The sequence below is a fragment of the Diospyros lotus genome, chromosome 5, assembly GCF_014633365.1.
Source record: "Diospyros lotus cultivar Yz01 chromosome 5, ASM1463336v1, whole genome shotgun sequence".
Lineage (NCBI taxonomy): Eukaryota > Viridiplantae > Streptophyta > Magnoliopsida > Ericales > Ebenaceae > Diospyros > Diospyros lotus.
In genome coordinates, this window is record NC_068342.1 from 6,234,675 (window position 1) to 6,306,763 (window position 72,089).

Here is a 72,089-nt window from a genome sequence, read left to right on the forward strand (position 1 = left end):
TGAATTGAGCTTAATCTCGACCTCGATTTTGCTAGCAAGCATTGATCAGGCACTCGAGCTTGTATCGAGGTTGACCCTGAACTTGACTCAGCAATCTTTTAATGAGTTAAGCTCAAATTTAGTTCATATGAATCGAGCTCACACCAAGAAATTAGTTTGTGAATTGAGCTAAACTCAATGGAATTCAACTTGACTTGCTTCGATTGCAATCTTATGTAAAATAAATAAAATAATAAAATAGAATGGTATTTTTTTATGGAAAATTATTAAGATAGTGTCAAAGTTATAACTATGAGGTATTTTGAAATTTTTTTGACTTCCTACAGTTACTAAAACAACAAATGTTATATGTAAACCAAGCAAAAAAAAAAAAAATTATAAAAAGATATTGCGTTTTTTTTAGTGAAATTGACGCCTGTAATTGCTGCTGGTTTTCTACTGTTATTTATCTTTGTTTTTTTATATAATTCTGTTGTTATTAATTATTTATATCGTTTTGTACAAATTTTTATTTTTATATAATTATGTCAAAAATAATGGAGAAAAATGTACAAATGAATACGTGTTTGTTTGGCGTCCATTTTCATAAAATAAAATTGGGGATGTACCCAAGCAGAGGTAAATTAAGTGTTCGGTCAGTGTGAGTCTGATATGGACAATGATGGGCACGTGCCATTTGTTGCGGGGTGATGGAATCTCTCGTCAATTTGTAATAATGTCCTCGGGGATTAGTTTTCCTACTAATTAATTTAAGATACGTATCTAATTAGAAAAATATACCTACAATTAACGAGAAATCACGTACGTAGGTCCACATGCATGCATCCTTTAACTAAGGTTCAAGGCGGCCAATTTACTTGGGTGATGAAATCGTCTAAGTCACGTACGTACTTCAAAAAAGTAGTATTTTTTTGGGATTAAGGAGAATGAAAGATATTCCAGGTCTTGTGACACTAAAATGTATAGTGGTTAGTAATCATTTGGTTTTTCTGATGAGTTGAAGAAGACAAAAGAGGAAGTTAGTTGAAGAAGATAAAAAAAAGGATATCATGGCTTCTTCATTCATTCTTGGTTTCCATGATTCGGTGGGTGGGTGGGTGGGTGGCTCGATCGGCATGGAAGTTGCGGAGTTGCCTTCACGCTTGCTTGCTTCCACCACTGCCCCCTCGCCCGACCCCATATGATGGAACGGAGAACCTTCCATGTGCATGAGCTAGCCAAGAGTGGTCGTTCGGGGACACCCCTCAGGCAGGCTCTCACAAACCAACACTATATATGTATAGCTTTTAATTTCAAAGCACTTTTGAGTTTGTGATTCCATACAACACCCATTTAACTAGTTACTGCGAACGTGTGAGAAGAAGAAGACGAAGAAGAACTAACGATGCGATGCCATCGAGTATCCACTTTCAACTCAAGATATGTACGTAGTAGTAGAAAATTTTAATAAGTAAACAGTACGTAGTAGTATTATACTCTGTTGTTGTGTCAAGATATGTATGTATGGATGGATGGAGGTAGCTACTAGCTGGGCGTACGCATCTGCTCTTCTTTCTCCGCTTGAAACGGCATGCCCGGTAGCTTTTTGCTGCGTGATATTCGCGAAAAGACACCCAGCAGACAAATTGAGCCATTGGTAATTTCCAAAAGTTAGTGAAGAAATTCAACACTGTTTTTGGGGAAGAGTGCTTCAACTTTCAAGAAGAAGAAGTAAAAAGGCTTAAACATGAATAACTTTAGTCATTCGCCCATGAGTCGCCCTCGCACTCGCTCGACAAGAACCGCATCTTCCACCTTTTCATATTGGGCAGTGATTTTCAATTCCACATTTCCCATTATAACTTAAGATTTTTAATCTCAAGTCGGATTGAGAATCATTTTCCTTTCATATTGCCCACTTATTCAGCGGCGGCTTACCATTTTTTTTTTTCTAGTTTATAATTCTTTTTATTATAAATTATGTAAAATTTAAAAATTGAATACTATTTAACTTGATAATGTATTTAGATAAATATGTTTTAAAATATTATTCATATAATTATGTGTTTGATTTCAAAAAGTTGATAAGATACTAATAAAAAGATTACAATAGATATGTTATTGAATAATATAAATAAAATATAAACTTTATTATTGATAAATTATATATAATTATTAAAAAAATACATTAATATAATATTTTATATTTAAATTTAGGCTTAATTTTATAAAAATATTAAATATATTTATACAATAAATATTAATATATATATTAAATATATATATGTATAATGTTAAAGTAACTATAGCGAGACAATGATGGTGAAAGCAAGCGACAGAGAAGGATATAGGCGACAGAAGAAAGCAACGTGGACGAGAAATCAAGATACGGTGATGGCGTTAGGTTGGAGGCGACGATTGCTAATTAACTTGGAGGTGATCAAAGAAGGAGATGGGAAAGGATAAGAGAGAGTAAATATTTGAATTGTGTGAAGATAATTTTATAATTAACTTAATCAACGAAATAACCTATCAAAAGCTTATTTGAAAAAGTTGAGAAACACTTTATTGAATAAGCTGTTAAAATAACTTATAAGCTTGATATTATTAAAATACTTAAATTTTAACAAATGCGTAACAAAATAAGCTATATAGTTTAGAAACTAAGATAATGTTTGTTAATCAAGATATAAATAAAAAAATATAACATATGAAAAACATTAAAGATTTTTATCATTTTTCCATCTATTTGTTAAACTTATCTGGTGACACTTGAAAAATAAATCACGTAACTTCTTAATTGATATTTTTTAAATATGTTTATCTCTCTCTCTAAATAAGCATATATATTGAATCTTATAAATAAGAAAAAATGAAGTATATGTCCTTCAGTGTATTTTAATAAATTTAATAAACAATTTGATAAAAATTTTAGAATACTTTCTAATCTTATCTTGATCATTTCATATATTGATCTAAAAAGTATTCAAAACTTATCTTAGTTATTTTAACAAATTTTAACTAAAAATGTAACTCATAAGTGGTCAAATTGGTATTCCAAACATCGTCTTTGTTGTAGTACATAATTAGATGGAAAACAGATATTTCTATGTAAATAAGTCTAATTATTGAAAATATTGTTAAAATTATGTACCCTGCTCGTTGGACAATTTTAAAACATTCATATGTCCATTTTTGTAAAGAGTAACGGTATTTTTTTTTATTTTTTTGGTCAGTTTTCATATGTCCACTTTTGTTTTTCCTTCAAAAGAATAGTAACTAAACATGGAGTTCAATAATTTTGCCATTTTTCAAAATTCTAAAAATAGAAATTGAAAATGAGGTATCATTATATAGAATGTGTCCTGTATTTCATTAAATGATTAAATATATTCAAGAATATTTATGTTGACAAATAAAAATGTGTAGAAAAATAATGAAAAATTGCCGATTGAAGTTAATCACAGATATCCGTCGTTCACTTCATGATGAAATCTGTCCGAATTTTATTTAAACGTGCGTACGATATTTTCGAGGTGAGCTGACAATTTCAAGATGAGAATATTTTTGACATTTGATATATTTAGTTATCCTGTACGTCAACTAATTCGAGTAAAGTAAAATAATTCTTCTGGGATAGCCTGATTGACAAAAAAATAAAAAATAAAAGTGAATTCATAAATCGTTCATATTCTTCTTAACCTAAGATATTCGTTCTCTCCTTTATCTTAACTTTTATAATTTTCTATTACTAGATTGTTCGTGCTTAATTTGTTCGATATGTGTGACAGTCGATTTCTTTATGTAAATTCTGATTTCATTGACAATATTTTTTGAGTAAATGTGTCGCGTAAAGATTGTTTTCAATAAATCTAATGTAAATCTTGATTTCATTGATAATATTTTTTGGACAAATGTAAAAGATCTTTTTCAATAATTGATTGGACGATATAGATTTGATAGTTTTTTTTTCAAACCTCACACTAACTTTTGAACTCATTTACCCAATAAATTATTATCTTATTACTAGTCAATAACATAAATAAGAAAACATGTATTTTAGTCTAAGTTATATAGAAACAAGAAAAGAATATAATATGTAACAAAAATAGAAAAATATTATTTTTTTCAAAAAAAATAAGAAACGAAAATGAGGTGAAACAAGTAAATAAAATAATATATAGGTCTTTTTATAAATATAATTTTTAATATAAAAAATTATAAAAAATAGTTATTTAATTTAAAAATAAACATAAATTTTATAATGTATTCAAACAAATTCTAAAAATAAATTAAAAATTTTGAGTTAAAAACCACAAAATTCATCTCGTGGATCGAAATTTTCTTAATATTATAAAATGAACACAAAAAATTTTTGAAACTATAAAAATAGATTGAAAATATTTTTTAGTGTTACAAAAACATAAATATATTTAGAAACATTGAAATGACGTCCCCTAAAATATTTTCGTATATCATAATTTTTTTTAGTAAAAAGTTGACTCTCATAACACTACACGTTAAGCTATGAATTTATTGCTTCTCCAATTGTGTTCATTTACTTCAATTCTATACACTTGTCCCTAAAATCGGATTTACTTGATGGGTCACTTTCATGCAATTCAAAATCAACTAGTTCTCGACGCGTGCGATATACGGGATATAATATTTAATAAATATATATATAAAATAATAATTTAAAATATAAAATGCACATTACAATAAATTTAATATACTACATGAATTAGTAAAGAAACAACAATTTTATTTCATTATGATTAAAGTAAATTTTGAAAGACTTCTTTGTATACAACATTTGTCCTTTGTAGTGGATCCGGTTATATAAAGATACATTATACAACAAAAAAAGATAAAAAAAAAATATTAAAGACAGATAAACAAAATTAAAAAATCATACTCCAAATCTTCAAGAACAATATCAATATACTTTGTAAGGGATCCGGAAGATGACTGAGTTCTAACTTTGTTCTTCTGGACAACTTCGCCTATCATATCTTTAAATCTGAGATAAACATGGACAAAACAAAAATAAAAATGTATTATAATTGTGGAATAGTGCGTCTCACCAAAAAGAGATGCAAGCAAACAATGAAGAATAATTTTAAAAAAATAAACTAAAAAATTGATTTAAATTAACTGGGAAAAGAGACAAAACAATGTAGTAAAAAATTGACCGAAAAAAGAGGTAGAAAAAGATTAACTTAAAAAAGGGGCCGAACACACACTAAATAGATAAGTTTTCTTGGACTGTGGACTGGACATAATTTTGGCAAAAGGCTTGATCCTATATATATTAATAGGAAATGATTGATCTTCAACCTCAGTCACTTGAGTGGTCCTCATGAAACTTAACACGTACATATGTGTGGTAGTCTTGAACATCATAGTATTATGATCAACTTTGAAATTTTTCATTATGTACAACTTGTGCTCTTCAATTTTATCTGTAAAGTAACGCATCAAGTTTCACTCATTTGGAAGGGTAATTTTATCTACTGTTTAATGTGTAAGATATGTTTTTTTATTTCTTAATTCCTAAATATTTATCTATTGTATTTAATAAATTGAATAACTTGTTTTTTTATGCATTGGAACTGTTATATTCAATAAATTGAATAATTCATTTTTTGGTGCATTGAAACTTGTTGTATTTAATAAGTTTAATATATTATAATTGAATACTTTATTTTTTGGTGCGTTGGAATTTGCACCAAAAAATATTTATCTGTTGTATTCCTAAATATTTATCTGTTATATTCAATAAATTGAATAATTTATTTTTTAATGCATTAAAACTGTTGTATTCAATAAATTAAATAATTTATTTTTTGGTACCTGTATTCAATAAATTGAATGTAAGATATTGAATTAATATTGAAATCATCATCAATCATATTTATTTGTTGTTTAATGTGTAAGATATATTTTTTTATTTTTTAATTCTTAAATATTTATATGTTGTATTTAGATGCCAGAAGGAGCTTGAAAGTTTTTTTGTTTGACAAACAGGTGCCAAAGACATTCCACTCATTTGGAGGGGTAATTTTATCTGTTGTTTAATGTGTAAGATATATTTTTTTATTTTTTAATTACTAAATATTTATTTGTTGTATTCAATAAATTGAATAATCTAGTTTTTAATGCATTAAAACTGCTATATTCAATAAATTGAGTAATTCATTTTTTGATGTATTGAAATTTGTTGTATTTAATAAGTTGAATAAATTATTATTGAATAATTTATTTTTTGGTGCATTGGAACCTGCACCAAAAAATATTTATCTGTTGGATTTCTAAATATTTATCTGTTGTATTCAATAAATTAAATAATTTATTTTTTGATGTATTGAAATTATTGTATTTAATAATTTAAATAAATCATAATTAAATAATTATATATTTTATTTAATTACTATATGTTGTATTCAGATGCCATAAGGAGCTTGAAATTTTTTTTGTTTGACAAACATGTTCCAAAGACGTTCCACTCGTTTGGAAGGGTAATTTTATATGTTGTTTAATGTGTAAGATATATTTTTTTATTTAATAATTTATTTTTTGATACATTGAAATTTGTTGTATTTAATAAGTTTAAATAAATTATTTTTTGATGCATTGAAATTGCTATATTCAATAAATTGAATAATTCAATTTTTGGTGCATTGAAACTTGTTGTATTTAATAAGTTGAATAAAATATTATTGAATAATTTATTTTTTAGTGCATTTAAATAAGTTATATTTAATAAATTGAATAATTAATTTTTTGGTTTAGTGCATTGAAACTTGTTGTATTTGATAAATTGAATAAAATATTATTAAATAATTTTTTTTTTGGTACATTGAAACCTGCTATATTCAATAAACCTGCTACATTGAAACTTGTTGAATAATTAATATGAGCAGAGTAATAGTTTGGGAATAAAATAAATAAATCGGCATAGTTTAGACGGGAAATTGGGCAAGTCAACTCTTAGCAATGACTATCCTACTTTTATATATATAATATAATATAAAGATTGTCAAGGTCCTTAGAACATAAATTAAGTGACAGGTAAGTGATATACTCGATTAATATTAATAAATCACTAATTTGATATTTAACTTATAATTTATTTTTTTTATTAAAATGAAGAATACAAATAACAAAAATTCGCACAAAAATAATAATCTCAAGAATTGACTTTGAGTGGACTAGTACATGCTTAAACTATAAGAATTGGCTCACTTTGGTGCACTTGGCTACTTCCACACTTTATTAGAACTTCCACCGGATAAGACATTTTGTATTAAAAAGTATTTTCCACATAAAATCATTTTTTTATATTTTTTTAATATATTTTAAAATTTAATTTTATGTATATATAAACACACATATATATGTATGTATGAGTGTGTGCATGTGTATGTACATGCACTTTTGTCTATACATACAAATATGTGTGTGCATATGCATGTATATGTATATCTGTATGTATGTGTTTATATGTGAACATGTATATATATTTTGTATGTATTTATTTATAGATATACGCACACATATATAAAGATGTTTTCACAGCAAAAAATAGTGTAAAATATTTTGTAACAATAAATTACAAAAATATTTTTTTATCAACTAAACACCATGAATTAAAAAATATTTAAAAAAACATTTTTTATCCAAATAAATGAAGATATATATATATTTTTTTGAAGTGACAATTGAAGGGCTTATCACCACCCAATTCATGAATTGCTCTATGTATTCTCTTTGCATAGTTCTTAGATCTAAGATTGTCTTAATAATTAATCTCTGGGCCCGAGCTCTTGTGAAATATATGAGAGCGGAGTCTCGTTTCATGTAAGTTCTCTGATGTTTAAGTTAATCTGTCAAAGTAATGACATAATAAAAGTAAAATAAATGACGTACTTAATTGATTAGGCACTGCTTTTATATAGGGGATCTGTACTGATTGGGTGATCCAGACAAAGACACGTAAGTGGTTGAAATGAGACATACTAAATGGGCGTTGAAAGTCAATTGTGAGCCTCGCCTAAATCTTTGATCCGCGGTTGAGTTGCTCACTTCTGTAAGCGAGCCACATTTTTTTTGGGCCTCTTTATCCCAAACCTAACTATTAGGGTTGGGCCACTCTAAACTTTATAACAATATCCATTACCACAAAACATTATATATTCCTACTTAAATTTGTAGACCTAAGACACAGTCCCATTTCAGCATTAATATAATAAATAATTAATTCAACTCATAGTCTTAGGACATAAGTTAGCGTGCTGAATTGTTGTTACAAAGTTTTTGTTAGGATATATAACTTCATACGTTTATTTTTCGTTACCTTCTAAAAAAAATATATGAAACAAATGAAAATAAAATCTTTGGTGCCTACAGTAAATGAGCCTCAACTTATCTAAGACATGTTTTGTTTATATATATGTTTATTTTATTTATCTTATTTGTGACCTCACATACCTTGTTATCTAATTTGTTTAAAATTTTAAAAAATATAGTTATAAAATTATAAAATTTTAATTGAGTAGCATCCTATCATTTTTATAAGAATTATTAAAAAAAGACCTTCTATGATAAATATGACGAGATGTCAAGAACAATGTGGAAAGAAGGAACAAGACCATAAGAGAGGAGGAAGCCCAACCTTGAACGATACCATGGCAAAGGCAAAGCCTGATCATGATTGGGCCCAATCACTAACCGCAAAAATCCGACGGAAAGAAGATCAGATCAGATCAGATCTACCCGCTTTGAAAGAAAACCCTCAAAATATAAATAAAACGCAGAAATCAAAGAATTCTATAAGGTAACAGAAACCAAAGAGAGAGAGAGAGAGAGAGAGAGAGAGAGTCCCTCTGGCTCTACTCTTTAACATTGTCACGATCTGCGTATTGAGATTTCCTAAATTCCCAGCCAAATCACAGACTCTCTAACCCTAGATCCCAGGTTTCTATATCCATTCGCACACGTAAATATATTCGCGCGCACACAATTGTGTGTGAATCTTAGGTTTTGGCCATGGCCTGCATAAAAGGGGTGAACAGATCGGCGTCCGTGGCGTTTGCTCCGGACGCGCCGTACCTGGCGGCGGGGACAATGGCTGGGGCGGTGGATCTGTCATTTAGTTCGTCGGCCAATCTGGAGATCTTCAAGCTCGACTTCCAGTCGGACGATCGTGAGCTGCCAGTGGTCGGCGAGTCACCGAGTTCCGAGCGATTCAATCGCTTGTCGTGGGGGAAGAACCCGTCTCCCTCCGAGGAGTTGTCTCTCGGTCTCATCGCGGGTGGCCTGGTAGATGGCAATATTGGGATTTGGAATCCTCTTGCTTTGATCCGGTACTGATCTTATCCTAATTGTGCTTTAATTCTAATTCTGTTCTCATTTATGGCCTTTTCATTGTTTTATATCTTGAATCAACTGAATTGCATTGTGTACTGTCTCTTCAGTTTGAGAATTGCCGCACTCTGTTACTGGCACATAAAGCTTGACTTTTTCAGTAAATGAATTGAATCAATTGAATGCTCATATGACGTTCGGTTCTAGCTGGTTCTATACTTTGGCGCTGTAATTGAATTACATATTACCGTTAGTGGACTTCATTATTTTCATGTTTTAAACTTAAGAAGTGTTAGAATCCACGACAAAATAGTCTGGTACTTCTTACTCTTTTGAATTCTTGATTTATATATTACTTCTTCTATTTCAGCGCTGAGGCAAATGAAAATGCTCTTGTTTCACAACTATCGAGGCATAGAGGACCTGTAAGCTGACTATTCTGCAGCTTGTGATTTCTGTTTCATTTATTAGGTATCTGATGATAGAATTTCTGAAAACTTCCCTTTCAGGTTCGTGGCCTAGAATTCAATGCTCTTTCACCCAACCATCTTGCTTCCGGAGCTGATGAAGGCGAAATCTGCATATGGGATATGGCAAAACCTACAGAACCTACCCATTTTCCTCCTCTCAAGGTATGCAACCATGTTTTTGTTATATATTGCACATGAGGTTACATTCTTTACCTCCAAAATATTTACCAAATAAACATGCCTAGAATGTGAAGTTTTCTTTAGCACTTACAATGATCTAACCTTGTTTACTATATTGATAAAGAAATAATGGGCCCTGTATTTCTTGCTACTGACTCTTTTTTCTTTGAAACCCTGTGTTTGTTTAAGCATGAATCGTGGCTTTAATGTCTCATATGGATCTTTTTGATTTGTTAGAGAGTTTGCAAGTGTGGGTGTGTCTCACATGCATAGACAAATTCATAACCAGATATGCTTGAATCCACAAGCATGATGGTGCTAGATGTAATGCAAACTTATACACACGTTGTTGGATTAGCAAGAAGAAGGCTATGGTTTTATGCCCTTTGAGATCATTGAATAATAAGGATGCTTTGCTTTGAAATAATGATGTAAGGTAACTGCCAGTGATTAGGAATAGAGTTTCCTATAGAGAATTAAGGATGATCTTGGGGAGTTAGTTAGGAGCAATTTGGCTTGATTTAACAAGGATTTATTGCTGAATTTTTTTAAAGATTGGGGAAATAACTATGTCTACTCCATTGCATTCAAAGATAACATTATGCTATGGGTTCATGGTCACAAAATTGACATGAAATCCTACTCTGGAATAGGGAGAACTTATTGAAAGAACCCAAGTGTAAGGAGAATCAAAGGAAGCTCATTACTGAAAGAAGTGGTGATGCCATCTTCTAGGCTTGGAGAGAGGAAGTTCAAAATCATCTTTCTCTATTTACTTATGTTTGTTTGGTTGCAATTTATGCCCTCTTATCTTGAACTCCTAGTGGTCATGGTACTTGAATTGCAACCTTTCTTGATCATCTTGGCTTATTTTGTGTTGCCCATCCTTATAAAGATTTAAAAGCAAGCTTCATGCTATTAAGTGATTCTTTAGTTTCTCAAGGCATCCCCTTCCAATATATTACGTAATTAAATACACACATAAGATTGATGTGTTTGACATGGCTGCTTGTGTTGTACTGGACTTACTTCTAAATTCATTACTTGTGCCTTTTTATAAGAGACTATATATATATATATATTCAATACATCTATTATTCTTTTTACCTGATATGTTTCAACATAATTTTGCAGTTTTCTTGTGTTTTCAGAATGCTTTCAAAAGACTTTCGTTTTTAAGCTAGTTGAAATACTGTATCCAAATAATATTTTGATCCTTGTTCATAGGAACTTCCAGATCATAATAATAATGTCACGTGGTCTTGAGGCTCTCATTATGTTCATCTTAATGCATGGTTCATCTTGAAATGACAAAGTTCTAGGCTTTTCAAACTTGTATTCTTTGCCTACCAGCTCCATTATTTTATATGTTGGTAAGGGCATCCCCAGTGAGTCATATTGTATGCAATTTTCTCCTTGTATTTTTTGTGCAAAGGAGTTGTTTCTACAACTTGAACTCTTGATCTTTAGGTCACAAATAACTTTATTGTTCCTACCAAGGTTCACCCCCATTATTCAATATGTTGGTACTAGAATATTTTTCCTCCATCCCTACAACAATTTCTTATCTTTCATCGTTTTAGTAAATAATTTTATCATCTCACACAAACTCACATCTCTTGGGAACTAGATCTTAGTAGTAAGGGTGTTCAAAAATCTGTGAACTAGGCCAACTCATCTTATATGGGTGGGGTTGATCAGGTTTCTTGCTCCATGGTTTGATTTTTGGTCTTCATATGTGCGAATTGACTAGGCAAGTTTGGGTTTTGGATTACCCACTCACTAACCCAAATCAATCCAAGATTTGACCTTATGTATATTCATGTTTTATGTCAATGTGCTACTTTGGAAAATGGTAAATTGTTTTGTTAAATGAAAACTACTTTTATTTGGTTTTTGATTCTGGATGGTGCACATCTAGCTTAAAATGGAAATCATGGATGGAAATTTTTTAATTTTAATTGTCCCTATAATTGCACCTTTTCTTTTGCATAATTCCTATAGTAGATTATTAGATTCCTTTTGTACTGCCTCTGTATCTATTTATCAAATTGCTAACGTTATCACAAACAAGGTTGTTAAAATCGGGATTTTAAGTGAGATCGACAAAGGGTCCATAAAATCGTATCGTAAAATCGAATCGTAAAATCGTAAGATTTTAGAGATAATTAAAAATACCCTTTAATTTTTGTAAATATATGTTTATAATAACATAATTTTGTAGAAAATGAATTAATATCATTTAATAACCTAATTATTCCTTATTATAATTCAAAAGATGATATTTCCAAAATATAGCTCAAAAACTAACAGGTTGGTATAGGCAATTTAAAGGCAAAATATAGGTAATTTAGAGGTAAAATATAGCTTAAAATTCTTTAGAGGATGCTTCCAACGTCTTCCATTAGATTTAGATTGCAATTTTTTCTTGATTTAACATTGATTAAATCAAGTAATATCCCGATTTGGAGTTGGGTAGTCCATTAATTAATTACTTGTTTGTCTTGATTTACTTGTGCAATCAATGTTAAATCAAGTAAATTGGAACTTATGCAATTAATGTTAGATGCTATGTGACATTGGAACTTATGCAATCAATGTTAAATCAAGTTCCAATTTAGAGGCAAAATATAACAATTCATTGCATAAGTTCCAATGTCAGATGCTATGTGACATTGAGACGTTGGAAGCATCCTCTAAATTACAACTTAAATCAATGGAGGTCTTTGAATCGTAAAATCGTTTAGGGATCTCTGAAGCGTAAAATCGTAAAATCGTACATGTAAAATCGAGATTTTATAGGATTTTATCCCAAATTGGATTTTACATGGGATTTGAATCGTTTGGGGGTCTTCGAATCGTAAAATCGTACGCATAAAATCGGGATTTTAACAACAATGATCACAAACCTTAATCCCACTAAGATTAGCTACACATATTTTCTCTATAATAATTTGTGTCTATAGTTACATCTTTTCTAAGGCTATTATATCTTATGTAAAAAATCTTTTTTTGTTTTATGTATTTCTTGGTCATGCTATCTTATTTTTGTTACTATCTTTGCTATTGAAGCCCAATATTTGTTTTTAACTTTGCAATATATAAACAAATAAGTAAGTTATGAAACTATAAAGAAAAGAAAGAGAATGTGTTTCCCGCTCGAACAAACCTGAGTTTTCCCAAGTTGGCTCAGTTGAGTTCCGATGGCTTAGTTCTAGGTCCAAAAATTAGTTTTGGAATAGAGGTCAATTTGGATTGATTATGAACACCCTTGTCTATAGGGATATCTTGTGGTCTTGAAGATTTCATTTTGTTCATGTTCATTAATTGTTCACATTAACATGGTAAAGTTCTGGGCTTGCTAATTTTCTTTGTATAAGGACATATATGGACAAGGATGCAAAGAGGAATATGAACATATATTTGGAGGAGAATTAGCAAGGTTGTCTTGACCTAACCGTAGATCAAGACTAATTTTGATGTTCCAATTTGTCTAATAAAACATTGACATATTGCAGACGAACTCAAATGAGTCCAAATTATATTTACTAAAAATTTATTTTAAATATTTTAATAATTATATATGTGGTTTTATTTTTTTTAAATCTCATTTACGTTAAGGTGCAAATCTCTCTCTCTCCTTCTCTCTCCCTCTACTGTTCTCTCTCTCTCTCTCTCTCTATATATATATATATACTATCACTAGGTTATATTAATGTAATACATTGAGATATTTGTACACAGTGTATATAAACAATATTGGTGGGCCAGTTTAGGTTTTTAATAGTTGACTGAAGCCCGTTCCATTTATCTAGTTGGGCCTGACTTTTATCTGCATTTGGTCCCCATAGATCATGCATCTTTCCAGACCTTACAAAACATAGGCAGGATTGGGCAGTCTTAGCAGGCCATCGGGTCAATTTCCAGCCTTAGCAATATCCCTTCTCTTTATTTGTCCATGGTTGTATTGAGGAGTTGTCCTAGATAAAAGATAGAAATGGCAATGAGCAAAATCCAACTCCCTTTCTCATTGAGGTGTCGTCTTGTTTCTTTATGTTAGATTGATAAAGGAGTATATACTACGATTACTCTCATAACAACAAGAAGAGAAGCCAGGGGGCATTTATAACTCACCAACTATAAAGGTCTATGCCCCATCTAATTTAAAAGGAATTGACATTGCTCCTTGTTGAATGAGAAGTTGGCACACTACAACCTTGCCTGTGCTCTTCCAGAATATCAAAGTTTCGTTTCAATCATTTCTTTTTTCTCTCAAATGAGGTCTCTGCAATACTTAGAATGTAAAAAAAGCAACAGCTAAGTGTTAGTTTGGCATTGCTATGAAATTTCTGTTGTTATGATAATCACTTTTATAAAAGAAAAACACTTTTATAAGAATCACTTTCAAGAAAATATAGTTTGGCGTATGGCCAAATAATTTGAGAAATGTTTTTAGTGTTATTATATGTGTTTGATTAATGATTAAAAAAGGCTTAATTACAAAAAAGAAAAAACCAACTTTTACTATGTTTTCAATTTTAGATAGAATTTTGAAATTACCTTAATATTTCTGTTATGGACCACCGTTTGTCACTAATTAATAAAACCCATTACATGCTGAAGTGGCTAGGTTAATTTAAATTAGCGGGAATAGGTTTGCTTAGCTGGGCAATGAGGTGGCCAAGGTTAAATTTGAGTTGTCTAACTTAACCTGGTCAACCTTGTCAGGCTTGATGTCTTCAGTCTGTCCTTCAGTTGGCACCTTTGGGTGAGGGCCTGTGATATTACATGTGGCTTCCAAGCCAACTCAGGATCACTACCGTGTGAGTGCAGGCTATGAAAGTGTTCTATGAATCTATGTTTAATTTTGGTAGATTGAGATATGGGATTTCTGTTCTGGCGAGGTCGCCTAGTATTAAAGGAGGGGAGTTTGTCATGAGTTGATCTTACATTGGTTGTCTACTGGGGAGATCTTGGGTATGTTACTTGTCATATGAACCCTTATATCATGAATGTTACACCTGAAATGTGGGAATGAAAGAGAGCTTCTCTAGGAAGAGTTCTAATAATTTCAATCATTCAAAAAACAAAGAGCATCAAATTACAATAAGAACATTAGGGAGTTGCAACAATATATTCAACCACATCACAGAATTTACACCTGCTGTAAAACTGATCATTATCAATACAACATCTTTAAAACAAAAAAAAAGTCAATCAGGAAGCATAACAGGAAAATCAAGAAGATCAGTTGAAAGAGGAAAAAGAACTTTTCATCCATTCCAGAAACAAAATGCAGCCAAAGGCATAAATTATGAGATACATAAAGAGATTACAATAACAACAAGAAGTAGATTAAAATAGAAATTTCAGCAAGTTGAGGTTTACTTGAGTTGGAGAGTGAAGATGGCTTTAGCTGTGGCCAAAAGAGAGCTTTTTGGACATCAAGGAGGATTTGATGGGACTGGTAGTGTTGAGAGGCATAAATAATGTTGCGAACTAGCAGAAAATCACAGTGATCATTGCGGAAGACTTACCAAAAAGAAAATTACACTGATATTTTTGTTTCTCTATTTACAATTTGGTATGTTTTATTTGTGATGTTTTTAGCACTTGTTGTACTTGTTGCTGTACTTGTTATGCACTTGCTGTAATATTAGTGTGTTGGATGGTTTTGCACTTTTGTTAGCTATTGAAGGATTGCCACAAAGTATAACCAAGGGTAAAATTAGAAAGCAATAAAAAAATCTTTGAAGCATCAATAAAAATATCAATTTTTTTAAGACAACAAAATATATAATTTAGTTAATATAAATTTAACATTGACCCGAGTAAATACTCAAAATGTACCACAACCCCTAATAGCGTATTGACTAAGCCTACCCCCATGTACCGCCTATTATGCTATGTTACGTACCTTGTCCCTGATCCCGTACTGTGATGTCATGTACCTAGGGTTTATCTTAGGGCTTGGATTGGAAATTGAAATGATCCGAGGTAATTTGGACCAGGAACAAATGGATTGGGGAAAGAATTGGACATAAATGGGGAAGATAATAGACATAAATGAGGGAGAGTTGCAGATAGAAGAGAGGAAGGGGGAGATTAGAGAGAAGGCCTGGAAACGAGAGGGAATTTGAGAGAGAATTGATGGGAGAGAAAGCTGAAATTCAATTATTATTCATAACCTCCCTACCAACAAACTTCAGTAGCTTTATATAGCTACTAACAAACTAACAGAAAAATACAATTAGAGGAAAATACAAGTAAAATGTAAAATAGGTTAATTATTGTTTTAGCCCTAAAAATCCCTTGGGTCTTGACATTTCCCCCCGCCTTGAAACATTTCTTGTTCCCAAGAAATGCCAAGCCTCTTGTTAGCTCATGAGAATATGGCAATGTATCACAAGATGGAAGTTCCTATCATTGGAGACTTACATAATCCCATCTTAGGAAACCTTCCTAAGAGTGTACATATCTTAGATTTCCTAAAGTGTATAGCTTTGTTTCCTTTGTGTATAGATACTCTAGTTTCCTATCTTGCTGTACATGCCTCTTCTATAAGTGAGGCCGCCCATGTACCATTATGGATTAATAGAAAATAGCATTATTCTTTACACCTCCATAGCTTCCAATATGTTTTTTCCTTCTCTTTCACAGCTTGGCTGGAGGAATCTTGAAAAACTTCTGTAAGTCCAACAAATTTTCAATAGCTCTCATGCACTCTTCTTCTAGAACAAAACTAGAAGCAACCACTCTCTGGTTGTCATAGTTAGCAGCTGAAACCTCCCAACAACTATTCACATAAATTTTCCCCATCACTCCTTCAATGTTGGTTGTTTAGAGTCCAGAGGAAGGAATAACTATGTTCGTGACTTCCTTTAATAACTCATCATCGTCTAATACAAATAAAGATGGCAGACATGCATCCATAATTGCAGTTAATGTATTCCCGACTGACCAACTGCCATTCTCCATTGCAAAAATATCAATAATAACCTGTAGATGCAGCAATGGAGAATTGTAGACTTGCTTTGGATACTTAGACAAAAGCTGTCTGTGAGCATCAGAACTAGGAGCTGCTATGACACCAATCCCATCCATCGGTCCTTCCTTCAATACAGTAGACAGAAACTCGAATTGGCTAGCTGGAGTAAGAACAAACAAAGTAGCAGGAGCTTTGTTCCCCACAACAAAACTTTTGACTTCTTTAGCTATCTCCCTTTGCTTTCCTCCAGCTACCAACTATCCCCGAAATTCCTTACCACTTTGAACTTGCTCTTTACTGAGGAAATTTTTGTTAGGATCATAACTCTCAGGAGACTTTCCATAGCTACTACTAGGACATGCCTTGATTAATTGAAATTTTAGAGGTTGAGCAATCAAAGTTCTTATATTCCCCATCTTGTCATGCAGAACAAGCTTGGTGTCCAACTCTCTTCTTGTCTTCCTCTTATGATTGAGAGAGAAATCAGTATCTCTATTTTCAATGAGCATGCCTTGTTCTCTCAAATCACCTGCTTCTGTTAACTCTGTTACAACCATCATCGAAAACTGGTTCTCACCTTCTGCAATCTAGCTTGCACCTTCTGAAATGACAACAACACCATCATACTGTTCAGGGTTAGAATCTTTCATGTTGGCAGTAAGATATCCTCCGACTAGTGTTGTCTTCACTTTCTCGTTGCCAATTTTAACCAAAGCTAAGGAATCCACAGCCTTATCCGAAATCAAAGGCAATGGAACAATATCTTTAAGAACTCTATTATCAATTCCAATCCTGGACACTAGCCAATCCTTTAGTCCATAGACTAGTCACCAAGGGTAACGTGTTGCCCTTGGCTCCCTCTGTCACTTCATCAAATACTCTCCCATTTTCCTCTTGCAACCCTTTAGTAGGTGCATCTTGAGGTATTATTTCTTCTTCTAATTTCTCAATCACTACAGTAGAATTCATCTCAACACTACTGGTTTTAGAAATGGATTGCGCCTATATCTCTTTGAGAAAAACGAGATGAATTTCAAATCCCAAAGTTCCAAATGTGTTTATCCCAAACTCCAAAATGTCTCCATTATCTCCTTTCATTCATGTTGCTTGATTGATTGCATCAATCATCTTTTGTTCTGGACTTTCGAGAATATCATCTAGAATGTCCTCAACGACGATTTCTTTTTCAATGGAATCGGGTTGTTCTGTTGAATCTTCTTGTGTCCAGACATTCTGGATCAAGTTGTCGGGATTACTGTTATTGCTGTCAACACTGTTGTTATAGTCATCTTCTCAGTCAATATTGCTTAAATCAAAATACTTCTTCTGCTCAAAATCAGAGGTAAGCAATGAATCATTTTTCCGTAATCTTGACGTCTCCTTAGACTGTGATAGATTACTGAAGATAATTTACCTTGATTTACTATAAAATGAAGAGAATTACACTGAAAAAAATAGGAAAATGGACTTTTGAGAGGTCCAATCTCTCCCAATATCTTCCTTCATTCCCAATCCCTCTCTATTCTACTCTCTTCCTTATTTATATGTTGCTCCAGCTATGCTCCTCTAACAGAATTTGTTGTGCGCACATGCCACTAGCCTGCTCTACCCATAATGCCCCTTTAACCGTTTTTGTTTCTTTCCTCCTCTCCCTTATCCCTATTCTGCCCCTGCTTCTTCCGTCTATGGTAACGGAACTGTATGGGTCTTCTATCAATGCCTCCCCCCATAGAACTCACCTTGTCCGCAAGGTGGAAGTTAGGAAATTGTTGCCGGAGCATGTCATAGGGTTCCCAGGTGGCTTCCAAGGGTGGCAGCCCTTTCCACTGAATGAGTACATCCAAGCCTCTTAAGTTCTTACCCATTCCCGGCATTACTCCAATTATAGCTTCCGGTTCTACTAACATCTCGAGTTCTCCATTGAGTTGGCTAGGTATATCCGTTATGGTAGTGAGCATACCATTGGCCTTGCGTAATTGGGAAACATGGAAGATAGGATGAATGCTGCAAGTCGCAGGCAAGGACAGCTTGTAGGCGACTTGCCCAACCTTCTTCTCCACAGTGAATGGGCCATAAAATCGAGGTGCCAGCTTCTCATTAGGACGCGCAGCCAACGACTTGCGACGGTAGGGTCTGATCTTCAAATAAACCATGTCTCCGACTTCAAACTGCACATCCCGCCTTTTCCCATTTGCCCTTGCTTTCATTTGAGCTTGAGCCCGCTGTAATTGAGCCTTTAATTCATCCAGCATCTGATCCCTCGCAACCAGTTGCTATTCCACCGCCGATACCGAGGTGGACCCCCTTTTGAACCGCAATAACCCCGGTGGCTCCCGTCCATAAACCACCTGGAAGGGAGTAAGTTTGGAAGCTGTGTGGTAAGAAGTGTTGTACCATAACTCCGCCCATGGTAGCCAGCTGAACCAAGCCTTGGGTCTTCTTGACGCAAAGCATCGTAGATAGGTCTCTAGTGTCCGGTTTAAAACTTCCGTCTGCCCATCCGATTGGGGGTGGTATGCTGTACTTCTACATAGCTTTGTGCCTTGGAGGCGAAATAATTCTGCCCAAAAATGGCTCATGAAGACTTTGTCCCTATCCGACACAATGGATCGAGGCACCCCGTGTAGGCGTATCACTTCCTTTACGAAAATCGCAGCCACACTGCTAGCCGTAAAAGGGTGTTTGAGCCCTATGAAATGTCCATATTTACTCAATCTATCCACCACGACCAATATGCTGTCCATATTTTCGGATCTAGGCAAGCCTTCAATAAAATCCATAGCTATATCTTCCCATACCTGACTGGGAATTGGGAGTGGCTGCAGAAGGCCCCCAGGTGATAAAGCTTGGTATTTGTGCTGTTGGCAGATGGCACATTGGTTCACAAAGCGATGGATATCCCCCTTCATACCAACCCAGTATACATTCGCTGCTATGCGCTCGTATGTCTTCAAGAAGCCTGAATGCCCACCCAAACTCCCATCGTGCCCCTCTTGGAGCAATGTAGGAATCAAAGTCGATCCCTTAGGCAAGTATAATCTGCCCTTGAAGAAGAGTTGATTATTGGCCCACTAATAGTTGGGTTTGGCCGACGGATCCAGCTGGATTTCCTTGATTAATTTTTGCAATTCCATATCTGCCTCCACTTCTTTAGCCAGCTGTTCAACTTGAATAACCATAGGAACTGTTATTGCAAAAAGACCAGCTGGGTGATTGATTCTAGAGAGGGCATCGGCTACCTTGTTCTCCCACCCGGGTCGATATTGGATCTCAATCTGAAAGCCCATCAGTTTTAGCAACCATTTTTGGTGTTTGGGACTCACCAATCTTTGCTCCATGAGAAACTTCAAGCTCCTCTGATCGGTGCGTATGATAAACTTCTGGCCCAATAAATAGTGCCTCCATTTTTGGACAACGAACACTATTGCCATCAACTCCCGCTCATACACTGACTTATTGCGGCCATTAGGATTAAGGGCATGGCTGTAGAAAGCAATGGGGCGATGCTCTTGTATCAACATAGCCCCTAAACCTGATCCAGACGCATCCGTTTCCACCTCAAACCGTTTAGTGAAATCAGGTAATGCCAACACTGGTAAGGAGGTCATTGCTTTCTTCAACTGCTGGAAAGATTTTTCTGCTGATTCATCCCAACCGAACCCGTTCTTTCTGAGTTTTTCAGTGAGAGGCCAAGCCAACTTCCCATAATCTTTCACAAACCGTCTATAGTACCCTGTCAGCCCCAAAAACCCCCATAACTCTTTTATCGTCCCCGGCCTTGGCCACTCAAGCATGGCCTTAACCTTGGACTGGTCAGCAGCCACCCCTTCGCGTGAGATGACATGGCCCAAATATTCCACTTCTCGCTGCCCAAATTGGCACTTTTTTCTGTTGGCGTAGAGCTGGTTTGCAACCAACACTTGCAGCACCTCCTTTAAATGCTGCTCATGTGCCCCCAAGTCCTTGCTAAATACCAAAATATCATCAAAAAAAACCAACACGGATTGTCTCAACTGACCTTTGAAGATCTCATTCATGAGGGACTGAAATGTTGCCGGCACATTGGTCAGCCCGAAGGGCATGACCAAGAACTCGTAGTGCCCCTCGTGAGTACGGAACGCCGTCTTCGGCACATCTTCTTCCTTAACTCGAATCTGGTGGTATCCGGCCTTCAAGTCTAGCTTTGAAAACACTGTGGCCCCATGCAATTCATCTAACAACTCATCAATCACTGGGATAGGAAATTTATCCGGCACCATTACTTTATTCAAGGCTCGGTAATCTACACAAAACCTCCATCCCCCATCCTTTTTTTTAACTAACAAAACAGGGCTGGAGAATGGACTAATACTAGGTCTAATAATCCTTGCAGCAAGCATTTCCCGTACTAGCCTCTCAATTTCATTTTTTTGAACATAGGGGTAACGATAGGGCCTCACGCTTACCGGAGAAGCTCCTGGCTGTAAGTTGATAGCATGTTCTCGTGTCCTCCTTGGTGGCAGCCCTTCTGGATCATTGAATATGTCACCAAACTCGGCCAACACTTGCTGGATACCTCCCTGTGTGACAGCAGTGAATTCCCCACAATCTGTCGAGAGACACCCTAATTCAAGAAGCACTCCCTCCCCACTGTCCTTAAGAGCTTTCATCATGGTCTTCAAGGTGACAAGGGTTTTGCTTAAGCTGGGATCCCCTTGCAACGTGACCATCACCCCTCCTGCATTGAATCTCATAGTTAGGGACTTCCAATCAACCTGTACCTTGCCCAAGGTTGCCAACCATTTCACTCCAAGGATGACATCCGAACTGCCCAGCTCCAAGGGAAGGAAGTCCTCGGTTATCTCCAAATTTTGAAGAGAAAGAAGCACCCCCTTACAGATTCCGGCGCCCTGTACAGTAATTCCCGTTCCCATGATCACCCCATAACCCGCTGTCTCCGACCTTGGTAGTCCCAATGTCTGTACCAGCTCAGCTGAAATGAAATTATGCATAGCGCCGTTGTCTACAAGTACTACCACCTCATGGCCAGCAACCTGCCCTCTCACCTTCATGGTTTGGGGCAGGGTAAGCCCCACCACGGAATTCATGGACAATTCTATCACCTCTCCCTTAGCCTCCTGCACCTCCCGTTCATCCCCTCCATCCGTCTCCTCTTCTACCCCCAGCTCATCCTTCTCTTCATCATAAATTACCATGACTTGTAACTCCCTATTTTTGCAGCGATGCCCAATAGAGTACTTCTCATCACATCTAAAGCATAGGCCCTTCTCCTGTTTGGCCTTCAATTTTGCCTCACTCAGTCTCTTGAAAGGCGGATTACTCCCCTTACCGGTAACCGGATTCTGGTGCAGCACAACCGCATTGGTCATTGCTGGCTTTGGCGATGCTGGTGGGGCCATTGTGCTTACCGATCGGTGCTGGTTCGGAATTGGGTTGTAGTGAGTTGTTCCCTTGTTTTGACCACCTCCGAACGAACCTCCTCTAACTACCATGTTTCTTTCCTCAATTCGTTGGGCCACTTCCATGAGCTGATCCAATCCATTCGGCCCTAGCATTCACAGTTCCGCTCTGATTTCTGGCTTCAACCCATTGATGAATTGGCCCTCCAACAAGGCCTCCGGCAAGCCTTCAAGAGGTGAAGCCAATGTCTCAAAACAAAGGCAGTACTCTCTAACTGATCCCCACTACTTAAGGGCAAGGAATCTCTCCTCCAGGGTCCCCTCATGTGTGGACCTAAATCGGTTCCTTAGCATCACCTTCAATTCTTCCCAACTCCGTATCCTCCTCCGCCTTTGTTCCCATTGGAACCAAGCAAGCGCTGGCCCATCAAAATAGAGAGTTGCGGATTCCAACTTCTCCAGCGCCGACAGCTGATTAACGATGAAATACCTTTCAGCCCTGAAAATCCAACCATCTGGATCTTCTCCCTCGAAAACTGGCATTTCCAGGCGCCTCCCCTTGTAATCGGACCTTCCTGTCCCTTCGACTCCATCATCCCCCTCGCCTCTACCCATTCTCACTTCTGGCGTTCCCTCCATGAACGAAGAGGAACCCTACGGCATTTCTGTTCCCTCCCACTTCCCTTTTCTCCCTCGTTCCTGTTCATCCCAATGCGCCATCAGTAGCGCGAACTGATCCATTAGAGTGGCCATGTTTTTCTCAATTCCACTCACCTTCTGCACTTTCGATTTCAGCGACTCCAACCCACTGTACAACCCATCAATCCGCCCTTCCAGGTCCCCTACTCGGTCACTAAGGTTCACCATGGGGATCGATTTTGCTTCTCTGATACCAAATGATAGATTACTGAAGATAATCTACCTTGATTTACTATAAAATGAAGAGAATTACACTGAAAAAATAGGAAAATGGACTTTTGAGAGGTCCAATCTCTCCCAATATCTTCCTTCCTTCCCAATCCCTCTCTATTCTACTCTCTTCCTTATTTATATGTTGCTCCAGCTATGCTCCTCTAACAAAATTTGTTGTGCGCACATGCCACCAGCCTGCTCTCCCCATAATGCCCCTTTAACCGTTTTTGTTTCTTTCCTCCTCTCCCTTATCCCTATTATGCCCCTGCTTCTTTCGTCTATGGTAACGAAACTGTATGGGTCTTATGGATCTTCTATCAAACTGTTGCATTTTAAGGAATTCCTGAGGTTGTAATGCTTTCTTAACCACGTCCTTCTTCAAGAGTTCTCTATTATAGTCATTCAATCCTAGTGATTGATTGCCTGAATCAATCATCTCTTGGTTAGAATTTTGGAGATAATCATTTGAAGCATCTCCACCCGACTTATAGAAGAATTCAACTAGAATACTGAATTGATACTCCTTAGACAACATTATGAAAAACTTCTGCATCTGCTCGTGTATCACATGGCCTATTTCCTCACATGTTTTGCATATCACACTGCTTGTTTCCTTGCGCATTTGACTGAACTTATTATCAAATTTCTTTTGCCATGTCTCATGATTTTGGCTAAACTCATGATTTTTGTTATATCCAACTAAAACTGTAGCATTGTTCTGTTGTAGTTGAGAATCCAATTGTTTCACATGTGCACTATCAGCCTTGGCAGAAATCTCACAAGCAGGACAAGTTGAAGGCCAAGGAACAGGAGCTTTGTACATCTTGAATAAAATACTTTTCGTGACCTAATCGACTTGCTTGCCTGCTCACAACAATCACTTATCAATAGTCGAACCTTGATCGGCTGCTAAAATTATCAGAATCATAGTTGCTAGTCAGCTGACTCTGATTCTGCCTTTCAAAATCACCAGAGTTAGCTGTTGGGAGTTGTCGGAATCATAGCCAAGAAGCGTGGGCCACTGGATTATAGTGATTGAACCTAGATCAACTCCAATTTTGCCTCCAATACTCGCCTAATCCAATCGCTCAATTGCACCTCCAAAATTCGAGCCCAGCTATTAAGAAATTGCCAGAATCACAATTGAAATTGCTGGAATTACTGTTGGAAATGGTTGGCCTTTTTGCCTGTTAGCTTGCATCTCACCTCTTAATATGATTGTTTAACCCTCAAAACACACCCGAACAATCTCTCACTCTCGCAACATAAGAGTAAAACAGAAAACACACAAGAATTTAACCAAGAACAGAAAGGAACACACAAGAACTTATCCTAGTTCAGTCTCAAATGAGACCTACGTCCAAATTAGCTTTGCCCTTCGCTTTCTTCACTATCTTTGAATGATGATGCACGATTACATGTGCCCTAAACACCCAACTCTCTCACAACCCATAATCCTGAAAGCTACACAGAGTTGAAACCGAAAGATATGTTCTTTTTCACACACAACACATACTCGCACAAGATAGAATGAAAAGCACACACTAAAGCCAACCTCCTGACCCCTATTTATAAGCTATAAAGGCGGGAGTAACAACCTTGTCACAGAGGCAATCTATTAGGAGTCCTTTCTTTAAATTTTTGCTAGTTGTGATCTTCAATTATGGGTTTATCATTTCTGCTATAACCGTAGTGTGCTAGAGGTCTAATAGAATGTGTTAGAATCAAAGTTTGTTATGCGATTGTGGGTGAGGGCCCACCTGTCAGGGGAATATACCCCTCCAGCGGCCTTACAAATATGCCTCTCGCGCGATTGAGAAAGGCATGCATGAAAATCAAGAGATTCTGCTTCTCTCATCTACTCATTCTCCTGTTCTCTCTATCTCTATCTCTCTCTATTTGTCTCTCTTCACTCTTCTCTTGCTTCTTATTGTTCTTCCTATTGTCGACTTCATTCCCAACTGGAGGACCGAATCTCCCTACCAATCCCCATCGGATTAGTAGGAGGGCGGGGTAGTCACAACCGGGTTGTGACAAACATGATCGACTGCCCCTAAATAGCAGTTAAAACAAATCCAATCAGCCTTCTAGAAACATATCCTTCTAGAAGAGCTTAAATAGAAAATAAACCTTGACATCTCTCTTACATTACAAACCCTAATCTAGTACAAATGCCTTTTAACATTGCCTCCAAAAGTCGGGCAACAATTGCTAAATTTCACAACCAAGAGTCAATTGTCAATTTCGTCTTCAAGACTCGGAGCAAGAATTACTTGCTCAACCGCTTTCGCTAAGAGTCGTCTAAACTTCTAATCGGAATCTCCTGAATCACTACTCAATTAGTTCTGATAATGGTTGAGGTCATCTTCCTAAATCGCGATTGTAGTAGCTAAAGTCTGTTAGTTCTGTTGCGGCTAAGAGAGTAGTCTTTGATACCTTCAGAATCAAATCAGAAACGATCACCTATCAGTAGCCAAGAATCACCGTCTGAATTTGCTTCCAATGACCGATTTTCTCTGCTTCGAATCTGGCTTTGATTACTTCAAAATCGGATTAGATAACTATTGAATTTTGTGAACTCGCAATCGAGAAATGACTGCTCTGATACTAAATTGTCACGTACCTAGGGTTTGGATTGGAAATTGAAATGATCTGAGGTAATTTGGACCAGGAACAAAAGAATTGGGGAAAGGATTGGACAGAAATAGGGAAGGTAATAGACAGAAATGAGAGAGATGCAAACAGAACAGAGGAAGGGGGAGATTAGAAAGAAGGCAGAGGGAAACATGAAGGAATTTGAGAGAGAATGGATGAGGGGGGAAAGTTGAAATTCAATTATCACTCATAACCTCCCTACCAACAGACTTCAGTAGCTTTATATAGCTACTCTACAAAAAATAACAAACTAACAGAAAAATACAACTAGAGGAAAATACAAGTAAAATGTAAAATAGGCTAATTACTGTTTTAGCCCTAGTAAATCCCTTGGGTCCTGACACGTGACCCCTAGCATATTGCGATCTTGGCAACTACGGTTTTATTAATGCAGCAACTCTCACTCCCACATTTAAGTTCTTGTGGTGGCAGGAGATATATGCACTTTTGCAAGTCAAACAGCGGTTGCTTTCATTCATATTTCATTTGATATGGAGTGAAGAAACTGACCAAATGCTATTCGTTGTGTCAGGTGGATCATGGGTGTCATTTTCATGCAAAGGAGATTGTGATACTCATGACCTTCCCTCTCTAGCCATGAGGTTTGAGAGCTTGCTTCCAGCAGTGAGTTTGTATGTAAAGGTTTCTTCCTTTACATACAAAGTAATCAATTTGGACTCCCTGCAACTTCAACTACACAAATTCATGATGCACCTATTGATGGTGGAGCTATTCAAGAGCCCCTTATATTGAAAAGATTGCATTTCACCTTGTGAGATTGGAAGGTGGAGTTATTCTTGATGAGAGGTTTTCCGCAATGATTGCGTTAATCTGGCCTATAGTATGGGTGTGTTTTTGTATGACAATTTATTGGCTATAGTGTCTCTCCACTATCAAACAATACCCATTCTCCAAATTAGGAACTTTGGAAACCTTGTTGATGTTTGAGCCATAGGGGAATACTATTGGGAAGATAATGAGCCTTTTCTAAATTCCAATCATCAGGTGCCTGCTAATGGGAATGGTATTCAGCACAATCACCCTATTTCAAAGAGCTTTTTTTGGGTGACATTAAAGTAGGCAAAGGTCTTAAGTTCAAAGCTCACTGCTGACCCAATATTTAAATTGATGCAAGTGTCTTGGATAGTTATACAGTTAAGACTAGTCACACGTGAGGATGTGTGTTGAGAGTAAAAATGATGATATAAAATGTAAAAGTTAACTTTTTATTTTATATTATCATTTAGGGAATCATGTTGGGAATGTTATTCAGCACAATTGCCCTATTTCAAAGAGCTCTTTTCTGAATGACATTAGAGTAGGCAAAGGTGACCCAATATTTAAATTATTATACGCGTCTAGACCAGTTATACAGTAAAGATTAGCCACATGTGAGGTTGCATGTTGAGAGTAAAAATGATGATATAAAAGATAAAAGTGAACTCTCTATCTAATGGCAGGTTAACTTTATCTTTTTATATTATCATTCTTATTCTCAACACTATATAATGCCGTTTTTTCTTTTTCTTTTTTTCCATTTAGATTACCTGGATATAATGTTTTGTAGTTCGTTAGGTAATGTGGTTATCTAGCACTATAATAACTTATCCATAAAATGGGAAAAGAAATACAGCATTCTGCCCGATGTCTGTTTTTTCATTATTTGTTGAATTTCGTGTTTTGGGGATGGGCTTTGACCCTAATATTGTATAACATTATGAAAACATGTGTGTGGTTGCATCTGCACATGCATTACCCCAGTTCTGACGGATCTAGAAGCTTGATGATGCATTAGGTTAAAATAACTAGATGCAAGGATTAGCTTCCTTTTCTGCATGCGGTACTGAATCTGTTATCCATCTAGAAGACGTATATGTTCTTAATCCTTGCTCTAGTATCTCACATATTATCCTAAGGAACTTCTTTATGTGTATTACATTTGTTTGTTTGTTTGTTTGTATCTTGTGTATATTTTGACCATATTTCCTTGTACAGTACTTGCTTATAACAGCTAATACAGTTTATGAGACTTTTATGCCTTTAGCAGGGTAGTGGATCTGCTACTCAGGGTGAAATTTCATTCTTATCTTGGAACAGCAAGGTTCAACATATATTAGCATCCACTTCATATAATGGGACAACTGGTGAGAGAAGAAACTCTCTAATAATCTTAATTACTAAATTCCTATATTTCAGCTGGGAATAAATTATATTTTCTGTTATTTCAGTGGTTTGGGACCTGAAGAAGCAAAAAGCCAGTGATTAGGTAAGTTGCTTTAATAACACAGTGTGTTGGGCTCTTTTATGGAAGTGATTATAAGAAAATTACCTAAATTTCTATTTTTGGTGACTAATGCACTTTTCAAATGGCAGCTTTTCAGATTCAAATAGAAGGCGGTGCTCAGTTTTACAATGGCATCCTGATGTGGCAACTCAACTTATTGTTGCTTCAGATGATGACAATTCACCTTCTTTGAGGGTAATGAATCTACATTTCATTTCTTTTGACTTGCTGTACTAATTTAAGACTTGCAAAGTATGTTACTCATTAACGTTAAAATTTCATCGCAGCTTTGGGATATGCGCAACATAATGTCACCAGTGCGGGAGTTTGTGGGGCACACTAAAGGTATATCATCTAGCAAATTTTGACTTATCTTCTAATTATGGATTTGAGTGTTTGGTCTGGATTCTTCTTTTTTGATTGGCATTTAGCGTTTCTCTTCCATCTCTCATGCAGTTCAGAACTTGCACAAACAATGAAAGTTAAATGGACATCTGTGTTAATCAAATGGGAAAAGCATGAAAAGAGTGTATGAGAATTGCTAAATTCTATTGCAATTGCTTCTTTGGATAAATTCTGAAGTTTATTGATTTTCTTCCTGTTGCATGGAGAAAACCATCTAGCATAGGTGCTTTTTTCTTTTTTGGGGTGGGGGGCTTGTCCTGGGTTAAGGTTTGTCTTCTTGTCCAAAGATGTCTGAGTCACTTCTCACTATACTCTGTGTTGTCTTAACATGGCTACTGCAAAGGGTATTTAAGGTCTTGTTGACGTAGACAGCTTCATTTAACTTTTTAAGGCACTGAAATTTCTTGCAAATACTTGAACCATGAACTTAAGTCTAGGAGATGACTTTATTTCAGTGTGTATGCCATATCTCAAGGATTCTTTAATCTTTCTTCTTTTGTTGCTCAAGTATCATCAACTTAACAGTAGTATATAATATGGGCATAATGCAAGCTGCAAAGTCAGGTATCATCCAGATTCATGGACATAAGGATAGGATTCTCCGAAGATTCGCCTAACAGGGTTGGACTCCCTAACACCGCTTTTTAACCCCTGAGCAAACAGAAAAAAATAATAAAGGATCAGAGCTGTATTGATGTTTTATTACTCATCTAATCTTGGAGTCTTGAAGGGTGCTTATGATACTTGTTGGAATACTATGTTGTCTGTTCAGTTGTAATTCTTGATTTTGAGACTATATCTTCTGCTGTGGTCCATAGAACAAGCTTTCCTTTGGCCTTTCCTTTTACGTGATGCTGTTTCATGCATATATTTCACCAGGTGTCATTGCAATGTCATGGTGTCCCAGTGACAGCTCTTATTTGCTTACATGTGCCAAAGACAATCGAACTATTTGCTGGGACATTGTATCTGGAGAGGTAGAATAAGATATTTATGGCTTCCTTCTTTCCTTTTTCTTTCTTTTTCAGTTACCAAACACCCCCTTCCCTAGAAAACCCACCCACCAACCCCCTCTAAAAAATTTATCCACCAAATGGCCAATACTTCAGCCTTGCTCCTTGAATGTCCCTTCTATTTTGTATATCTTCCATACCACATGCCTACACGAAAACTTGCTTGTTTTCCCTTCATTTATTTCCTTTTACTGCCATTGGGGTTGGGGCTGTGGGTGGATGCCACATCTACAATGAACATGCTAACCTGCTGTAATGTTGAATATGCTATAGATCGTCTCTGAATTGCCAGCTGGAACCAACTGGAATTTTGATGTGCACTGGTATCCAAAGATACCAGGGGTTCTATCAGCATCTTCCTTTGATGGAAAAATTGGGATTTATAATATTGAGGTATGCTCATGCACTGGTATGTTATGTAATGTTTTTTTATGGAAATGTTGACATACGAAAATAGGGAAATTGAGGGCTTCTCCCTGCCCCCCCCCCCCCCCCCCCCCCCCTTTTTTTTTTTCTTTTTCCCGTTTTGCACTTTTTTTTTTTTTTTTTGGTGTGTGTGTGTGTGGGGGGGGGGGGGGGGGGGGGGTTGGAACTGTTTGTCCAGTGTCACCTCTTAAAATCAACTTTTTGTTTGAATCCTGACAATTGATTCAATCATGTTACCATTAGGAACTTGTATGCTTAAGAAAATCAGAGGATCTCACTCATGTTTACTTGGGTACATGTCTAAAAAATTATATTTGCCTGTAGAAAATGAAGTTCTGAGTTCAGTGGTATTGAAGTTAGAATTTGGTGTACTTAATAATGCTAGACAAGGGATGAGAGTTGTTGTTCACACTTTAATCATATGTGTCGTCATTTGGGTCCTTATAGTTAAAAATTAAAAGTGGAGAAATATATATTCTGTTGTTTCTACATAGGATCCATAGTATGCATTGCATGCTTCACCGGTTATTCATTATTGTACCTATCTGAGACCTGGCTGTGCACATTAGCCCTCTGCACTTGGTAATTTCTATTGCCTCGTGTGGATGTTCTTCCAGCCTTCAACTTTGGATAGCATTTTCCTCTTTTCTAGGCCTTATGGTCAAGGAGACGGTGCTTTTGTTATATTTATTATGAATAAACATTCTGTACTTCTTTCTGCAGGGTTGTAGCCGGTATGGCATTTCAGAGGGTGATTTTGGCGCAGGTGTGTACTTTGAAATGTTCATATTTTAACATAGAATTCCTTTGAAACTTATTGTTCAACATAGTATTTAAGACTCAACTCTCTGCATATGCCATAGTCTGGGTATTATGTGGTTTCCATTTACTTTTGGTTTTGTATTGTTGTTTATGTACTATTAGAGGCTTGTTCCTTACATGTTCTTATAACAATTAGAAGCCAATGTTAACAATAAGCATAAGCTGCTTGTAGTTGTGTTTTCTTGCTTACTGTTATTTCTTTTTATTTTCTTATTTTTTATTTTAATTTTCAGTAGTAATTATTTTTTAAAGTTAGCTAGTTGTGTATTGTTAGCTATTACAAAAATATAAGAGTAGTGAGATTTTAATGTTAGCTCATGCTTTTAGCTGTGTGTTGTCTTAGGTTACAAGTCTTAGTTCTCACAGTTTCAATTCTTGTCGCTGAAGATTTGATTGTTGCATCATGCTGCTAGGCTGAATGTCCTACTGTTGTTTGTTTATCTTTTATTTTCTGTTTATTTTCCCCCTTGAGATGTACCCTATGGGTGAGTGTCTGGAAGTATGTTTTGTTAGAATCTAATAGGAATAATGATGTTTTGGAATCCTATTATGGGAATCCTCCAAGTATAAAGATAGATTTCTATGAGATCTTTTGTGTATGTTATGGGGTTTTTAGGCCGAATGATGAGTTGGCATACCAAGAAGGAATGACTTGGACAACTTGGTCCTTGCACGAGAGAATAAATAGAGTCAATCGATATGTTTAGGTTCTGTTCAGAATGTTTTCCCAAGACCTGGAGAGAATGTTTGAGGTGACTCGTAGAAGTACCAAGAGAAAACTCGATTACACTGCCATTCATATTGCTTGATGACTGTCATTTTCTCTATTTTGTCAATTTCCCACTGCTTTTACTCTCTCTCTCTCTCTCTGGGGTTAGAATGCCCCTCTCTTTCTATGCATTCTCTGTAATTATGTTATATGACATTTTTTTTCAGTCGATTTATTTTTGGTTGTTTTTCTTATATTTGTCTTATTCTTTGTACCCCAGCACCTTTGAGAGCCCCAAAGTGGTATAAACGTAAAGCAGGGGTGTCTTTTGGTTTTGGAGGCAAGCTTGTTTCTTTTTCCACAAAGGACTCTGCACCTGGAGTTTCAGAGGTATTCTTGGTTGTAATTCCTATATCAGTTCTATTTTCTTAATCTTATTTTGTTCTTGTCTGGACCCTGTTTCAGGTTTATGTGCATAACTTAGTTACAGAGCAAAGTTTGGCAAGCCGCTCTTCTGAATTTGAAGCTGCAATGCACAATGGAGAGAGATCTTCATTGAGGCTTTTATGTGAAAAAAAATCACAGGAGGCCGAGTACGTTTTACATGATCTTTGAAGAAACAAAATTCTTTTTTCTTTCGTCACAAAATTATTGATCTAACTTATTACTTCAAATCTTTGTGTTATACTAAATTGTCTTGACCAGAACTGAGGATGACAGAGAGACCTGGGGATTCTTGAAGGTTATGTTTGAAGATGATGGGACAGCAAGGACGAAACTACTTACACATCTTGGTTTCAGTCTACCTACTGAAGCGAAAGAGACCATTCAGGATAATCTGTCTCAGGAAGTAAGCGCTATTGGTCTTGAAGAGAAGGCAGCAGATAAAGGAGAATATGCTGTGAATAAAGAAATTGCTGCCTTCTTGAGTGATAATGGGGAAGATTTCTTTAACAATCTTCCAAGTCCTAAAGCTGAAACACCTGTGTCAGATGCTGGGGCTAGCTTTAACAATGCAGGCTTTTCTCCCAATGTCAAAGATGTGCAGCAGGAAGTTGATGGAGAAGAGGAGAGTGCTGACCCATCATTAGATGATGCTGTTCAACGTGCATTGGTTGTTGGGGATTATAAAGGGGCAGTTGCACAGTGTATATCTGCAAATAAAATGGCTGATGCTTTAGTTATTGCTCATGTCGGTGGCTCTTCCTTGTGGGAGAGCACACGCGATCAATACCTAAAGACGAGTCGTTCTCCGTACTTAAAGGTAGCCAAAACATTTTCCTTTTCTTGATTGGACCCTTTAAGTTGTCAAGCCATTCATCTTTCATCACCAGTAATCATAGTTCTTGTGTATGATCAACCAAAGCACATCCTGTTTTTTATGGTGTTAATGTATTGCTGCCGGTATTATGGAGATTCTACTGAACTCTTATTTCACTTCCAGGTTGTTTCTGCAATGGTTAACAATGATCTTCTGAGCCTTGTTAACACCAGGCCGCTGAAATTGTGGAAAGAGACCCTTGCTTTACTTTGTACTGTAAGTTACTCAACCTAGAAGGATTAGCTTATGTGACCATGTAGCATGATGCTGAATTAAAAGTATGATTAATTTGAAAAGTTATTTTTGCTTGTATTGAATGTGTGGAATGCAGGTTAAACAGTGTCCTTTTATTGTTTGAAGGAGCTTCAATTTTTTTTCTCTTTTTTTTTTTTTTTTTTTGGGGGGGGGGGGGGGGGGAGGCGGGGGGGATGTGATATTATTTTTCTATCAATCCTTCAACATGTATTAATACCCTGTTTATGTTTTGCTACAATTGCTCAAAATTAGGAGAAGACCCTTGGTTACTTGATATAGTGTTCTAAAAGCAATAATTTCAGTGATTTCAAGAGGATATGATCTCCTTTACTTGCTTTTATGGTGTATTTCAAAATACATACATCATGCTATTCAGTTTTTCAGTAGCGATGGAAATAGATGAGAATGGAAATCCTTCGATTAAACTCTTTAATAAAATTTTTATCATGATAATCTTGAAATCATTCATGAACAGTTTGCACCAAGAGAGGAGTGGACTCTTCTTTGTGACACCCTTGCTTCTAGGCTTATGGCTGTTGGTAATACACTAGCTGCGATTCTTTGTTATATCTGTGCTGGAAATATCGACAAGACTGTGGAAATTTGGTCCCGGACTTTAGCATTAGAGCATGAGGGAAAATCCTATGTTGACCTTCTTCAGGTAAGTTTGCTAATGCTACCTGTGAATGTGCATTCAAAATATATGTTCTGGGTTCAGTGCTGACTGTACTATCTGTTTATGTCATTAGGATTTAATGGAAAAGACTATAGTCCTTGCTTTGGCAACTGGGCAGAAGCAATTTAGTGCTGCTTTGTGCAAGCTCGTTGAGAAATATGCTGAGATACTAGCAAGTCAGGGGCTTTTATCTACAGCAATGGAATACTTAAAATTGATGGGAACTGATGAATTATCTCCTGAGCTTATCCTTTTACAAGACAGGATTGCGCGGTCAACAGAAGTTGGTATGTCTTTTTGGCTTGGCTTTCTATGTATTCATGTGGGCCACTTTTCCTTGATTAGTGTGTTAGTGACTAATATTACTACTGATTTTCTTCTGAATCCTGATGGAGTTAATATGAAACCTGTAAATAAGCCTGCATTGTTACATAGTAGGCTTTTTGCAGTAGATGTGTATGCTCAACTGATGATTTTGTCAATTTTGTGGCAGAAAAAGAGGTAACCAACTCTGTGGCTTTTGATAACTCTCAGTCACATACAGGACCAACATATGGTGCCAATCAATCCAGATTTGGTGCAGCTGATGCCTCTCAGCATTATTATCAGGTTCATAATATTGTACCCTCAAACATAAGATGAGAGATGCTTTGGTTGCTGCAGCAGCAGATATTCTAACCATAGAATCTGCTGCTTTGCTTATAAGTGACACTTTTTTCTGGTTTATTCATTCTTTGTTTTGTAGGAAATGACAGCACCACAACTGCAGCAGAGTGTTCCAAGTAGTCCTTATGGGGAAAATTACCAACAGCAACTTGGCTCTTCTTATGGGAGAGGTTATGGTGCTCCTGCCCCGTATCAGCCAGCTGTGCAGCCTCTAATATTTCTTCCATCCCAGGCACCTCAAGCCCCTCAGGTAATGTACATAACTGGATTCATTTTCATTTGGAAGTAAAATAATTGATCAGCTCTAAATGGATAACTCATGTAACAATCATAATATTATTTGCATGTTAGTTAGCCTCTGCTTTCAGGATGCTTATTGCATGAACCTGTCTTTGACCAACTTCGCTTGTACTTAATTCATTAATATTTTTTTTAGATCTAGTCATTTAGTAGTTTGTTTTACCATTCTGTCTGTTGCTACCAATGAAACTATGCTGCAAAATCTGATTTTATTGATTCTTTCTTCTTTCTTCTTTGCTTTTTATACCAGATGAACTTTTCTGCACCACCTGTTTCCAACCAGCCTACAGTGAAACCCTTTGTTCCTGCAACCCCTCCTGTGTTGAGAAATGTGGAGCAATATCAGCCGCCAACATTGGGTTCACAGTTATATCCTGTATGCCTGACGTTTAATCCTGGAGTTTTATTTGGTTAATCACACGTTCCATTGTCTTGGTGTACTGAAGTTTACATCCCGTGTTCATTTCAGGGAACTGCCAACCCTAGTTTCCAGGCTGGGCCTCCTGGAACTGGTTCAATTGGCCATAATCCATCTCAAGCAGGTTCAGTTCCACCTAAGATGCCTCAGGTTTTGGCTCCAACCCCAGCGTCTATGGGATTTATGCCTATTAATAGTTCTGGAGTTCAAAGGCCTGGGATGGGGCCTCCACAGCCACCCAGCCCTACTCAGCCAGCACAAGTGCAACCAACCATAACTCCTGCAGCTCCACCACCTACAGTACAGACAGCTGATACTTCAAATGTACCTGGTAATTATCTTTTCGTTAAAATCATCATGTTAAATGGGATCATGGCTGTCTTTGCTTTCAAGCGGAAGACTTATGTGTTATGGAATTGACTCTTTCCAATTAAGATATGCATTATAAATGGGTGTGGTGTTGTTTAAATGATGGGGAAGGGTTGTGGAGTAAAGTTATAGCGGTTGAGTATGGATGTGTCCATGGGTGTTGGGGGGATTGGCCTACTGGTAGGATCAATACCCTATGAGGTTGTTCATTAGAGGGTTGTTTCACAAGGTGATGGCATGAGGGTGAAATTTTGGGTCAATGGCATAGGAGTAGGTGCCCATTACAAGGAGGAACCTTCACAGTTTGTCTGGACAGCTACTCCTGATGCCATTCTTGTGTCTGAAAATTTGAGAAAGCATATATAGGTGGTCTTAGGTTGGTGCTAAATGTTTAATAGTGGTGAATCGGTTGATCATCTTCTTTACTCGTCTTGTGGCTCAGGATGTGCAGTCTTGTATGTATGAATTTGGGTGTAAAGTGATTTGCAGCAGGCATATCTGTGGAATGTTCTTGAGGATAGTCTTGTGTGGTGGAAGAAGTTTTATTTGGTAAAATTTTCCCATTTTGTGTTATTTGGTGTGAAACAAATGGGTGAGCTTTTGGGGACAGAGAGTATCTGATTTCTTGTTTGAAGGGTTTATTTATTTATATTTTTTTTATGATTGAAGGTTGACAATAATTTTCTTTCCTAGTCTCCTTTTTACAATTCATAAATGATCTTTTTGTTCTTGAATTTGGATATTGCAAATCTGATTCCCTATCCGTTCTTTTTTAAGTTGTTTCAATGCCTATAGGCAGTTTCATTATATATATAAGGGCTTATTTAATAATATCTTTTCTAGAGGGTTCAAAGCCTTATAGGCAATTTCTTATGTGTATTTAGTGGTCTATTTATCAAAGGAGGGAGGGGAGGGGAGGGAAGGTATTTCAATCCTTTATTCCCATGGTTGTCACTCTTTCTTCTCAACATTTGAAACTTCTGGATGCCTGGTTTTATTCACCTTTTCTTTTCCCTTTTTGTGCCAAAATTTTATCTCTGAGTTCCTGCCCACAACCTTGTTCTTTCCTTTTTTTTTTTTTTTTTTTAAATGTAGGAATCGGGGAGCTTCGCCTAGCGGCGCCTTCGGCGCAAGCGTTGCCTCTCTATAACCTATGGGCACCAACCCAAACCGAGCAATTGGGCCAGGCTGGGTAAGTCCGGGTCAAAGACCCATCCCGTGGCCCTGATGTAGTTAAACGATACCTATTGCATTGCCCAGGATCCGAACACACAACCTTGGCATATCCAGCACCCGAAACTCACGCGGTCAACCACTTCAATTACCCCAAGGGGTTCAACCTTGTTCTTTCTTGGGACATAAGGTTGCATCTTTGGGTTCAATTGATTTACCCCCCCAAGCTGAACCTGAACACCCCTGGGTAGTGCTTTAAAACCTGTTTGGAATCACCCCTATCTAATGGCTCGATACAATTTTAAATAGATACAACACTGACAAAGTGATTTTTGTTACTTGTGAATTATGTTCCACAGCTCCGCAAAGGCCTGTTATTGCCACTTTGACTAGACTTTTTAATGAGACATCAGAAGCGCTGGGAGGTTCACGTGCAAATCCAGCTAAGAAACGGGAAATAGAGGACAATTCAAGGAAAATAGGTGCCCTGTTTGCAAAGCTTAACAGCGGTGACATATCTAAAAATGCTGCTGAAAAGCTCATTCAACTATGCCAGGCTTTGGACAACGGTGACTTCAGTACTGCCCTTCAGATCCAGGTATCATAATTCCTATCTCAAATTTTATTCGAAGAAGCAATTTGAAGTGAGGCATTTATGGTTTCTTCAGTTTTTGTGTCTCTGTGTATCTGTTGTGTTGTGCTTTCTCTTTTTTCTTCTTTTCCGGGGGTACTGGAGGGTTATGAATTTGTTTCTGATCTTTGGTGTTGATTCTGCCTTGAAAGGTACAACTGACCACTAGTGACTGGGATGAATGCAATTTTTGGCTTGCCACTCTTAAACGGATGATCAAGACTCGGCAGAATGTTAGATGAATTTAAAGGATAAATTCCAACGAGCATCATGGTCGTAACCCCATTTTGCAGTCCATTTTGTTTGGGAGGGTCTCATAAGGGCCAGTGAGCCCTTTCTATGTATACAAAGAACAAGTCTCAGCTTCATAGGTGACGGGTGGTAGTGTTTTGGTTCTTTTAGTGTTCTCAGCCGCTGTCTCCTCCCAATTTCTAATTTGATGCAGAAGATAGAGGAGGAGTTTTCTCAGGGTAAAAATGGGCTTGACTGTTTGTTTTTCACTTTATTATACTTTTTTGTTTCTCCTTAGCATGGACTATGGACATTTAGAGTTTGGGTTTTGATTTATATGTATGATTTAGTCCATAAATTTTTTTTCTACAGTTGATCCTGTGATTTGTTTTGGGTCAATAGTTTCTGACATTTTCCCCCCACTAGGGTTTTATGTGAAAGAGCCATTGTTTTGTACTTTTTACTATGAGTGAATGTTTAATAAGACAAGTATTTTTTTTATTTTTTGGTTTTTGTTGACGAGAGAATTGACATGGAACCTACTAGATAGCCGTGAGGCAAAAGCTTTTAGCATATGTTTTCCACTTAATGCTTATATTTGAGGCCTTATCTTTGGCTTTAAATTGGTCATGTTCATTTTTGAATCAGCCTTTCAATGTTTTGTTTTTCTTTTATCCTTGTTTCTTGATCAGATGGAGACGAACTCACTCTCAAGCTAATTACAAGGAAATGCAACAACCAGGAAAGATAATAAAATAATCAAAGAGTTGGAAAATGTAACAATAGTTCATTTGAAGTGGAGATGAAGCACTAGTTGTAAAGAATTCATTCTGAGGAGTCAAAATAAGATGAGATCTGATCGTGAAAGATTAAAATCTTAACCCAGAGATTGCATTAGTTAGGGGTGTTTAAATATCTATTTGAATTGAAAAAATTAGACTGGACGGGGGGCTGAGAAGTCAAGTTCACTCTAAGATCAAATAAGTTTGGTTTGGTATTCGATATGAAAAATTTAAAAAAAAAAATTGTTCAGTTCGCTTTTGGTTTTGGATCTAAGATCAAATAAGTTTGGTTTTGTTTTGTTGCGTACATATGACAGTGTATATACTCATTGCATATACAACAGTGTTACAATAACTATAATATGCAACGTATGTAGTATGTGAATTGGATCAGACCAGACTGATTCGGTCCAATTCAGTTTAGTCTTACCCTTATTTGTTTCAATTTTGGTTTGAATTTTTTATTAATTTTAATTTTGATCTAATTCAATTTAAGGTCGATTTAGACCAATTGAACATCCCTAATGTTAATGTAAATACCATTACTATAAGAAGATGGATCACATTAATGGGAAGAAGTGATTTTTTTTTTTTAATTTAATTAGTGAGAAAGATATATCTAAAATAATTTATATTATAAGCTAAAATTTACTAAATTCTTTCCATGTTTTTAATTTGGAACACTTAAAACCATTGGAGTTTTATTTTCCTTTTCATATTATTTTTTGGCCAAACAAATCTAATCTACATGTAAAAAAAAAGACCAACTAAGTAATAATTACACAATTTTATTTACAAATAAAAAAATATCAAACTTATCCTTAAATGGAGGAAAGTAATACCAATTGATGAATTAAGAGAAAAATAAAAAAAATATAACCACTAACCCTTTGATATACCCAAATAAAATTTCAATCTATTGATGTGCAAAGAAATACAAAGTCCTTTTAGATCACCAAAGCAAATTAATCTCCAGTTTATTTTTAAATTGTGAAAGTAAAGTAATTTTCAAAGAATTAATTTGTTTTATTTTTTTCAGTACATATATTTTTGATTAAATTCTCAAACACACAATTCTTTGTTTGTTTTTCTCTATAAATATCGTTTGTAATTGAATTTTCAAATGCTATATTTATGCTTCTAATTAAAAAGTTGAATTTTCTTATTTTATTTTTATAGTGGTTACTTTTTTTGTTTTACTTTTTTTCTATTTTTCTCTCAAATCATCAATTGGTGTCACTTTTCTTCACTTAAAAATAAATTTAGTATTTTTATTTTTAATTAGTTTGTTTTGTAACAACATAATTGCATGTAATTGTTTAAAATTAATTAACGCATTATAATAATTTTTTGCGATATGTCTAAGATTTTTAGTCAAAAAATGATGTCAAAGAGAGATTTTGATAAAAAGGAAGTTAAATATTGTAAATTATAAATTTTAAAAAAAGTTAGTGAATTTTAACCAATATTACAAGTAGAATTGGTTAGGCTTGCAATCGAGTCAAGCTTAGCTCAGCTCGACTCGGCTTGGCAAACTTGAGCTCGATTAACATGAATCGAGCTTGAGCTTGGATGGGCTCAGCTTGTCACCATTAAGAGATGAGGTTGTGTTTGTGATAGTAAAGAGATGAATGTGCAATGGCGACGAAGATGAAGGATACGACGACGGTCAATAGTAAGAGGAAATGGGACGAGAGGCAGTAAGAAGCAAGGCGACAATGAGAGATGAGGCAACGACGAAAAGTAAGGCAACAACTAGATGTGAGGTAGCGATAAGAGGAAGGTGATGAAGAGAAGATGACTGGAAAAGAAGAGTAACAGGTGGCCAAGGAAGATGAGAGGAGAGAGAAGAAGAGAAAAAGTGTGCTTGAGAAAAGTGGGTTTCTTAGGGGGAGACAGTGGGTTTCTTGGACAGAGAGAAACAAAGAGGGAAGAGCAAAATAGGGGAAAATATATATATAATGATGATATGCATGTATATATATATGTATGTTAAATAATATATTTATAAAATATATATAATATATTATACATACATATATTATTTAACTATAAAATAATATATTTATAAACGACTCTGTTTTCGAGCTAATCGCAAACTTCTAATTAGGCTTATTTACGATCCTCTAATCAATCCAGCTCGCGAGTTAACGAGTCGAGTTTTACTTAACTCAAATTCAGCTCGATTACAAATCGAGGTTCAAAGTTAACACAAACTCGGTTCATTTATCTTAACGAACGAACTCGAACGAGTTTTTATCGAGCCGAACACTGAGCCACTCACGAACGGCTTGACCCATTTGCGACCCTAGAATTGGTCTTGAGTTTGGGAATTGTCTCTTATAGGATATTATGGGTTGGGTGGTAAGATTAGTGAATTTTAACAAGTATTATAAATAGATTTTTAATCTAATTTTCTAGTATTTTGCCTATTTAGAAGTTCTCTTTTGTTTAATGCAGCTATACTCATTTCACTGATCATATGTCCAAAACGCATATGCCACAATTTAGTGATATTAATATTTGACAAAAAAAAAAAAAACAGTAATAGTAGTATCACATATAAGAATAAAACCCTACAAATTATAGTCTTCCATATTGTTTTTTTCTTTTCATAACAACAAAAGTATCTTTATTGATCTTAATGACTCCACTTTCATCAATATACTTGTACTCATTTAAATCAAAAGTACTCAATAAAATAAGATTTTTCTTAAGGTCGAGAACATGTCTGACATTAGTTAAAGTTCTAATACTGCTATCAAATATCTTAATTTTAACTATTTTAATGTCAACAATTTTACAAAAAGAATTGTTTCTTATCAAGACATTAGCAATAAATAAAATTTCATACGTTGAAAACCAATTCCTACTAGGAGACATATGAAACGTGTATGATATGTTAATGATCCAATATTCACAAGGTTTGATAATTTCATTAGTTACCATTAAAAATTCCCCATCACTACTATTATTTTCAACAACACTAGCTTTGCTTCAAGTATATTTGTTTTCCCTTCTAGTCAATTTTTTGTTTATTAAGTTTGTTTTGCAGATTAAAATACTCATTTTTTTATGTGCCCTTTTCTTTTTACAATAGTTACAGGTTTTATCTTTATTTCTAGAGTTGGATCTACCTTTTTCTTTGTCACTAGATTGTCTATTATGTATTCTCTCTCTAATCGGAAGATAGTCTCCCTAAGTTTCTAAATTTATCAATAATTACTTATTAATTTTCTCTTTTGAGAATAAAGTATCATAAACTTTTTTCTAATGTGAAAGTGTCACAATTATAGAATATAGCGACTTTAAAATTTGAATACAAGGCTAGCAAAGAACATAACAAAATTAAGCCCAAATCTTCGACATCATATTTGACCTCATTGCTTTTCAAATCAAAAACAATTTCTTTAAGAACTATTAAATGACCTTCAATAAATGTATCTTCTATCATTCAATGAGAATATAATATTTGCTTTATATGTAATGTACTAATTCAGCTTTTATTCATACATGGTTGTTTCAATTTCAATCATAGAGCAACAACAGCTTTTTCTTTCAGAACATATTGTAAAATTTGATTTGACAATTGTAGATGTATCTGAGATAAGGTTTTACAATCATTTCATTGTTTTTCCCCTACACTTTATGATTGTGGTATTTTATCAAATCCCAACGATGTATCATCTAAATTCATCTGTGTCAAAATTGCTCCCATCATAATCTACCATAACGAAAATCTAACGGTGCGTTCTCTTTGCTTTTCAATTTTTAGTTTTGAGTTTTGAATTCATTTTCAATTTTCTGTTTTGGTAATCTATTTTTAGAAAATTAAAAACGCGTTCTCTTTGTCATTTTGAAAAACTATTTCTCAAAACAGAAAATTAGAAAACGCTTTCTTTGAAATTTTGAAAATAAATTTTTAATGATATTTTATTCAATAAATTTGATTATTTAGTAAATTAAAAATATTTAATATTTATAAGTTATTAAAAAAATTCTACATTTTAAAGTTAATGAATTTTGTAATATTTTTTTTCATTATAAAAATAAAATATGAATAAATAAATAAATAAATATGTTTTGAATTTTGAATTTGTTTTGGATGAAAACACTCAAAACAACTTTTTGTTATTTTGAGTTTTCTTTATAAATATGTTTTTTATTTTTAAAAATACATTTTTAAAAACAGTAAAGATAACGCGTTTTCATTATTTTAGAAAATTAAAAATTAAAAACAACTTAAAAACAGCAAAGAGAACGCAACCTAATATTTTGATTTGACAAAGAAATATCATATTTCAAGGTTGTCATTACCAAAATCAAATAACTCTAAATAGTGTCAAATGCTCAATAAAAAAAAGCACAATAGAAAAACATATCAAGATAGTGGATCTGGACAACAAAACTTGGCAAGACAAATATGGATCTATCAGATATGGGCTGGATAAATTGAATAGGTCGTATTTGATTTGAATAAGTCAAATTTGGGTAAATTTGATCTGGCAGGCTAGATTTGTCAGACTTGGGAAAATTTGGGGCAAAGCTTGAAACTGTTGACGATAGCGAAAGTTCAAGAGCACTCAATGGTGGCAATGGCGAATGGCACAAAGGGCCGGCAATCGGCAACATCAACGAACGATGGTCAATGGTAATGGAAAAAGTTAGTTGGAGGCTGACGGTTGATGATGATGGCAGAAGGCGATTGGAAAAGGCCGAAGAGCTGTCACAAATGATGGGAGAAGAGGCAAAAAATACAATTGGTCAATTTATGGCAAAGGTGGAGACAGATCGACTATTGTGATAAGGCAAACCACTACCGGAGAAGATGAACAGTCAATTGGGGAAGATGTGTTGACTGGAGAAGGCACAAGAACAGTCGCGATGATTGAAAACGATGACTGATTCAATCAACGACTATTGCAAGGATGCTAACAGCGATTAACAGTGACATATTTGACTCCTGAGATTTGCCAAAATATTGATAGTTTAATCCAACAGAATTTACGATCGAAAATAAACCATGATTATATTATTAAGAACACAAATGGTTTGTGCGAAAAATTCAAATCGAAAAAAATCACAAATAAGAAAAAATAAAATGTCACTATGACAATAAGTACACACATATAAAACAAACTATTCCTTATAGCTTCCCTTCATGCATTCCTTTTGCTTGACCAATGAGTGTCCTAATTAGTAGGGAATGTTGTTGTCAAAATACAATAATTAGAATTTTTAAGAATGGGATGCTTGTAGATGCCAACGGTCTCGAGATTCGATCGAGATTCAGTCACAAAGTTGAAGTGGGTTTCCGAAGGAATGCTTCCAAATGGGGGTCTTCCGAAGGATCCTCCCGAAGGCTTCTTCTGAAAAGCCCCCATGATGGCTAGGCTACGATGAGCAGGGGTCGAGCGGACCATGATCTTACGGTTTTAAAGGTTAAGAAGACTTCATTCCGAAGGATCTTAGACACATTGAAAATGGTACTCCCGAATAAATGAGCAGGGTCTTCTGTAAGGACTCAACTTGGACGAAGTCTTCCAAAGGAACTGGACTTCCAATGGAGCAGCTCGCGAGCTATCCTTAATTAGGAATGGGCGTGATGCTTTTGAAAGAATTGTAGAACGCAAACAAGGGTTAGAAGGCTCGTCGGATTTTTTTTCCTATGAAGACCCTTCGATGCTCAAGTTAGTAACGAAAGGAAAATAATCTTATGGAAAGGTAAATAGGCTAAGTTTCTGAAGGAAAGTGAAAGTGATATACCGATGTTTGGATCCATTTATGAGAACTGTAGCTGGGCTTTTATAGGGCTCAAGCTTCGAGATGAGTGGCCGAGGGGCACATGTCTTTTTCGTAGATTTCTTCCCCAGGGCCCTTTCGAATGGGTGTTTCCAAAACAGCCTAATAGCAGCCGGTTCATCCAAAGAATCAATGGCTCTTACACTCCCTTCTGAAGCAATTTACCTACCTGCCTACCTTCTGACAAGATTCGTCCTTCTTCCTCCCGATTATTGGGGCACAACAAGGAATACACACATATATAATATATGTATATATCTTGGTACCTAAAATGTCAAATATTTTTAAGTCATATATTAAAGATGAACTTATAATTGTCATAACTAGGTAAAGAAATTATTTGTTGTTTCACCTTTTAGTGGTGATTAAACTTAATTTGAGGGGTATGTATATATAGTAGACTTTTATCAAAGTAAATTTCTCCAACCACCCCTAAGATTTGTCTAAATTACATTAACCATTTTTGTTTTTTTTTTTTTAAATAGCACATAGCTCCCTTGAGGTTAATTACACATATACTTCTTTGTAATTAAGTAACAATAGTTAACTTTGTCAAAATCCTCGAAATACCCTTATTATCTCTCTTCTTTCTTCCAAAGCTATAAAAAAAATAAAAAATAAAGGCAATAGCCAATAGCCAACCGTCCTATGACCTCCAATCACGATCTGGGTTACTCCGTGGAAACCTTCCATTATATGGAGGAATCTAAATCGAAAATTTGGCTCCCATATTTTCGATTTAGGTTAATTATATACATACGCATATAGTGAAAGAAAGAGATATAAAGCGAGAAAGATAGATATAGAAAGAGAAATTTGTTAATAATGGGTTACCCATCTCCAACGAATATGCATACCTTTCTCTGTAGAGAGGTTCCATTCGCAAATCGAACCCCATCAAGGTTTGATTTCAATTTGCAAGATTTGCAGAAGAGATCCAACCTATTGCAAATCAAACCCCAATGTTTTGATTAAGAGAGAGATGATGAAGAGAACCGATTCAATTTGACAAAATTCTTCGAAAATAAGAGCTACGAGTTTCATTAGAATCAACAATGGTAGTGATGAGGTTCGTGAACACCGATGATAGGACAAGGAAAGAATAGATAAGAGGGAAAGAAATAAAGATATGGGCGATTGAGAGGAGAGTGAAAATGACAAAAAAATATAATAAATATAACTACAAAATGGTCATTTTTACTTAAGAGTTATGTTTTGTTGATTGTGTCGGATTTGCCTGACGGAGGCTAGCAGGGAGGTATGGGAGGGGGGAGAGAGAGGGGGCCCTCTCACATTTGCCTGCATTGACACGGACAATATAATATTTCCCTTTTACGTGGTTTGGCAATCTGAGGAGAGACATGCGATATTTTAAAAATATAAGAATGATACAATTTGAACAAACTTCACAAATAATAGGTGAAATTTATCCTTGGCAACCTCTCAAACATGTACAGCAGCCTATGTATCTCTCGGCTCCCATTCTTACGCTCATCAATTGAAGGGAAATCATCCCACCAAATACGTTGTGCGGCCATATCAGTCCTTGACTTTGAAAAAAGAAAAGTGACCTCCATCGTTAGCTTCTCTCCTCGCATGCCTTGTACCATTACAACGAAGCTGATCCAGGCCCAATTCAGTAGATTCGATAAAATGCCCTTATGAAACCTCTGAGTAAGATTGGGTTTGAATCGCCATTACGATTACCGCTGAATCTCCCTCCAGTTGGACCTTAATTGGTTGGTAATTCCATCCGCAAAACCAGCTTGATCCTAACCGATGCCCCGAGCCCACTCATCCAACAAAAGCCCAGAAGAGAAACAAGAGGAATCCCAGGGATCGGGCCAACCTAGAGACTAGAAAAAACATCACTAATGGCATGGAACCAAAGAGCATGGAGAATGTAGTCAAGGGAAGAAAGCCTTCAATGGACTGAAGAGCTACCAAAATATCGCTTCAATAACCCAATGCAAAGCATCGGAATGACCCTGACAGGTTGAAGCCCAATGAAGAACAAGGCAATGACCCAAAAGAGTCGCAGTCCTTATAGCAAAGCAAAGCTAACCTCTTGACTATATTTCCACATAATCACGTAACCAAGAACGAAAGAGAATAACAAAGGCCGAACCAACACAAAAAGATCCCAAGAAAAATAAGTCAACAAAAGGGATAAAAACGATAAAATTAGAGAGCAAAACTCAACCTGGAGCTTAAACAAAAATAAGACCACTAACCCAACACCACATGGTCTTGACTGTAGATCTTTGGATCCAAGCTAGGTCATTTTGGCCAGAGAACCAGTCCATGTGAGAGAATTTGTCCGATTGAGCTTTCTGGCTATTGAACTAATTAAGAGTCTAACCCTTGGAGATGGGGAGTTGGAGCACTTAATAGTGATGAATCAAACCTTGATGGCAATCTCTGCTTTCATGATAGAGCAACATGTCTCTTTATCCATCGCATCCCTGGAACTAGAGGAGACTATGAGGATGATGGTGAAGGGTAAGGTTTGGTTTTGAGGGCGGCAATGGACGAGGTGGGGGGTGGGGTGGAGTGTTTGCCCTTCGGTTTGCAAGGGAGGGAGGAAGGGAGGATGCCTACGGTTTTGGGGACGTAAGAGCTTTAGCGGCCAGAGGAAGCTTGAGGTTTTGAGGGGCATTTTTGGCTATTGTGTGAATGGAGGAGGAGTGATTCTCGGTGGTGCACTCAATGATTCTCTGTGAGAAAAGCAGGGATGAAGCGGTTGAAGTTGAAGTTTGTGAGGGCAGAACGTCGTGGGCTATCGGCGTGCAAGGGCGGCTGAATACCAATCTCCGACGATGAGGGGGTGGCCTGGCCATGGCCGCGCAAGAGGGATCAAAGCTTCAGTTGTGGTCCTTGGATGTCAATGAATCGGCCGGAATACAACATTGACACATACCAACCAATTTCTGTTGGGGCAAATTGCAAGACATATCTAATAACTCTTTTGGTTTTTTTTGTAATTTTATTGAAATATTTTAATTTTGACAATTGTATCTTAATTGACTTAATTATGTGTAATTTTATTCAAAACCTAAAATCAATTCGAGAAATGTGTATAATTGTTGACGTGGCATGCCACCGGTCATTAAAAAAATAAGTGGACCCCACATCTATACAAATTAAAAAAATAAAAAATAAAATGATTAACTAGTCGCTTCTCCTTCATTATCGACTTTCACCATCGTTGTCTCTAGTAAATTGACTCTCACCTCTAGCCCAACACTGTCGATGTCACACACACTATCAACTTGATCTTTTTCTTTGTTGCGTTTATTGTTGCCTCCTATTTTTAAATCGATCACTACCTCTAGGCCAGCACTATCGTTGTCGCCTCTATCGCATCCTCTAGCTTCCAAATCAACTATCGTCTCGATCTTGTCTTTTGTCTCCGTCATCGTTGCTCCATCCACTCCCTCTTCTCTTTATATAAATGTACATATATATATTTAACATATATATTTTAATATCTCAACGTATATATATTTAACATTTTTATGAATAAACCTCTCATTTAACCCTAGTTAATTATTTTTTTTATTTTTTTTCATATGTGTATATATGGGGTCCACTTATATAATTTTTAATGATAGGTGGCGTGTGACATGAGCAATAACACACGTCTTCTAAATTAATTTTAGGTCTTAGATAAAATTAACTCAATCAATCTAATTAAAATATAATTAACAAAATTAAGACGTTTAAATAAAATTACAAAAATACAAAAAAAGTTAAAAAAAAATTCTTAGGCTTAATACATCTTAAAGTCCCTCACCTAAAAAACCTCAAGATTCAGTTTTTAAACAATTAAAAAGATACATTTTTAGTCATTACCGTTTACATTCATTTATACTTGACATCACGCACCGTCTAAGGTGCGTGACATAACAACGCGTGACATCACCCACTGTGATGAAGCCTACTCCGATAGAAGTAGATGACGACGAAGCCCACTGTGACAGTGGCGACCGAAGGAGAAACCGACGGCCATGGTCATGGCCCTCTCTCGCTCTCTCTCTTTATATATATATTGCACAGACCCACCCCATCCTCGCTCCTAGCTTGCGTTTTCTTGGCAAGCCCGCTCCATCACAGCTTGGAAGGGGTCGAAATCCTTCTTCTTGTGTCTTGGCGAGAGGGATTCTTTGAGAGCTTTCTTGTTGATCGACGATTTAGGAGAATAGGCAAAGTCATGATCGGGGAATTGCAGTCAAGGCAGCAGCTTCAGGGGCTTGATCTTGCCACCGTCGAAGAGCTCGTCAGCGGCGGAGACCGAGCTAGGCTCGCTCCAACAGCCCGCTAAACTCCAACTTGAAATTGTTGTCATTCTCTTCATTATTATCTCTCTTGGTTTTCGAAATTCTAGGCTTTTCTTCCAATTTGAAGGGGATCGTGGAAGGGAGATCGACGTCAGACGCCGCGGCAGAGTCGTGGAAGAAGAAGGAGAAGCGGGTGGGGCTGGTGGGGGCACTGAAGAAGAAGTTTTCGAAGCTCTGGGGACTGGACGACGCGCTTATGTACGGAGAAATGCACACGTTGTCGAAGTTGAAATCCCCTGTAGGTGACGATATCATCACCTCCATTTCCATTTCTTGGATTCGGAAGAAAGAATCGAAAACCAATGAATCTTAAAGACTTCACAACAGTTGACAACTGAAGTTAGGTGCAGAGAAAGAAAGAAATAAGGAGGAGAAGAAGGAAACAATAACGAAGCAGAGAGAATAGAGCAGAAGTTGCAGAGCCGCCTTTTGAACTACCCTTAGTGTGGTACGACCTATTTTGAAGGTAGTACACAAGCCAGCTCTCTCTCTCTCTCGCAACAATGGTCACATTCATCACCGCTGCCATGGTGGGTGGGTGACGGTTGCGTTCATAACAACCATATGTTTGCGTATATTAGGGGGTGGGTGATGGCCGCAACCATAGTTGGGGGGATGGGTGATGGCCACGGCCATGGCGGCTAGCGGTGATTGCCATGGCCGCGGTCCTGTGTGTGTTTGTGTATTTGTATATATATATATATATATATGTATATGTATATAGAATTGGGTATATATGTATATATAGATTTAGGACAAATATAACAGAGCCGTTTATTCGCATTGACGACAAGGACTAAAAGAGCAGTTTTTTAATTGTTTAAAGACCTAATCTTGAAATTTTTTAGGTGGGGGATTGAATGTCATATTTGTAATAATTTAGGGACTTTTGGATGTATTAAGCTTTTTTTTCTTATGCTCATTTTTTTACTAAGAGCATTATGGCTAGGGGGAAAGCAGATCCTGTTTGCTTCATTCATGCTACGTCCTATTAATTAATTAATAATTAAACTAAAGTCTTCAGCTTTGGAATTCTGTTGTTGGATTTTATTAGTTGTAGGAATTATTAGACAATCGATGACACGTTGGGTCCAATTTCGTCTATTCCATCGACAGGGAGGAGAGGGGAAGCCTTTGGCAAAATATATACATGCATATATACATGTAATAATAAGATTAAATTCGTAAATATATTTTAAAAAATTTAAATGATTATTAATGAATTTAATTTTTTAAGCCAAATGACATCTTGACTTAAGTCATCTAATCTTGAATTTCATCTCACTTGATGTTGGTTTAATTTATAATTTATAATTGATGTAAATTGATTATTTGTAACTTGGTGATTTATAATTAATCTGAACTTCATTGATGGTATATTAATTATTATATCGGTAAAAAAAAAAAAAAAAATCTCTATGCCAAGCAATTGACGTTGAATTGGAGGTGATTGGGTTGGGAATAAAATTGGGTGTCATGTGATATCTATAAATCACATAATCCTAATCCTAATCATAATGGTAACCACCTTCCTAATCCAATCGTTATTGCCTTGGCGCGTAATCCACAGTCCCAAAGGAGAAGGGGGTACTAATTAATAATCCAATTCCCACTGCAACTACACTTCACTCTTCTACATATACACGTCCATTGCCCTATTCTCCATTCATTCATACATACATACATACATACATATATACAGCGTCTCTAATCTCTCTCGCTCTCGCTCTCGCTCTCGCTCTGTCTGTAGAAAGCTTTTTGTGCAATATCTGTCACGCATGTCGAGGTATATATCTCTATATATATATTTCATGGCTATATATATATATATATGATTCTATATATCTTAATTTTTTCATGTTTAGTTTCTTATTCATGTGTGACGTTGAATATATATATATTCTACCTTGAACTGGTTCATCGATCTTGGTTAACGTTTGTGGGATTCATTCAACTTAGGAATTACGTGCGTATACGACATCGTCGACGTCGAACAGACGGCTATGGCATCGTCCCGGAGTCGTCTGAGCAGATCCGTATAACTATCCTCCGTCGTCGCCGTCGTCCAGGTGTAGTAGACCGTGGCATCTTCCCCAACTTTGATGATCCGGATATTATTAATACTACGCGTCCCCGGCATCGACATAGACTGCCTTTCAGTTTTCAGTCTAATTCTTTCCTTACTTCCGGCAACGACCGGCCCAGAAGCCTCTCCTACTCCTTCTCCCTTGAAGGTCCAAACAGTGTTAATTCCACATTATATTACCGGCCCAGAAGCCTCTCCTACTCCCTTGAAGGTTCAAACAGGGTTTCCACATCATATGAATTCACAGATGTAATTATGCTCTCTCTCTCTCTCTTTAGCTATTGACTAATATTATTATTGATTATTCCTGTCGGGCCCGGGTGTGGGGGCCGTCCAGGATGAGCGACTCCACCTTTTGGAAAAATATTATTATTGATTTGCTAAAATGGTCGTGCTTAATTTGTAGGGTCACATAATAATAAACATGAATGAATCCAACTCTCAGCCTAACCCTCATCCTCCTCGTCGTCGTCACGGTGCAATGGTAATGAATGAATATACACCTCTCTCTCTCTCTACTCCTTTTGTTCAATTTAATTTGTTTCATCATTATTGTTAATAAAGAGGGACTAATATTAAATATTGATTCGCTAAAATGGTCGTGCTTAATTTGTAGGATCACATGATAATAAACATGAATGAATCCCACTCTCGGACTAACCCTCATCCTCCTCCTCGTCATGGTGCGATGGTAATAAATGAAAATACACCTTTAGGTACCTCCACCTCTCAGCATCATCGTCATCGCCAACACCAACGCCAACGCGAACGCCGATGTTCAGAATTAGAGCCAAGGGAACAAGCTGGTAGTCTTGGTCATTTGTCGGAGGAAACAATTTCAAGTAGTCTAATAACCCATGTTTCATTTGGGAATCAAGAAACTGAAATCTGCGTTATATGCCAGGTATATAAATATTTGTCACTCAAATATACCATCCATGTGTTTGCTCTTCTACTATATATAATATCTTTAATCAATAATTAATAATGAATATTGGTGTGTTATCATGCGCAGGTTGAGTATGAAAACAATGATCAGTTGATGATTGGAGCTCTTTCATGTAACCATTGCTTTCATGTAAATTGCATAACAAGGTGGTTACAAGAAAGGAATATGTGCCCCCTTTGCAGGGCCATCCCTCGAGGATCATGAACAAATCTCGATAGAAATATGTATTTGATTTCTGTCTTCTCATCTGACAAAGAAGGAAAGAACTGAAATATGCATTCGGTTTCACGTAATTGTTCTGTTAGCATTGTACATGAAGCTCTTTGCTTCCTTTCTGTCTTTTTCATTATTGTACCCTTTCTTTTAAAGGGGTCTTTTGACACACAGTTATCAGCTTTTTAGTAGTTTGTTTGAAAAAAATGCATGTAAACTTACCACATTATTTGTGCAGTTCTATTAACATTGTTTTGGCTTACCTAAATGGCCCTTAGATTGCTGAAATACTGTAGAAATAGGCTGCATCCAAAGATTTATATATATATATATATATATATAAGTTACATCTAAAGTTATAACAGTATAATAGATCCCCGACCTAATTAATTGGGTACGGGTTGAAAATACCTATATTTATATATATCTCGGTCACTCTTGCACTCAATTAAGGATTTTTGTTTCCAATTTTGCCCGTCACGTGCCAGTCCACTGTTAAAACAATACAGAGTCAAAATCCAGAGTCAATTTTACTAAATCCAGAGTCAAAACAATACAGAACATGTAATCCTTTTACCACAAGAACTATAAAATCCACTTCACTCTTTTATACAAACTTTTGGGCTAGGCATGGGCATGGCTAAGGTATGATTGCAGAACAAGAAGTTTAATCTCTTTTTCATTTTAGGGCTCAGTTCGAAGGTGATTTCTTGGAGTTTGAGAAACCAAAAAAAGGTTTGCATTATCTTCAACCTGGTTGAAGCTGAATGCCCATATAGCTGACGCCCAGTCACACTGACGCAGTATGTGAAGTTGTTTGGATAAGAAGAATTTTCTCTGAGAAATGGGCAACAACAGCAGCCAGCAGCAGCCTACTACCAGCTTTGCAATCACCAAACCAAGTACATTGAATTTCGTCAGCACATCATTCGAGATTTGATAAAAATAAAAGAAAAATATAGGCTTAGAGTTTATCAACGCGAATGTTCAGCTAGCGGCAGATTTAATTTTCTAGGAAAGCAAGAGAGATTACTAGACAAGTTCCAACTGAACAGAACAAATTAAGATGGGGTACGCTGGAAATATATATATATATATATATATAATATGGGCAATAAATTTCTAGAGTGGAAGATTGAAATTTATGTTGGGGATACAGCAGTATTTATATGTAAACAGCAACAACAGAATTGCCGAAGAAGATGGCACGAGGACTGCTGCAACAGACTGGAAATGACAGAGGAATGATTGAGATCGAGTCGCGGTAAGTGTTGTCTTGAAGATAGAATCGCCCTACACTAATGATAAGTAGACTCCAGGAATTGCCTTAGCAGGATGGAATGATCTCTTCCGACAGAACGACAACCATGGACGACCAAAACTGGAAAAGTGTTAAGGGTATTTTGCTCTCTATGTGGGACAAAATCGAGGGAGTAAGAACGAAGACGGTCGTCGAACAGAGGGACTCTCGGATTCTGGTTTGACAAAGGGACTATCGGATTTTCATCAGTTATTCTAGATGGACAGAGGTTCTATTATTAATATAGCTGAACCCGACCCGACATGAAAGCAGACAAGTCGAAAAATCCGCTACAAGAAATTCGAATATTAAGAAAAGAGAAAAAATATATATTATTAAATAAATTTTATTCTGATCTTATCGGAGGGGCGGCGTTCGCACGCATGAGTACAGGTTCGCCTGCTCACAAAATCTAGATATCCCTTGGGATCCAAATTCAGTTGCAAAGAAAGAGTTTAAAAAGTCTTAGCATTTCTCTTAACCAAGCAATGTGGGACAAAGTGTGCCCACACATATTTAGCACATATACACTCACACAATAATTTAATTTCATATGAGAATCTCTATAATTATTGTTATTTTTTTAAAATAAAAAGAAGCTGGATGAAGACATAATAATGTACTAGCCACTAGTTGTCCGTGGCAATAGTCATTTAGAAAGCATTTGGTACAGGAGAAATTTTGAGAATGTTTGATTAGAAATCTATATTCCTATGTTTGGAATAATTTTTTTTTTAAAAAGAATTCTAAAAAAATAAGATTCTTAGAAATAATTTTTAAGCAACTTTCCTACAAAAATATTTCTATGGGAGTGTTGGGAGTCCAAATTTCTCATGAACTTGTGAATGTTTTTAATAAAGAAAAAAACTAAAACATCCCTTATCATTTTATAACTTCATACAAGCATATTATATATATATAATATTTATATTATTTATTATAAAATATTATATATATATTAAACTAGATATTCATACAAATATATATATTATATATATACATACATGCATATATATATATATACATAATATATAAAAAATAACATTTTTTGACTTTCTAAAGATATTATGGGTCTTAATATTTTATATAGTAGAAAGAATTTACCATTTGTAAACAAAAAATCAAATAAGGGTAATTTTAAAAAAAGAACATGAATTTCTAAGAATGTTGCATTTAAATCAAACATAAAAATTTAAGATTCCTAGAAAAGAATACTCAACATTCCTAAGAATGTTTAAACCTAACCAAATATAGAATTACACAAATTTTGAAAATCAAAGATTTTCAAAAGCATTTTCAAGAATTATGAATTTCAAGAATTTAAAAATTTCTCCAATACCAAACGTCCCCTTAAAATATTATTATTTACTCTTCCACCTTAAACTCGCAAATAAACTTCTATCATAATTGTAATTAAAACTCTTCAATCTTTTCTTAAATGAAAAGAAAAAACTTAAAGGATTAGAGACATATTAATGTATTAGCCACTAGCCACTAGCCATCCACCCCTCATTAGGAGTCATTTAAGATATATTGTGACCAGCTCCTCTGACCTTAAACTTGCACATGGTCCTCCACATTGTTGTTAGTTTTTTTTTTTTTTAAATAAAAAGGAAGAAACTTGAATGACTGCTATCACTAGTCATTCACCCTTATTAAAAGTCATTTAAAGCGATGTTATTAACCTCTATCATCTTGTTAGTTTTTTCTTGAAAAAAAAAAACTTGAATGAATATATAGTCATTAATAACATGTCAACTACCATCTATTTACCGCTATTAAAAGTCATTTTAGAGTATTATTATGGACTCTCCAAGGTCTTAAACTTACCTTTAGTATTATTGTTATTTTTTTAATAAAAAAATTTAAATAATTAGAGACATAATAATAATATACTAGTTACTGGTCATCTACCCTTAATTAATAGGAGTCAGTGCCATTATCTATTCATTTTTCTTAAACTGGTACATGAATCATATGACGATCACCCAAACAACTAAAAGATAGGCAACAAACTAATGTATTTAATAATTTTATTATTCAAAATAATATTTATTTTTTGGGATTAAAACTTATGTAAGAAACTTGCACCACTTATAAAAGTATAACATACTGTTGATGAGAAAGAATCACACATCGACGAAAATAAAAATTATTAAAGGTAGAATAATAAAATCAGATAAAATTAATTAAAGATTTTGCTGCAATTTTTTTTTTTAAAAGAAGGAGCAACAAAAGAAGAAAATTTAGAAAGTAAAGCGGTCAAATTTGCACTTAAGGAAGAAGCTTTGTCAAGACTCCACAGTAGAAACCGGAAAGACGTCTTCCCCTCTCCAAAAAGGGCAACTCATTGGTTGATAAGATAGAGTACAGCCAGCATGGCGATGCCCAAATTTGGTAACCAATTTGCAAAAAATCAGCAACTATACATACACACACTGTATGTGTACACGTGGAGTAATGGGGAGGGGGGGAAGAGAGAGAGGGGTGGGGGCCAGTGCAGAAATGAGGTCAAAATGTGGCAAAAAGAGACAGTCGGAGCATGCAGGCTTGCCGTTTCCAGTCTCTCGCCATTTGGGGTAAAACGCCTTCATGCCTCTTTACCTTCTCCTCTAAATTTAGCAACTCTTCCCCCAAGTTGTTCTTTTGGGTGATTATTACGCTAAATCTCTCTCTCTCTCTCTCTCTCTCTCTCTCATTATATTGTTGTGTGTATGTACACGCGTTATACATATATAGAGGGAAAGAAAGATTTTTGGGACAATCTTTGTGGGTTTTTGATCGATTGAGTTTTCGCTTGTTGGGTCTGGAGGGCTCAGAAATGGGGAGGGGGAAGATTGAGATCAAGAGGATAGAGAATCCGAACAGCAGGCAAGTTACATTCTCCAAAAGACGTGTCGGGCTGCTCAAGAAGGCTCGAGAACTTTCCATTCTCTGCGATGCCGAAGTTGCCGTCATCGTTTTCTCCAACACCGGCAGGCTTTTCGAGTTTTCCAGTGCTGGGTGAGCCGTGTTTTCTTTTTCTCATCTTCTTCATCTGTGGTTTTTTTTTTTTTTTTTTGGTTCACTTGCTGTCGAATGGTTCGATGTGATGGATGATTATCTCTGTTAATCACTTTGTTTTGAAGTGAAGTGAAATTCGTGAAGTATCTTCACATGCAATGTGTTTGTTGGTGTGAGAAAAATGATGTAAATTTACCAAAAGAGAAATATCTGATGGTTTGTTGCATGTGACTGTTGATTGTCTGTGTCAATCGATACACTGTTTCATTGAGGGATTTTATTGTTTTTGTAGTCTTATTTGTACTCCGATTGTGATTTGATTATGATTCCCAGGGATTTACTGAAGCCAATATGAATATATATATGTGTGCGCGTAAATTTTTGAAATGTAAACGCTTGCATGAGGCTGTTGATCATAGGTGATGCTCGATTTTTTGGTCTGCTTGGCTGATTCTTGGTCCCTCTAGGAACCCTATTCTGGAAATGAATGCTGCACTTCTACAATATTTTGTGGTTAGATTGTCTGTTAATTTCTCTGTTTACTGTCTACAATGAAGGGCTATGAGGAAATTTTCTTTTGTCTAAAAGTGTGTGGACTTTTGACAAGCGAAGCAAGTATTCAATTGAAACTCACATTTGGGGATTTGTCTTGTTGATTTGGTTATACTGTGTCATTTTTACTTGGGTGTTATTTTGAGAAAGCAAAATGGATGTAGATGTAAAAACTAGTAATTGTAGTTGTAGTGTTCATCTTAATGATTCTTGTATATTTGTTTCCCTGAATTATTCAGATTTAGCATTAATTATGTGAAATTAGAAAAATCAACTTCTATTAAGGGTGAGGTTTCCTTTTAAGGAGCAAAAGAAATAGAAACATTTCATTATTCTTATCCTGTTTTGTTTAAGATGCACCTGGATTGGATATTGGTACAGAAGATCTTAGTTACTAGCACTATCCTCTTTCTTCTAGGCTGCTCTTTGAAGACATACTTTGTTGGATTCGGCTATATTTTCCTTGTTTTATCATCTAACAAGACATCATTCATTAATGTCTTTCTAAGAACTACTTGTGAATGGTAGTATCACCATATATTTTCACAGTTACTTTCTATTATTGCCTTTCTGTCATCGAAAGATGTAATCTTGCATTGATATATTGGTTGAGAAATGAATTATTATCATTATCATCATCATATTTTGGGTATTTTTCAGCTTTGTGGATGGGGCAGAACACCTTCATCTCTAGATTTTCTGCATAATGTTTGAAGTTTTTCCCTGATAGAAACAAGCCAGCTTAAATGATCTTTATCTTACATAAAAATCATTCAATCCTACATTATGATGGTATGGAGAGGAAAAAGTACAACCAATACATCTGAATGCTTTTCCACTTAGTATCTTTTAATTTACTCAGTTCTTTTCTGATAAAATTATACTTGGATATTGAGTAATATAACACTAGATTGGCTGTTTATTTCTTGTGTGGTAGACCTACTTACGAGCTCTCTTTTTACTGTAGCATGGACAGAACACTCTCAAGATACAACAACCGTCGGAATTCTTCAGAGGCTGATTTAGTTGAACCAAAAGAAGAGGTACTACATCACATATTTCTACACTTGATTTATGAATGTTTATTTAATAGATCAGACTAGAGTTATGGTTTCCACTAGTTCTTGTGATTTTCTCTCTCTACTCCCCATCACATACAATACCTCTTGTACCTCCCTTCTTTTGTGTGTGGATATGATATGAATGATTGCGTCCTATACATCAATCCTGTGTGGATTTGTATTTCATTGAATTTGGAGAACATAAAAGTTGTAACAGCATATGCTTCTATGTTTATCTTTTTAACCTATCTGTTTTTCTTTGACTCTCAACTCTTCACTAGTCATGGTTAATGCAGGTATATATTGTGAAAAATATTATGCACCATGAACCGTTCAGTTCTCTATTATTACAAGTATGTGGTGAAGCCATGTTGGTGATCCCCAGGCATTGAGCCTCCGTTAGCATTGAATCACATAGAAGAATATACATTATCATATAACTATATGAAGTTGTTTTTGCCAAAATTATGATAACAAAAGCTTATCATAATTTCATTAGCTAGAAAACATTACTGGCAAGATGTTGGCCTTAATTTTGAAATGCATCTATGGTAGTGGCTGCTCTTAGAGTTGTACTCATTGCAGCTCTAGGTTTTCTCATTCTACTGAGAAATTTCTCTTCTGAGAATCATTTTATCATAGTTTCTATGTTATCTTTAGCTCTTATGCTCTATAGGAATCCATAATTAGAATGTACAAAGTGAGGGGAGAAGAGAGCCACTACTGTGTCCTTGGTTAGATTCTCAGTTTTGGTTTCAACGTATCCCCCCTTTATTCATTCTAGTCATGAAGGCCCCTTTTATATCTTTTTTTTTTTTTTTGTTTCTCTGATGTGAGAGACTCTAGGATATTAAAATGTGTTCTGATTCGCTTCAAGGTCACATCAGGTCTGAAAAGGTTAACAGATAGTCATCGTGAGACCTTTTGGTAATCTTGCAGCATGGTTTGAGATTATAGATTTTAGCGTTTGGGGAGTTTCTTCTACTTGGTTTTATTTCGAGTTCAAAGTGGCATGGGGGTTGTTGACTGATTTGGAAAGAAGCTGGCCTCTTGGAAGATGCACTGTCTTCTTAAAGGTGGTAGGCTTGGTCTAATTTAAATCACCCTATCTAGCGGCTCTTGAGGCTTCATAGTTAACATGAATAGTCCATATATTAGTGAAATTATGCTCTCTGTTGAGTATTTTCATCTCCATTCCTGTTTACTAAACCCATAAATTTAATTATAGAGTCCCATATGTATGTGAAGAAGTTACATCTCTCATCCTGTCTTTGCATGTCACAATGGCCGCATCCAATTCAAACAGAAACAAGAGTCCCTGGAGGTGAACATTCTGAAAGATGAAGTTAAAGAGCTGAAATTGAAACAAATGTAAGTCTTCTATGCCCAACATCATCGTCAGATTTACTCTCACACAGGGGCTTCATTTATTGAACACAGTTATCATCATGCAGGCAGCTGTTGGGTAAAGACCTTACCCACTTAGACCTAAAAGAACTGCAAAATCTGGAAGAGCAGCTAATTGAAGGATTATCATCTTTGAAGGACAGAAAGGTTAGTCTTGTTCTTTCTATTTCCAATTTGCTATTCTCGGATAAAATGGTGGCAGTTAGTCAGTACATGGTCATTGTGCACCAATTGGCTATGTGATCCAGCGACATCTATCGTTGCCTCCAGTATATTGCTCAAGTTTGAGTCCCTCAAGTGTTGGTTTAATTCATGTAGAAGTGACTTGTGCTGCAGTTGTGTGGTTATTTGGTTAGATGATGATGGTTGAATTTTTCTCTGAGAGATGAGTAAACAGCATAATGTTTTCTGTGGTAATCAATTTTTGTTATTTGGAAGGAAAAAAAAAAGTTGTAGATATATATTAAGACTTGGCATGACTTCCTCTCATTGCAGGAACAATTGCTGATGCAACAACTGGAGCAATCAAGAGTTCAGGTATCCCAACTTGTTTAATTCAATTTGCATGTCATATTCATGTGACGCCTGTGCATTAGCAACCCGGAGCATTAAATATGTTTCCTAGCAAGAGTAATATAATCTAATATAGCTTATAATTTGTTGAGCATTAAGTAATATAATCTAATATTACTCTGTTCTCTACTAAATTCATAGATATGAGGTTTTTTACTGCTTGGATGCTTTAACCCATCCCGTGAACTAATGATTTCTGTGAAGTTAGAATGGGCAAATATAGAAGTACGATATTATTCTGTAAAAAGGATGAGAGTTTCCCTTGGAGTCATTACTTGAAATCTTGTACAACATTGCTGCTCCATGATACCAGTGATTTGTTTGGTCCATTCTAGGAACAGCGGGCTGTCATGGAGAATGAGATTTTACGCAAACAGGCAAATAGAACTTCTGTTGATACAATAATCTTCTTCTTATGGTATCTTGTCTTTCTGGATGAGATATCATATCTGAAATTCATGTTCTCTGCCAGGTTCAGGAGCTCTGTCGTTTTCTTCCATCAAATGAACGTTTGGGTTCACCTTATCATGTCTATCACCCCATGGAAAGAGATGATTATCCTGTCAAACAACATGCTCTCAGTCTGGAGGTTGATAATTGTGAAGTTGATCTGCGATTGGGGTATTTTTTTTCTTTAGCCATATAGTTGATGATTGTTTCTTAATTTATTTCTTTTAAGTCTTCTTCTAGAGTTAATCAGGTTTTGGTTGTTTTTGAAATTGACATTTGCCTCCCCTATTTCTAGACTTTTCTTACAAATTTCTCCATAGTTAAAAGTAGTTAGCTGACAAAAGGAAGTTGACCGAGTTAACTAGAATACTTCAAAAGAATTCCTGATCTACCCTTATTTTGGGCATGCATAAGGGGTTTGCACTAGATGGCGCAATTTAAGTACGTTGTTTTGCTAGGTTGTGTTCAAGAAAATGCTTTATTGACGATTTCTTTCATTTTTCATTTATTTTTAGTTTCCGTAGCTAGGTTGCCTGACAGTGACACCATCTCCCATATTCATATACAGTTTCAAGCGCTCTCTTTCTGGTGCAGGCTTTCTTCTGGAGTTTGTCAGGAGGAAATGAAGGCACTAGCCCCGAAAGAAACTCAATCCAGCAACTCTGGTAGCCAGATGAGTCTGCTCTGAACCGTTGCTTCGAGCTTGTCCAGGTTTAGACAATAGGAATAGCTAAATATACAGCAGTAGCCATTATATATATATATATAGATTACAGTTTGTTTGAGTTTGGCAGCTTGGCATAAGAAACTATATTATTAGCTAGGACGGGCAACAGATGTTTGATCTTTGAAGCGACTTCGCCGGTGGCTGAGATCAAGGAATTGGTGGCTTTCCAAAGGCCAGATTCATCAAAATGCCTGTGTAGACAAACAGATAAGTTGGGAGAGAAAAGGAGCAGCAGTTTTGGTTGGTCTCATCCAATGTCTCTGTAATGAGTTTGGGGCATATACTATTTTCTTGCTTGTTTGCTCGCTCGCTTTCTTTATGCCAAGAAGCAAGTTTGATAGAAACTTTATGACAAATCTCCATGGTTTAGCTTGATTTCTGCATTTTCTTTCTCAGCATATAGGCTATCTCTATCGCAGTCACAGTGCTTCCTCCAAGCAAAACTCCTTCTTCACTCTTCCATGGCTTCCATTTTTCAATCCCCTGCTTTGTCAATGAACTGAGATGGTCTGGCATCCAGAGTCTAGAAAACGAAGGGGCTATTGGCACCCATTAAGTTTTCAGCTTACGGTTGTTGAATGGCCACTGAAATAATTAAATATATAATAATTAATATTAGTGCACAAGACAAGACAAGACTCTTGGTTTTGTAAGGATAGATACCCCCACCTAAGTGGGTTTATGATCCGATGACACATAATTAATTTCAGTAGTATTTTTTGCCCAAAAATAGTATTCGTCATGTTTATCACGAATAAAACTTGTAATTAAGTAAGCAATTTGCTTAAGTTTTCCAAGATGTGATATATATGATTAATTGCAGCGAGTCATTGGGGCGCGATGCCAAAGTTAAAACCAACATTCAACATAACTTTGGTCCCGCTTTAAACAGCCTAAAGCTTTTAAATACAACACAAACCTCAGCCAATTGTTCTGAATTTTTTATGTCGGCTTATACGTACAGTTAGAGCTGTCAGCTTCAGCCTTCAGCCGACCTCCCCAATGCAAGGATAATGCTACACAAACTGAAAGTTGGATAATTTGGTGAACAATCCAATTTTTTTGTAATATTTTAATATCAAAATATCGCGATATTTTATATCTAAATTTTTGAATGACCGCTCATGTTCTCCTTCCTCCCCCCTCCTCTCTCTCTCTCTCTCCATCCCCTTCTCTTGCCTCATTCCTCCGCCTCTACCGTCTGCCTTCGTCTACCTCTGTTCGCCTCCATCCATCTCCGTCTCCGTCTCTGTCTGCCTTTGGCTTATATATGTTTTGAATTTTTTTTATAATAAATCTTTTTATAGTTAAATAAGAAGTGATAATCTTTGAAAAGACTCCACTGTAAACATGGTAAGAAGATGAGGAAATTGGACATCATATATTTAAAACTCAAGATCTAATAGTATCTATAGATGACTCTTTGGATCGAGGAAAAAACAAACCTATACAATGAAACTTTTGGTAATAAAATGACTTAATTAATAATACATGGATAAAAAGAGTAAGCTACCTTATAAATAGAGTTTATAAAAATATATTAATATTACAGCCCCATTGTAAGCGTAGCACGGTTGGTTTTCAAGTGTAATAGATTGCATCCAATGATGTAGATTCGAGTCATGGCAGTCGCAGTGTAGGAATTTCACCCTCATGTGGGGATAGCTCCTTGTGGATACCATACATTGTCTCCTATCTAATGCGCCATCGTATATCGTAATTAATCCCTCCTACGTACGTTAGTCAATGTATAGAAAGCCCTTAAAGTGAGAAATTTCACCTTTATGCACTCAAAATGATAAAGAGAATTGGACATGAAATATTTAAAACTCAAAATCTCATCGTATCTATAGATAGATGACTCCTTGGATTGAGAAAAAAAACAAACCTACACAATGGAACTTTAGGTAGTAAAATGACTTGGATTAATAATACATGGATAAAAAGAGTAAGCTACCTTATAAATAGAGTTTATAAAAATATATTAATATTGCAGCCCCACTGTGGGAGAGACTTACCAAGTCATCAAGAATGGCCCTATCAGTCTATCACAAATCAACTTCACAATTAATACAAAAGAAAACAAAAGCAAAAAATAATAATAATAATAACTTTTGTTTTTAATTTTGTATTTTTTAAAAAATTAAGTAAAAATAGAAAGTTCTATTTGATTATCTATTTTTTTTGTTTTCAAAAGTTTAAACGCCCCAAATAAATTTTATTTTTTATTTTTTTTATTTTTTTTATGTTTCACTCACATTAGTGGTCAATAATCACCATTAATTTGTTCTTCACTAGAAATATTAAATAGATTGGGTTACCCAATCTAAATGAATTCTTAACTTGAGGGATAGAATAAATCCAACAAAAATATATTAAACAATAGATTAACAAACAATATATTCAGTTTTTTTTTTTTAATAGAAAATGAACACTGTACCAAAAACAAAAACTAAAAATTTGCAAATCAATCAAAAAAATTGGTTCTCCTTATTTTGTCTGTTGCGGTCCAACAAATGAACTTATTTTTTTAAAGTAAAAAAAGAAAAATGAATAGCAATCGAACACCCTCCTTGAGCAAAAGGTATTTGTGAATAATTTTTTTATTAAAATTAAAAGAAATTGTCACAATAAAGCATATTTTAAAAAATATATTTATATAGCCTATTAGTGATATGGTACATTATGCTTATTTATAAATTTGCCTCTAATACCATTCTTTGGGAGCTAATGAACATATATCACATGTCCCACCAATTATAATGTGACACATGACTTATTTTTTTCATTATTTTTCATACGTCTACAATTGAGATATTCTATTTCACAATGTAAAAATCTCAAAAATAAATTTTTTGAGAATCTCGTTTGACAATTTTAAAAGATTATCATACATAGATATCACTTGACATTTTGAGTTATTGTAAGAAATTAATCTATCTCGATTGTGATTCTTAATAGCCATTAACTTTTACCATCTCAAAAAAGAAAATTTTTTAAAAAAGGATATTGCACTTACATCGTCATAGGTAAACTTATAACACCTCGATAATTAGGGAAAAATTTAATTTCTAAATTTAAGATGATTTATTGATGATTTGTGGGTTTGAGGAATTTGATGAGGGAAAGTTAAATTATTGTGTTTTTGAATAAGGAGACAATTGAAAATTTTTAAAAAAATTTGAGGTTTAAGCATAATTTCAAAAACTGAGAGTTGAATTAGTATAAAATTAATTTTTACTATAAGTGATAGAATTCATAGTTTGGTGATCATGACTTGCATATGATGATAGGGGAATGCTTAGGCATGAGGCTATAGATTTGGGATTAAACGAAGCTTGTCTTAAGTTCAGAGGAAATCATGTATATGGGGTCACTAAGACTCTGGGATGGATGAGATAGACAACATACATGCATGATTCATTTAATATTTTTTTATATTTGTCATGAACTTTGATTTGTTATTTTATATATTAACTTTATTGAATCTTAAGACTCACCCTCATATACTTAACCTTACAGATAGCTTGAAACCTAGCAAAGAAAAAGCGATGTGGTGGATGCATCGCTGTTGAATGTAGATGAAAGGCCATGTTAGGCTAAGATGATATCTTGTTTCGAGCAACCTAGCTGCCATCGATTGAGGTTTCGCATGATTGCTTATTTTGTTGTTTGGAACATGATGAGTTTTACGATTGTATTTTTGATTTGTAATAAGTTTGTGTGAAATGAACCAGTACTAAGCAAAAGGTTAGGATTTTTGACTATGTGTTGTAAAATAATGAGTTTTATATAAGTTTTACTCCCATTATCTCATAATACCTTTGTAACAATTTGAGATTTTAGCGTGTAACTCGATCGAGATTTCAATGCCTTATGTTATCTATTTTCTTTTGAAACTCGAGTTCTCGACGAGAGAAGGCCGGTGAAACTTGGATCCCACCTAGAGCACCCAAACTTTTAAGGGTATAGTCAACCTTTAATTCAATCAGTAACTATGTTTGTAACTATGGATTACAGTGATACCCTAAAAGTAAGACCACAAACTCATTATGTGGATCCTATCATTTACATTTTTCCTCCAATTAAGTATAGGTAAGGGTAAGGTTTTGTCTTTTGGGCATAACTTCAACATTTAAATTAGTTAAAAATAATGTAAGATAATATAGGATAAACTTCTATTAACATGCCCACATCTTTAGTAGTTTATTTCTATTTATAAATGACATACGATGACATTCAAAATATAGTTTGACCAATTGAGTTGAAATTCTCAAGTGATTGAAGAAAATTTAAAAATATTAAAGAAATTTTCATTTTATTGAGTCTAAAGAGGTAGAATAGGTTCACATAAGTCTTTCATGCCAGCAATTGATCCAAATCTAAGTTGACTCGAATTCAAAGATAGAGACAGATCTTAAAGATCAAGAGGACACATGCCATTCTAAGTGAAAACACGTGATGACCCTGAATTGATTTCCTTGTTACACGTGGTGTATGGTAATTGGTGAGATTACAAGAATAATAGAATAATTTCTCTCAAAATACAAACAAATGGAATGAAAATGAAAAAAAATAAAACTAAATATATAATTAAATAGAAGTAATAGATAGGAGAGAAGTCTCAAATCTATTAAATGTTCTCTATATTAAAAAAAAATAAAAAAATACTTGTTTTAAAAATACAAAATAAAAATAATTTTTTCGTTTTACCATAAAAGTCTCGAATAAACTCACAATAATTTTTGGGTATCATATTTGATTAGATGTTGCAAATCAAAGATACGATGTCTCTTGTCCTAAATAATACCCATCTAGGCTATGTCGACAATTCGTCCCTTCTGGTGTCCTCCATTCTATGTTACATGGCACGTGGACGTCTTCCTTCCATGTAGGATAATGTTACATGGCCAATTTGGTTGATAACTTAATTGATAATTCTAATGCAATTACAAATCTACCTTTGTTAAAATTTTCAAGATGCCCACCCATTTTCTCTCTCTCTTTCTCTCTCCCCCATTTTCTGTCTCTATCTCTCTCCCTCCCTCTTTCACTATGATCTCTCTCTCACTCTCTCTTTCAAACCCATCGCCCAAAGAGCACCGTCTGCCGGCCATCGCTCCCCTCGCCCCGCCACGAGCATCGTCGGCTATCACCCCCCGCCGAGAGCACCAACCATTGTCTCCCCCACTCGCCACTACTGTAGCAACCCCCACAGCCATGAGCACAGACCGTCGCCGCCCCCCTCTCGTCGACCTCCCCGTCGTTCGCACCACTAGCAAAGATCGTTGTTACCCCTGCCGTTCGCACCGCTTGCTGTTGCCCCCACCCGCCGGCCCCTCCAACCAACCACCGCCACCCGAAGGTTTCCCCCCACCACCGTTCGTTGTCATTATAACAAAAGAACATACAGAAATGCTTATTTGGGTGTCGAAGAGTGAAACCAGCCAATGGATGGCCTCTTTCCTTTTTGATTTTTGTGAAGTCAATCACTGTATAAGAAATCTATTTTGACATCAAGCCCATACTGCTTGTTGCTAGAAGTTGACTATTAGCTAGAGAAGCCGATGTTTGCATCATGACACAGGAAATTAAGTGTTTATGCGCGGAAGTTGATGAAGCAACTTGGTGGTTTTTATTTTCTTTGTATTTTGTTTTTTAACTAGCACTTAGATTTATTACCTGAATTGGTTTCAGATTTGTTTCCATTCAAGTTTGTTTTGAAGAGAACTCTTAACAGAAATATACTTGTTTGTATAATGCTCTGGGAGGCATGTTTCAACATGTGTCCATTCAGTTTCATATATTAAGAATTTAGTCGTCTTTAGAAATGTTACAGGATAGGCCTTAGTTGTTGCTAGAAAATGTTAGGAATCGGAAGTTTATTTGCCAGCCATACTACTTGTACATGAATTCTAATGCAAAATGTGCTCACTTGTTTACAAGGTGATCGACCAAATTTCCCAGTAAGAAAATCTAAGAGCCAACTCAACTCTTATTTAGTTTGAAATTGTGGGCTTTGTTTGGGAGAGAGTTAATGAAATAGAAATAATTGGAATGGAGTGCGAAATGTTATATGTTTCTTCTTGTTCTGAAGATGAATGAAAATGGATGGAATTGAAAGGTATTATACAACAACTGACTATTAATACTCTTTAGTGAAAAGATAAGTTGAGAGTCAACAGTAAATTTGAATTCCTAAAAAAATTATTGAGACACACAAAATTAATTTCTTCATTCATTTTCATTTCATCCATTCTCCAATTTAGGGAGGTAAAAAACAGGGCTTGGAAAAGAAGAGAACTACATTACTATATTGTCTCTCCCATACATGTTCTGAGGTACTCTAGTCCAGACAAAACAAGTCACCATGTGATCATCATCCCTCAAAACAATTGTTAATCTACAAGGCAGATGAGAAATATTTGATTTATAGAAGCCCAAAGAATCTCATTTTTTTTGTTATAAACCATTATTCAGTAGCTCCAGAAGCAAAAAACCTCTACTTTTTGTTAGAAACCACTATTCAGTAGCTCCAGTTCGAGCAATCGCTCGTGCGCAAGGGAGAGCGGCCGGACGTTGGTTCACGAGAGAAATTCTCCTGGATTTTTCCAGCATAAGGGGTGCCAAAATGGCTCGGTTTTTGGGCCTCTTTCACACGCCCAGCCACGCACCACGTGGCGCTCGCTAAGCCCTTCATTCCACCTTGGCCGCCAAGCTACCTTTTTGCCAATTTAAGGCCGATTTCGGCCATTCCACGATGAGCAAACAAAGAGAAATTGAGGGATAAGAGAAGAGGTTGCGGTCAGCAGCTGAAAGGAAAAAAAATGGGCAAAATTGATAGAAAATACTAATTAATCAAGGTTTAAGCAGTTAGGTAAGTAGGATAAATTACTCAAAGCATTGTACATCCAAATTATGGGTTTTTTACGGCTAAATTATGCAGACTACGCAGTTAGATTTAATTAATTTAAGCCACGATTTTATCAATAGCTACAAAACATTTTACTTCGCAACAAAAGGACATAAAAAGCAAGAAAAAGTAGCTTAAAGGCAAGCTCCTAACTCTCTTTTTATGTTCTTTAATCCCTACATAAGTCTCCATTTTCATATTTTATTCTCTCCCTTATCGTGACTCAGTTCCACACATTAATAATGCAAATCTGCGTGGCAATCATTTTATGACTTGAGCGTTATTGATGGGTTTATTGTCGATGGAATAAGTTAAGTAAATGATTCCTTAATACTGTTGATTATGTTCGTAGTACTGTTGATTATGTCTGTCACAAGACTTTGTATCGCTCCACTTTCTTTGGGAATGATGTCGAACCCGTTGGGGTTAGGTTCTTAGAAAGTCGATTATGGTCGAATTTATGGGGTTATATTAAGAGTTTTAAGGAGAGAAGTGTAATGTTCAATAATATGTAAATCGAGATAGTTTCCTATGTTTGAAGAATTACAGGAACAAGAATGGTTTATGGGTGTCTATGTTGCCAAGTGCATGAAAAGTCATGGGGAAAGCTTAAGAAATACTAAGTCTAAAGTGTATAAGTGTAACACTATCTATGTGTGTCTAAGGATATGGGGTACAGAACTACTGACTGTCAAAGTGGGTCATGGAAATCAATGACTGGATGTATGGGTGTTAGTTATCAGCTGTTACGATAAATGATAGACAAGTTAGGCAAGCTGGTACTGCCAGATTCCCACCTTAACTCTGTGCATATCATGATATTGTGTGATGCATAGAGATTGGGTTGCATTCATTTAGGGGACATGCATTGTGTGTGATGGTGTAGTAAGAAAAACACATTATGATGATAGGAAAAGCCAAATGATGAATGACATGAAAAGGCGATATGCTATGAATGACAAGAAAAGTCAAATGTTGTGATGAAAAGCAGATCAGGAATATTGATATGGTAGCATATATTGGGTTGTTACCAAATCTATATGTGAGATTTGGGCGCCAATGTGTGTATCTTATGTGCAGTTTACTTTGTATTATGCATTTAGAGCTAAGGTACGTGTTGAACATGACATGTTATGATGCTACATTTTGCATGAAATGCATGGGATGTCGGGAAGGTTTTTACCTTTAACCTATTGTCTTTCCTTCTTGAACTTGTTGAGTCTCGTGACTTATCCTTCATTTAAATATCATACCAAGTAAAAGAATCGCCTGAGTTGTCAGGTACGTTCAGTGGAATTGGGTCCAGACCGTTGAGTCATGGTAGCATGTGCAGAGTTCTCCCGAAACTAAGGTTGTGGGTGTCATTTTGGATGGTTAGGCTAATGTTCTTTTGTTTTTAAGATCGATGCATGTTATATAGTCCCGAATCATCTAATGTTATGTATGGTTATGTAAGAACCTGACTTGAGTTGTCATGTGGCCGACTATGCAAGGATGATTATGAATAGTCATGTGCTATAGTTTCTCTTGCTATATACCTAATGAGAATTATTCTATATCATTCGAATAATGACCATTTTGCGAATTCTCTATGCGCGTGAAGGCTCTGGCAGGCGGGCCATTACAAGAAGAGTAAAGGTTTGAAATATGTTATTTGTTTGGGAACAAATTTATCATTTATTTTTAAAAAATTAAAGGGAGTAAATCTCAAATACCGTTAAAATAGCTTATAAGCTCTGTAGTGTTTAAATTCTTAAACTTTAACAAACTCGTAAGTGAATAAGTTATATAGCTTATAAGTTAATTAAAACAAAACTTATAAGTGATCAATCCAGTAAGTCAAAAACCCTCTAATTAAGCTTGATTCAATGTTCGTTCTATCTTAATTTTAAAATACCCAAATATGAACAAGCACGTAATGCCATTTTCATCATTCTTAATTTTTATGTATTTTTTACGCTCCTCCTGTTTATGTTTAAGTTAGTTTAATATTAAATAAAATAAATATAGTTTTAATAAATTTACAAGTTTTTGAAATCAACTTACTTAGTTAGATGTATTAATTAGAAAATTAAAACTCGATTTAAGTAATTTTACTTTTTTGCATTAAATGAATTTAAATATTTTGTCAAATAATTATAAATTAAACTCAATTAAAATTAATTATTTTACTAAATAAATTTATATGATGAAATTTACTTTACCTTATCTCACCTCAATCTCTTTCTTTCTCAATGTGTTGTGTTTTCAACCTTGGAAACCATATTCCTAGTGCAATTTTGTTCACCCAAGAGGCATCCCCTTCAATTAAAAACATAAAAAAAAATGCACATTTATACCCCTAACATTTTGAATACCACTCTCCCTCTCATCGTGGCATGCACCATCTTTCTCTTTCTGCATCATCTATGTGATTGCGTTTTCAACCTTTATCGCCAACCCTCTCGTCGTCGCCAACTTGCCTCACCTCTCCTTGCCTCGTCTTTGATCGATCAATCGTCTCTACATTCTCTATAGCTACAAAAAAAAAAAAAAAAAATGGAGAGGCACCAAGCGATGAGGTAGCGAGAGGTAAGGCGACGACAATGAGAGAATCGGCGACGAAAAGCAGTTCTTAGAGAAGAAGAGGAAAGGTGATAGAGAGAAGAGCGGGAAACAAGGTAGGGTAGGTTTCTTGAAAAGAAAAATTCACCCCAAAAATAACTTTTTTAACTTTACACTAATCAAGGTTTACGTTCACCCGTTAGATGGGTGAACAAAATCACACTCATTTTCCTATACAATGTGCACGTGTACTCAGTATCGCTACCACACACGGCGTGACCATGGTTCAAGACATGCACTTCAAAGCATCTCACTTGTGTATCTTTCATTTATAAATGGACCAAATCAACTAACCCAAACCCACAATATCCAACTTTTTAATCCAATATCAAATTCAAATTTGTCAATCCTTAATTTTTCCACACACAACGGGTCACTAAATATTTTTATGCCAAAAAATGAAATTCGTTTTCTTAAAAATATTATTACAAACAAATCAAGCATGCGATGAAAATAATGTTGTGTAACCACTAAAAAATTATTCATGTGAAAATTATTCTTCCATACAAACATGTTTTTCAATATGAAAATCAAAATGTTATCTCATGGATTTATTTGGCAAATTTATTTTTCCTTTATATTGCCAGCCCAGCATGTAAAATCCATTATAATTTCTGAGGCCCATTTGCAATCACTTCTTTCAACATTGCAGGCCTTTTTACTACCACATTCTTAACATCCCAACTGAAAACAAATCCCTGGAATTCAATCGGAAGAACCAAATTTCTTATTAACAATCAATGGCTGAGATAACAGTATTATTCTGCTCAGAAACAATGAACTTACTTTAAAAAAAAAAAACACCCTTAATTTGATGATCTCTAATTGAACCTAAATCCTGACAGAAAATTTCAAAAAGAAAGAAAATGAAAAGAAAAGAAAATATGCAGCATGCACAAGACAAAACTAACTAGAGAAAAAAGAGAAAGGAATTAGATTAGTTATGTGCTCGAGTATTGGGAAGGGGGAAGCCAGCAAGGAAGTGGTAGATGAGTGAAAGACCTCTTGCAGGCTCGTAGCTTGGGACTTGATGCCCTGCTCCTCTTACTGTTGCAAATGTTAGGTCTCCTCTGTAAACTTGGGTGTACCCACCAACCTGTATTAATTAAACACACACAATAATAGTAACTTATTAGAGCATTTTTGCTAACCAAATTCTCAAAATTTAATAAACATGTTATATTATTCATCGTCTATACAAAAAAATCTTTAGATTGTTTGGGAAGAAAAGAATTTGTCTAAAACATCATTATTAGTCTTTTTACTCTTAAAACAAAAAATCTTTAGATTGTTTGGGAAGAACAGAATTTGTCTAAGACGTCATTATTAGTCTTTTTACCCTTAAACTTGTTATATTCTATAACATTAACGATTAGTTAAGCGTAATTATATATTTTGAGAAAACAAAGCACGTATGCTACTTAAACATGGGTATAAAATACTTTTGCATGCTGTGACATCAAATTTATTTAAGACTTTCTTGAAACTGAGATCATGAATGTGACTTTTGATAGAATCTCCTCAATAGATTGATTTTTGGTATAGAAAACATCGCATGATAATCATTCTAATTATATCATTAACAAAATTACTAGGAAATCAACCTAATAAGAACTTTTCAAAATAATGAATAAATGAAGGAAATCAAGAAAATTACCTCCCCTTTTAGGTACCAG

General features: G+C 35.6%; 3 protein-coding genes across 5 annotated transcripts in view; 2 read left to right on the plus strand and 1 right to left on the minus strand.

Moving 5' to 3' along the window:
* The first annotated feature begins 8,803 nt into the window (after positions 1–8,803).
* LOC127801395 (protein transport protein SEC31 homolog B-like) lies at positions 8,804–38,109 on the plus strand. Its single transcript, XM_052336494.1, is given in 23 exon segments — positions 8,804–9,347; positions 9,719–9,773; positions 9,858–9,980; positions 28,000–28,096; positions 28,181–28,203; positions 28,205–28,218; positions 28,326–28,431; positions 28,524–28,581; positions 29,521–29,618; positions 29,928–30,047; positions 30,804–30,846; positions 31,892–32,001; positions 32,077–32,204; positions 32,317–32,875; positions 33,056–33,148; positions 33,663–33,848; positions 33,937–34,150; positions 34,357–34,472; positions 34,609–34,779; positions 35,080–35,205; positions 35,299–35,578; positions 37,149–37,387; positions 37,573–38,109. Coding segments are annotated over 23 exon segments (3,366 nt in total). The 5' UTR covers positions 8,804–9,030; the 3' UTR covers positions 37,663–38,109.
* A 17,497-nt stretch (positions 38,110–55,606) lies between these two features.
* Positions 55,607–61,474, plus strand: LOC127802530 (MADS-box transcription factor 30). The gene is made up of 7 exons (XM_052338375.1): positions 55,607–56,126; positions 57,646–57,721; positions 59,046–59,110; positions 59,194–59,293; positions 59,642–59,683; positions 60,055–60,340; positions 60,764–61,474. Exons 1-7 carry the CDS (start codon positions 55,666–55,668, stop codon positions 60,793–60,795), a joined length of 1,062 nt encoding a protein of 353 aa, XP_052194335.1. The 5' UTR covers positions 55,607–55,665; the 3' UTR covers positions 60,796–61,474.
* Positions 61,475–67,577: 6,103 nt separating this feature from the next.
* LOC127801502 (serine carboxypeptidase-like 40) overlaps positions 67,578–72,089 on the minus strand; it is a 9,524-nt gene continuing 5,012 nt past the window's right edge. The window contains exons 7-9 of one of the 3 annotated variants that reach the window (XM_052336709.1): positions 72,071–72,089; positions 71,416–71,509; positions 67,578–67,708 (exon numbers count right to left, since the gene is read on the minus strand). The exon at positions 72,071–72,089 is cut by the window's right edge and continues 87 nt beyond it. In XM_052336709.1, coding sequence (XP_052192669.1) covers positions 67,593–67,708; positions 71,416–71,509; positions 72,071–72,089 — 229 coding nt within the window. In that variant the 3' untranslated portion in view covers positions 67,578–67,592. Of the gene's footprint in view, positions 67,709–70,089; positions 70,327–71,117; positions 71,510–72,070 lie in introns of those variants that run through there. The other 2 variants (XM_052336710.1, XM_052336712.1) reach the window with 2 other exon arrangements.

Coding starts and splice junctions, on each gene's coding strand:
- LOC127802530 (XM_052338375.1), top strand. CDS start 55,666: ATGCAGGCTTGCCGTTTCCAGTCTCTCGCCATTTGGGGTAAAACGCCT. Junction 57,722..59,045: donor TAGTTGAACCAAAAGAAGAG/GTACTACATCAC, acceptor CAATTCAAACAG/AAACAAGAGTCCCTGGAGGT. Junction 60,341..60,763: donor GAAGTTGATCTGCGATTGGG/GTATTTTTTTTC, acceptor TTTCTGGTGCAG/GCTTTCTTCTGGAGTTTGTC.